This window comes from Cannabis sativa, chromosome 2, assembly GCF_029168945.1.
Source record: "Cannabis sativa cultivar Pink pepper isolate KNU-18-1 chromosome 2, ASM2916894v1, whole genome shotgun sequence".
In the NCBI taxonomy this organism is placed as follows: domain Eukaryota; kingdom Viridiplantae; phylum Streptophyta; class Magnoliopsida; order Rosales; family Cannabaceae; genus Cannabis; species Cannabis sativa.
The window spans coordinates 69,381,200-69,453,288 of record NC_083602.1 but is presented as its reverse complement, the minus strand read 5'-3'; the positions used below and the strand labels follow the sequence as shown (position 1 = coordinate 69,453,288).

Genomic DNA, 72,089 nt, shown 5'->3' with positions numbered 1-72,089 from the left:
ATATCTAAGTTGATTTTATCATCATACTTAAATATTTCTTTGTCATGACATTTAATTAAATAGAAAATTATTTTTAGTTGAAATTTAATTTTTCAACTAAATTTAAATAATTTTCAAAATATATTTTTTCTTTATTTTATCAATTTTCGAAATTGCATTTTTAAATGCTAGAATTTCGAATTTTATCTTGAAAATAGATTAAGTTGTAAATTAATTATTTTAATTAATTCTTGGATCAACTTAAATCAATGATTTTTTCATTTATTGATTAATTTAAAATAAATTGAATTAAAGTATATTATTAGAAATTGAATTAATTAGTCAAAGGAAAATCTAGATAGGTGATATTTTTGCTTGAAGTATTTTTCTAGTGTATTTAATTAAATAGAAAATTAATATTTAAGTTGATTTTCATCATCATACTTAAATATTTGAAATTTTTCTTATATATTTAATTAAATAGGAAAATTATATTTTTTGTTGTAAATTAATTTTATTAATTAATTTTGGGCCAACATTAAATTAGAATAATTTTTCCAGGATTTATTTTTTATTTTAATATGCATTTTTCGAAAATTGTATTCTTATATACTTTAATTTTTCGAAATGCAATATATATTTATAGAAAATTAAATTTGAGTTGTAAATTAATTTAAATTAATTTTGTAACAACTTAAATTGAATATTTTTCTAAATATTTATTGGAAATTATTACTAAGATGGAAATAATTCATATTATTTCATATCCATCTAAGTAAAATTTATAAATATTGAATTAAAATTTATATTTAGAATTTTTTATTCTAAATTGGAAATTTTAATTAAATAAATATATATTTAAAATAAATAGAATAAATAAAGAGAATAAAAGAAAATACAACTCTTTTTAAATAATGAGCTTTATTATCAAGAGACATTCGATCTCCATTGTGGGTTTTACACCGCGTTTGTTTTAGTGAGTAATCCTCCCTAATGGAGGAACGTTCATTAGCAATTTTGCACCGTTTAACCTCGCATGATAAGTAGTTTGTAAGTGTTTTGTATGGTATGGATCACCCTAATGGTGGCGACCATACTTGACTTGCAAATTATGAAACAATGGTGGAAGCTCATAAGATAGAATTGCCTTGACTCTCGCCTAAACGGGACAACGCTGAATTCCAATCTTAATCGAATAAAAGGTTGCTAGAATGTTTAACATTTTAGACGAGCTGACAACTCTATTCAATGAATGGTAGCTTTGACTCTCGCCTAAACGGGACACTGATATCAGTTTGTTGAAAACCTTGGAAATTATTTAGGATTGTAAGTTTTAGTATTTTCACTTGTCATTCCTACTTGCTATATGTTTATAATTTCTGAATTGTGTATGAATTTATATTGAACCATGTTATTTTCTGTTATTAAGTTGTAGTTTAATTTCGAATCTTCATTGTTGGTCTAACTTGGCTTGTTTATCTAATGAGATAAATCCCTAGTGGATTTTCACCATTAGACATACATAATAGTGTTAGATCTCGAAAGATAAATATTGTATATGCGACATCTAGCTATTCATCAATTGATGACACTTTAGACTAGTATTTTTACAATATGAAACAAGAAGATTGTATAAATAAGATTACTTTGACTTTCGCTAATCGAAGCATCGTTGGATTCTTATTTATAAACGAAATTATCCTAATTCCTCTTAGCTTATTCATTTCGAATTAGCTTCAAAACATATCATTGGATGAATGGTCTATAAATCATTTCATGTCATTATATTTTCTCTTAAGAAATTAAATGACGCATATGATTATAATCCCGAAATTCTATTCCCAATTGATATAAATCCTCAATCTTAGAAATCTCCTACTTGTATGGGCAAATCTGACTTAGAGTTTGTATTAGTAGTGCTGGTCCAAGATAGAATTACTCATTATATTTGGTATAAATTTAAGTCTTTGACTTTAATTTTAGATTCCAAACAGAAATTTTCTTATATTTCTAATTCCAGAATACAATACAGTTACACTTTCTCAAGTGTTTAATATCCATCTTATATTAATGGATTAAAACTGTATGGAATATGAGTTAGGTATTCTGTGACCAGGATCCACTTGCAGTATTCTAAGAACCCTTTGATGTAACAAACCTATGTCATCAATAGACACTACCACATTTTTTTTAATCTATGGCATTTGTATCTTGTTCATAGTGGATTTGACAAGATCAATCTCTGCAAAGAGTTAATATGCCTATATCCACTGAAAGTAGTTCATCTCATTCGCAGATGGATGTACATTCAGGGGTGGATATGAGTTTTTCGTTGTATTCTTAAAACGATAACTCTAGATTATACCTTTTAGCAAAGAAATTTGAAATGTTTGAAAAATTTCATTAATTTCTAGCAATGGTTAAAACCATTAAGGTAAGTGGTTAAAGATCTTGCGAACTGATAGGGGTGGAGAAATAGTTAGTAGATATGCAGTTCAAAGATCATTAAATTGATTTTTGAATTATATCCAAACTTACCTCCCCAGAAATTTCGAGTTGCATATTGATGATTAGTTACTAGTCGTTGCCTAAATCCTTCTATGGTAATACAATTTCAGAATGATGTAATGGTTGTATACTTAATGTAAATCATTACTAGATTCATGGATGACCTAATCAAAATCTTAAGAAAAGCTAGAACTGTTAACCATGGTTTGTTAGCTATTCTAAGTGATTAGGGGTGGACCATCCCATTGTCAATAGATAAGAAAGTGTTTGTTCAAACAAATACTACTTTTCTAAGAAAATGACTAAGTCTGAAAAACAAGTAGCAAATAAAGGAGATATTTAATTCTTGATTCCAAAAGTGTTCTATGATCTTATATAACATATGATGATCCCACTGCCTCTGTTGTCTTGTCACAACCAAAGAGGTTAATACCATTTAGTTTTCTTCGACATAATTCACGGTACCTCGTCGTAGTGGGAGAGTTTCTAGGAACTCACCTTCTTATGACTTGGGAGACACTAGTGATTAAAATCCATTGTGAGTTTAAACAAGTAATGGATTGTCAAGATAAGAAGAAAGCCAATAGAACTATGGTTTAATCCATTCACATGGAATAACCTAAAGTTTTCTATTACAAGGACATAAAAGGAAATTTAGGTTAATAAGTCTATTCTATGGACTTAACAAACTTCCTGTTCCTAGTATTATAGGTTTGAGTTTATCTAAACCTATGGCTTGTGGTATACCTGGTAATTACTTACTCTAATGCAAGCAACTTACTTTAGTAAGATGCTGAAGCATTTTCTTTCTAATGGCAATCTATAGAAGCTTCACAACTTCTTAGGTATAGATTTTATTTATCTAAGGAAAAGTCTTAACTATTCCAGAAAAGATAAAGCCATGAAAGAATTTCTTATATCAACAGTGAGAGGTCTTATATATGCTTTTGTATGCCTTAGACCAGACACCTGCTGTTGAGAGGGAGTAATGAGTAGGTATCAGATTAATCCAGGAGAAGAACATTAGAAGACAATCAAGTAAATCCTAAGATTAAGAAGAGGAACTATATGTTAGTCTATAAGAGTGTGTTTAAAACTCTTAGACTACACCACATCAGATTTCGAAATTTGCCTTTGTGCTAGTAAATCTTTCTGATAAGATGGTGGTTACTCTGGGGGTGGAATAGTGATTTTGGAGAAGTGTAAAAACCTATCTGAAGTCTCTAGGTCTACCAGAGAGGGACTGAATGTTAAAGCTGCAGGAAAGGTACTTATTCAGTCTAAGGAAAGTTCTATACATCTTTGGCACCATTCCAAATTGCCTTAAACTACTAGTGTTAATTTCCTGATTAACCAAAAGTAGTTGCCAAAGGTATAGAATCCAGTATCCCCAGAGAGTAGACATATAGAGAGGAATTTCACATTATCAATGATTTTGTGATTAAGGAAGAGTAATGGTGGAGAAAATGTTGTGGTTAATTCAACCTTTCAGATCCTATTACGAGGAGTTTACTACTACTACACTTGATTTGTATATCAAGGTGTTGAGATTATTTGAAACGCACTTTTTGTTTTATATTAGTGCAAGTGGGAGTTTGTTGGGTTTTATGCCCTAAATAAAACTCATTTCAATATAATCAGATTTACTTATTAATATAGATCAGAAATAACATTTAATGTTGCATGGTTCACATGATTTATTTCATGATTATATGTACATAATGTATAAATTCATCTGAAACCCTTTTCACATACTTGATCCTGTTTATTGTGCCGTCAACACATTGGAAAGTAAACATGACTATGTGAATAAAGTTTCCTAGATTTATCAGACACATGGTTTTACTGATATGATAATCTACAACAGAGTTTACTTGCATTTGGAGAAGTGCTATGTTCTTTCCAGAGCATTGGTTAAAGTAAAGCTCAGGTTGGATGCATGGAGTATGCATCGGAAGGGACCGATATTGAACTTTGACTTAGATTTATTAAACTTACCGTAATATCTATTCAAGTCAATATCACCTAGTTGATCCTAGATCAAATGATCTTAATCCTGATATGATTAGGCTCAATCTCGAGAGGCTATTCGTGTTCTTTGATTTGTTAGTTAAGCCTACTTTTAGGTCAGGGTGATACGTACTTTTTGGGAACACGGTAGTGCAATTGAGTGGGAGCGCTAACATAAACATGGAATCTATAGCTTCTATCTGGCGAATAGTAAGCAAAGGATGATCTCCTTCGAGCTTGACCAAACGAACATAAATGGTGGAGTACTCATTTCACATAAGCTGAAATATCATTTATACGGGGTCAAGTGTTTTAAGGAATAAATACATTGTAGGGTGTAACGGTAATTTAATCCCTTTACAATGTAGATCATTCATATAGAGGATCATTGATCACATTAGGATTATAACAATGGATAACTAATGATGTGTCTATATGGTGGAACATATAGAGCATTCTATATACTGAGAGTGCAATTCTAAGTTCTATGCGTGGATTCAACGAAGAATTAATAAGTTAGTGAATTTTAGTGCTAAATTCTTGATCTACTTATTGGAAGCTCGGTTATATAGACCCATGGTCCCCCCACTAGTTGAGATAATATTGCTTGTAAGACTCATGTAATTGGTTTTGATTAATCAATTATAATTCTCAAATTAGACTATGTCTATTTGTGAATTTTTTCACTAAGTAAGGTCGAAATTGTAAAGAAAGAGTTTATAGGGGCATATTTGTTAATTATGATACTTTGTATGGTTCAATTAATAAATATGATAAATGACAATATTATTTAATAATTATTTATAGTTATTAAATAGTTAGAATTGGCATTTAAATGTTTGAATTAGGAAATTGGCATTTTTGAGAAAATCAGATACAAAAGGTGTTAAAATTGCAAAATTGTAAAGCCCAAGGCCCAATCCACTAATGCTATGGCCGGCCACCTATGTAGCTATTTTAAGTTGATTTTTTCATTATTTTAATGCCATATAATTCAAATCTAACCCTAGTAGAATGCTATAAATAGATAGTGAAGGCTTCAGGAAAATAATACTTTTCTTTAGACTTTCTGAATCAGAAAAACTGAGCCTTCTCTCTCCCTATCTTAGCTGACCACTCTCTCTCTTCTTCTTTAATATTTCGAAATCCTTAGTGTATGAGTAGTGCCCACACACATCAAGCAATACCTCAATCATAGTGAGGAAGATCGTGAAGAAAGATCATCAGCAAAGGAGATTCAGCATCAAGGATTCAGAGAAAGAGATCCAGGTTCAGATATTGATAATGCTCTGCTACAAAAAGGAATCAAGGGCTAGATATCTGAACGGAAGGAGTCATTATATTCCGCTGCACCCAATGTAAGGTTTCTTAAACTTTATATGTGTTTAATTTATCGTTTTAGAAAGTTCATATTTAGGATGTTAATAAACATACTTGTGAGTAGATCTAAGATCCTGGTAAAATATTTCCAACACAATGGTGCAGTGGCACCATTAATTATGTGTTATACATATTGAGATTAAAGGTTATGCATTCAAGGCATAATCAAGTTGGACTTGGTAATCAGAACCGAGATGAACTATTCTAGGGCCTTATTGTATTTGGACGTGTGAGAGCAACACGTAGGTCTACGCCACGTAGATATAAATAGATGTGTGAGCGCAACACATAGGTCTACGCCACGTAGACATAAATAGGCATGTAAGTGTGACATGCAGGTCTGTGACACACAGACATATATAAATGGCATTATTGTTTAAATAGTATGATGAGCATATTATTATTGTATGTTATATACTGTCTTGCTGGGCTTGGCTCACGGGTGCTCTACTGTGCAGGAAAGGGTAAGACATTAGCTGATCAGCCATGAGTTTCTGGAGCAGGGCGAGGAATGTACATGTTCAGGCCATATCAGACCAAGTGGGTTAAGGGTCTATCAGTGTTGAACTTTTGAATTCTGATTTGCCGCTTAGGTCGGCTAGAAAGAAAAATGACTTGTAATAAAGTTTATAAATATTTTTGGGATCCCAACCGTTTAAAAGTTTAAATATATTACAAGTTTATTTTCATTCTGTTTAATATAAAAGTTTAAATTCTGCGCTATTTTAATTAGTAATCCCGATTAGGGGATTAGGGTTTCATAAGTATTTTGGGTAGCGTGCCTAATTATTTAGGGCGTTACAAAGAAACTCAAAGATGCCGAAGGAAACTGGCCAGAAGAACTTCCCAAAGTTCTATGGTCATACCGTACAACGAAAAAAACAACAACCGGTCAGACACCATTTGCAATGGCGTACGGTTATGAAGCTATGCTGCCCGTCGAACTCGAGCTACCTTCCCATAGAAGATTGATGTACGATCAAGGTACCAATCACATACTCCTTGCAGAATCACTTGATGAAATCGAAGAAAGACGAGCAACTGCAAACTTAAAGTTGATGGCCCATTAATAAAAAGTAGCTCTGTATTTCAACAAAAAAGTGAAAGCTCAAAAATTCTTCGTGGGAGATATGGTCCTGAGAAGGGTATTCCTAACCACCAAAGACAGCACGGCAGGTGTACTAGGACCTAATTGGGAGGGACCATATCAAGTGGTCGAAGTTCTCGACTCCGGAGCATACAAATTAGGTAAGTATGACGAAAAAATGCAACTCATTCTAGTACCTCGGTACTGGAATGGAGAACATTTAAGAAAATACTACCAATAAAGTACCAGGTCGGGTGACCACTTTAAGTACTAAATGAATTTTTGCTTTTAAGTGAATGGCCTTCTGGGCGGACTACGCCCAAAGGTTTCAATAAAAGAAACACAGTACTCAGGTCGGGTGACCACTTTAAAGTATAGTTTCTTATGTCTGCAATTTGTTTTATTTCATGTTAAGCTAAAAGATCAGATTAGATCAAATAGCTCTAATGTAAGTTACTACGGTAACAAATACACTTTTCGATCAATAAATGAATAAAGATAGTATTTCAAAATTTAATTGAGTCGAAAAAATCAGCATGTTTATAATTTACCATACAATGCGTACAAAAGGTTTGGTCAAACCCAAAACACTGAACAGATAAGCAATATATTTGTAAAAGACAAGTGACCAAGAGTCATACGTCTACTCGGTCACTTGGGGGCACCTATACCTGTACAAAGCATTTGGTAAAAATAAAACAATCAGAATTGCACGACAATTATAAACAGAGAATGAAATTCATTAAGGATGACAAAAGCATGTAATACCAGGATTAAAAGCTGCCCGGTCAGCCCGTTGTCCAAAAAATGAAAAATAATTCCAAGTTTAAAGACCGCTTGGCCGGTCGTGATGTCTTAGAAAAGGCCCTGAGGCCGAAGTAGATATGTATATAAAAAAAGGAGATAAAAAGAAGTGTTTAAATAGCTGGAGTCCTATGTTCTTGGTTCGGTTCTTCTGGGCCAACTGGAGCATGAGGATCTGTTGTTTCAACGGGAGGAGCATCAGTAGCCTGACCGGAGGTTGAAGCAGCCGCCTCGGTTCCACCATAAGCCACTTGGGCTGCGCAGTACTCAAGGTACATGTCCTTAGTGTCGCCTAAGTAGTCGAAGTTGGCCCGGGGATTAGCCTTCCAAAAATCAAAGAAGAGCTCGAGACCGGCTGTCTCCAAGGCATTGACCTTCTCCTTCAACCTGTCCACCTCGGCCGAAAGCTCCCCCTCCTTGGGATCCTTCTCCTCCTTCATCCGATGAAGAACTGCTTGCAGAGAAGTCCTCTCATCTTGAAGACTGTTTACCTCAGCAGATAAGATCTCGATGGTCTCGTCAAAACAGTCAGCAACCTCGAGATCCTTAGTCAGCACAGTGATTTTCTTCTCAGCGGCAAACAGCTTCTTGTTGGCTTCGCCCAACTCCAACCGAACAGCTCCAGCTTCTGCCCTGGCTTCTTCAGCTTCCTTCTTGTCCAAGTCCGCCTCCGCCTTTAAGATGTCGGACAGAGCCGTGTTCTTGGAAGCAGCAGACTTAGCCCGGGAGTAAGTGTAGGCCAACTTCAAATCGGCTTGCATAGAGAAAAAACTTTATCATATTGAGCTAAGTGTGGAAAATTAAAGGGAAGTATCAAAAAAGACTTACCCTGGTGAACTCCTTCAATACTCCACCCACCAGCATATCCAAAGAAGAGTCATTGTCAGGACCTGCCAGTTGCTCACTGATCTCAGGAACCAGCCAGTTCATGTAATGGGCCAGCATCTCCTTGCCCTTTTTGGCCTCTGGAAGCACTGTCAAAGGTGGAGTTGGTGCCTGCACTCGTTCAGGATCACTCCTGACTAGTTCAGACCCAACCGTTGGTGGTCCAAACTCCTTGGACTTGGCAGCTTTGGGGGTAGAGGGGTTTGTAGCAGTCAGCTCCTCGAAAAGATCAATAACCTCCCCGGAAGGTCTCTTTTCCTTTGAAGAGGACCCCTCACCGCCCTTAGAATTCTTGGCCGGAGAAGAGGCGCTAGAGCTTCCGCCCGTTCTCTTCCTCAGAGGGTCGATCATCTGCCGAGACATGTCTGCATAGAACAAAAAGAGTATGGTTAGAAGACATCCATCAGAAACACAAGGCATGAAAATCAAGAAGCTCAAGAACAAGATAAAGTAAAATGCAAGGTGACCGCCCGCACAAGACTCAGAAGTCCATCATTACCTGACATCGATCTTATCTCAAACATGACAGCTTTCCCTTTTCTGAACACGGGAGGAGATGGCCGAGCAGGTGAAATGGGCTCCCTTATGCGAATTGCATGTTCAGCAGGCTTGGGCGAGGCCAGGAGTTTCTTCTTCCTCTTCAGTGGAGTCACCTGCTCTTCCTCAGCTTCATCTTCAGGATTCAAAGGCTCCTGAGCATATTGTTTGGCCCTTGCACCTCCCTTCAACTTAGCCTCGCGCTTAAGTTGAATGAGTTCATCCTCCTTATGAGCTCGTTCGGTCCAGCCAGCATCAGATTTCCTCTTCTTCCCCGCCACGGACTTAGGAGTAAAGTCCTCGGGATAGAGCCCGTACCTGACAAGGTTATCATCGAAGGTCAACTGGATAATATTCCAGTCTTCCCCCGGCAACCGAGCAAGTTTTTGAGCTTTATCCCTAAGAGCAAGAGTGAGGGGAGGACGGTGATATGTCAGAATCTGCTGAAACCGAGTTCGGGTAATGCTTGCATCCTTCACCATGAAGTACTCATCAGCAAAATGCCCTATTCTGCTGATGGCCTTGTCATCCGTGCCGGTCAACCACTTGAAGCCTGGTTGAGAGAAATAGAAGTACCCCGACCTGCCTTATTTGGGGGTGGACTTCAAATCGAAGAACCAGGCAACTTTGTGAGGAGAAGGAGTACCCCACCCCTGGGAAGCGTAGAGGACGAAGAGGGCAGACAAATACTTAATGCCATTGGGAGTGAACTGGGCCGGGCAGAGACCGAAGAAGTCCACCACATCCTTGAAGTACTTATGCATCAATGCTCCTTGCTGACCATGGGCTCCCAGCCAGGCGCACATCCCCTTGTCAGGGTTTGTGGCACGATTATTGTGGGCGAGAATGTAGCAGTCCAGTTCGCCTAGGTATCCGCCCTCGTCAAGAGTTCAAAGGCGCGCCTCCGTAATCTTGGACGGAGGACTTACCCACCTGGCGCCCAAGGCACCCTACCTTTTATAAGGAACCGCCGCGGCAAGCTCTTCACTGACGTAGTCCACGCCCTCAACCAGGACATCTCAGTCAGCATCGACTGGCTCCCCAGCCTCGTGGTACCCCCCGTAATTTGGGGGTTCAACCTCTTCCTCTTCCTCCGCCTCAAAGGGACTACCAGGACACACATCGTCCAGCTCCTCGATCTCCTAGACCTCAGCATCCCCTTCACGATCCTCCTCCATCTGAACGGCCGGATCCTGTTCGGCGCTAGGCAAAGTGGCGAGCCGAGCCACTTGAGGATCAGTTGCGTCAGCCAGACGCGTGGTTTTCTTTCTACGAGCCATCATCCTATTGCTGGGCACAAGGCCAGAAGAATGTCCTTCAGTAGAAGAAGGAGGACTAGAACGAGACGAAGATGATCCTCGTGCAGAAGTTGAAGCAACTCCTGGTCTATCCGATGTTGGAGTTCCCAAGACTCACCTGAGTTCATCTACAAAAGACAACACACGAGATGAGTGTTGGTCGGAATATCGAACAATAAACAAGCAACTATGCCGACCAGGAGTACTCAACAGATTAAAGAACGGCTATGTTTAAAGAAAAGTCAGAACTCAAGAAGTTAAAAAAATTTCTTGAGTTAGGGCAAAAAAGTTCATGAAGCTTAGAACAAGCAAGATGAAAGTCAGACGTTATACAGTTCAGAAACAAGCATTATGGCTATAAACCCGCATGAAGACATGATAAAGAAGAATCGCAGAGGTTTCTAAGCCTAGGATTTCCTAAGCATTTTTCTACAGCACAGTAGAAGTTGCATTTAAATGTAAACATGCAAAGATAAGCATAAAGGAAATCAGAAACTTACTCAAGATTCAAGTGTCTAGGTTCAAGCAACGTCTATCCAACCAGCAATTGTACAAAGGCACTTCGGCGACTTTGAAGCCAAGGAATTTTCTTTTCGCTCTGAAGCTTGCTTAGCAAAGAAGGGTGATGAAATGAGTTTATGTGCCAATGCTGTGGATATTTATAGGCAAGTCATGAAAAGAGGTAATTGTCTCAAAGAAACCTCAGACGCCTCATCTTCCCGCCTTAAAAACGAATATGGGAAATCAAAAGTAATCGAGTGCAACCGTCAACCATGGAGAGAGAAAATCGGATTTCAAAATATTAATTGTCAGAGCATTTATTAGCCGAAAATCAAAGGGACGCCCAGTCAGCTTCACATCGAGTCTCGAATGGTCACGTTCGACACATGTCCCTATCCAAAGGCAGAATCAGCTCGGATGAAGTCTACACGCAACTTCGGAAGTCCCGTACAGACTTGGGGGGCAAATGTTATCCCAAATTTTGCACTCTAACATGGCGTCACGAGAATGGTGACACGTGGAGTCCACTTGGAACATCTGCTTGGGAAGATAGGACGAGTAGGATGCCTCGCTGGCATGCCCAGAGCAAGATATTCAGCGATCCGCACAGGGCAATCAACACTTAGCGAATTCATCTTTTACATCATGAGTCATCAGCTCAATCCATATAACTCAGGGATCAATTTACGTGGATATGGCATACACACGATCCCACTATCGGTGTATTCAGCCTTAATCCCACGATCCTTGCATTCAGCATTGATCCCACATCTTTCTGTTTATGCGCATTGTAACGAGAGAGGAAACTCTTCCTCCTCAAGCTTCCTAGCCCTATAAATAGTGATGTATATTCACTGGGCAGAGGATCGGTTGAAAAGCAGCTAAGCTAAGACTATACTATTATCTAAGAATTATATATCCAGAGATACTGTTGTAAGAGCCATAAGAAAAGGAATCTTTCTCCTTGATCTTAAGTCAATACAAACAATGAGGATTAGACTATTACTGAACTGCTCGGGGCTGAACCTCTATAAAATTCTTGTGTCTTATTATTGCTTTATCATATATTTGTTACTACATATCGTTTATCACTTATAAAATAGACTCATTGTCGTTGGCAAAAAGCGAAGTCAACATGTATAATATGTAATTTTCTAATAAAAAAAAGGTGCATAATCCATTCTACAACGGTAAACAAAGAAATACAAAAAAAATTCGTAAAAAAGAAAAGAAGAGTACAATTTGTACCTCATAAAAGGATAAATACACCATATTATTTTAAAAAAATATAAATTTAAATAATTTTTAAAAAGGCTAATTAGCAATTTTTCCCCCCGAACTTTGATATGTACTAAATCGTGCCCCCTGAACTTTTTTGGCCGTTAGAAATTCCCCCCGAACTATTGAGATTGTTAAATTTAAGGACTTTTGTCTAATTGCATTCAATTTTACTGTTTCAGTGATTGTTTATGTACTAAACTATGTTCCCCAGACTTTGATATTTACCAAATCATGCCCCTCAAATTTTGATATGTACTAAATCATGTCCCTTGAACTTTCATCCATGTTAGAATTTTTTACTAAAATTAGACAAAAGTCCTTAAATTTAGCAATCTTATAGTTCTAGGAGAATTTTTAACGGCTAAAAAAGTTCAGGGGACACGATTTAGCACATGTCAAAGTTCGAGGGGAAAAATTACTAATTAGCCTTTTAAAAATTACGCTTAATATATAATTTTTAATTTTTTCCTCATATTGTTTCGTATTAATTTTAATACTTATTTTGAATTCATTTTCATATTTTTTTTCTAATTTATGCATATATATTTTTAATTTTTTTTTAAGAAAACTTCATAAATTTTTTTTATTTTAATTTTTTATCATAATATTTAAAATATAATTTATTTTTGTTTAATAAGTATATCTTTTAAGAATATAAATTAGAAGAAAAAAATTTAGTATAATTAAAGATATAAATTTTATATAAAATGAAAATTTATTAAAATAGGGTGTTTTTAAAAAATTTTGAAATGTAAATAAAATTCTCCAAAAGAAAAAGGAAAGACATAAAATTTGTGAGAATATTTCTTTGTATACCCTTTTATTTTACACCAATAATTTGTTGTCCATTATGGGAGATTTAAGACCCATTGCGTTATGCAATGTGCTGTACAAGATTGTGTCCAAAGTGGTTGCTAATAGAATTAAGAGTGTTATGCCCTCTATCATATCTGATACTCAAAGTGCGTTTTTACAAGGCCGGTTGATCTCGGATAACATCATAATTGCTTACGAGATTATGCATCACTTAAAGAGGAAACAAAGAGGGAGGGATGGTTATATGGCACTCAAGCTAGATGTTAGCAAAGCCTATGATAAGCTTGAGTGGGGTTATCTCCGAGCTATGATGGTAAGGATGGGCTTTGATGGTCGCTGGATTAATTTAGTTATGTAATGTGTATGTTCTGTTTCCTATACCATTTCACATGGCGGGAGGGGGTTGGGGCCCATTGTTGCTCAAAGAGGGTTGCGCCAAGGGGATCCTTTATCACCATATCTGTTTATTCTTTGTGCGGAAGGTTTCTCTAGTTTGTTGCGGAGTTATGAACAAAGTGGCTTACTCACGGGGTGTAAAATTGCTCGAGGTGCACCGGTAATCTCTCATATGCTCTTTGCTGATGCCAGCTACATTTACTGTAAGGCAACTGAGGAAGAAGCATACAATGTGAAAGAGTTGCTGCATACTTACGAGGTGGCTTCGGGGCAAAGAATCAATTTCTCCAAGTCTTCTGTGTTTTTCAGCAATAATACTGGAATTGAGGTGCGAGATTCCATTTGTGCTATGTTGGAAATTTATGAGGTCGATGAAAATGGCTATTACCTGGGTCTCCCGTGTTCGGTCGGGAGAAATAAGAATGCTATCCTTGGTTTTCTTAAGGATAAGCTTCAGAAGAGAATTCAATGGTGGGAAGGGTGTATCTTATTTCGTGCGGGAAAAGAGGTATTGTTGAAATCTATTGCTCAAGTCTTACCGAGTTATGCTATGAATGTTTTCCTCTTGTCGTCAGACACTTGCAAGGAGTTAGAGTGGCTTATGGCCAAGTTTTGGGGGCACTCAGATTCAAGTAGCGGTAAGGGTATTAATTGGATGAGCTGGGAGTGGCTATGTCGCCATAAACATGCAGGGGGTTTGGGATTTCGCAGTTTGAGAGACTTTAATTTGGCTCTTTTGGGGAAGCAATATTGGCGTTTGTTGGTTAATGCTGATTCTTTGGTTAGTAGGCTTTATAAGGCTAAATATTATGATACTGGTAATCTGTTTTATGTTGTATTAGGAGACAATCCTAGTTTCATTTGGCATAGTATTCTTGAAGCAAAAGATCTTATCCACGCCTGTGCTCAAAGAACAATGGCCAATGGGGAAAATGTCTCCATTCTTAATGATCCTTGGCTTCCACATAATTCAAACAATTATGCTGTCTCACGGCACCCTGCTCTTGTGAATAAGTCGGTCAGTTGCCTCTTTCAAGCCGGGACTCGCACGTGGGATGAGGATGTTGTGAGGGACCTATTTGTTGCCCGTGATCAGGACCTTATTATGTCCATTTAGCTTAGTGATTCGGCCGCTAATGATGGTTGGAGTTGGCGACTTGAGACTTGTGGGAATTATTCGGTTAAAAGTGAATATAAATTCCTGCAAGAATTTAAGGGTGCTCGGTGTCAAGATGCCAATACTGATTTTTGGAAGCGGCTTTGTGTTGGAAATATTTTACCAGGATCTAGATTTACTAACAAGTATGTTTCATTAACATCCTAATATGAATTCTAAAACAATGAAATAAACACATATAAAGTTTAGTAAACCTTACATTGGGTGCAGTGAAATATAATGACTCCTTCCGTTCAGATCTCTAGCCCTTGATTCCTTTCTGTAGCAGAGCATCACCAAGATCTAAACCTGGATCTCTTTCTCTCCTTCCTTTGATGTTGATTCTCCTTATTGTTGTTTGGAATCTCCTACAGTCTTACACATTATGATTGAGATACCACTTGATGTATGTGGGCACTACTTTATCACTCAAGGATTTTGAAATTGAAGAAGAAAAGAGAAGGGAAGTGGCGGCTATAGAGAAAGAATAGGAGGCTCAAATTTCATTTGACAAAGTTAACAAAAGTTAAGTGTGAATGTGAGCCATCACTATCTATTTATAGGTAACCACCTAGGTTTAAGTTAGAATTATTTGGCATTAAAATAATGAAAAAATAAATGATAAAATCCATTAAGTGTGGCCGGCCATGGGCTTTGGATAATGGGCCTCACTTATGCAATTTTGCTGTTTTATCATTTCTGCATCTCATTTTCTCAAAAACACCAATTTTCAAATTTAACCACTTAAATGCCGATTCCAATTATTTAATAACTAAAAATTAATTATTAAATAATATTTTCATTTAATATATTTATTAATTAGACATATGAAGTCTCTTAATTAATAAATAAACCTAGAATCTCTTTTCTTTACAATTTCGCCCTTGCTTAGTGAAAATTCATAAACTAGACATAGTCTAACTTTAGAATTATAATTGATCAAAATCAATTAACAGAGTCTTACAAGCAGTATGGTCTCAACTAGTATGGGGACCATGAGCCTATATTTCTGAGCTTCCAATAAGTCGGACCGAATTTACCAAGTAAATTCCCTAACTTATTAATTCCTTATTGAATCCACACTTAGAACTTGGAATTGCACTCTCAGTCATATAGAACGCTCTATATGTTCCACGATATAGATACGTCATTAGTTATCCATTGTTATAATCCTAATTTGATCAATGACCCTCTAATAGATGATCTACATTGAATAGGAACTAAATTACTGTTACACCTTCAATGTATTTTATCCTTAAAACACTTAGCTCCGTATAAATGATATTTCAGCGAAGTGAAATGAAATCGCCACCATTTATCTCTGTTTAGCCAAGCTCGAAGGATATCATCGTTTCACTTCTAAATTCCTATAGAAGTTATAGACTCCATATTTATGTTAGCGCTCCCACTCAATTATACCATCATGTTCCCAAAATGTACGTATCACCCTGACCCAAAAGTAGGCTTAACTAACAAATCAAAGAACATGTATAATACTCTTGAGATCGAACCTAACCATATCAGGATTAAGATCATTTGATCTAGGATCAACGGGTGATATTGAATTGAATAGATATTACGGTAAATTTTAATATATCTAATCAAAGTTCAATATCGGTCCATTCCAATGTATACTCCATACATCTGATACTGGTAAACTTTGCCAATGCCCTGGAAAGGACATACCACTTATCCAAGGTGTAAGAATACCAATCGCTGATTATCATGCCAGTCTAAATCCAGTGTTCTGACAAATGAGGTAATAAACTTTCGAACATATAATTAAGATTATATTCCACTGTGTTGACAACACTATAATCATTAGCAAATTCATATGTTCTGGAATGAAATAGAATTCATACATTATATATATAATCATGAAATAAATCATGTGAACCATGCAACATAAAATGTTATTTCTGATCTTTATTAATAAGTAAATCTGATTATATTGAAATGGGTTTTATTTACAGCACAAAACCCAACAAACTCCCACTTGCACTAATATAAAACAAAATGTGCATTTCAAATAATCTCAACACCTTGATATACAAATCAAGTGTAGTAGTAGTATACTCCTCGTAATAGGATTTGACAGGTTGAATCAAACACAACCTTTTCTCCACCATTACTCTTCCTTAATCACAAAATCATTGATATTGTGAAATTCCTCTCTATATGTCTACTCTCTTGGGATACTGGATTCTATACTTTTGGCAACTACTTTTTGGTTATTCAGGAAGTAACACTAGTAGTTAAGACAAGTTGGAACGGTGCCACAAATGTATAGAACTTTCCTTAGACTGAATAAGTACCTTTCCTGCAACTTTAACATTCAGTCTCTCTCTGGTAGACTAAGAGACTTCAGATAGGTTTTTACACTTCTCCAAAATCACTACTCCACCCCCAGAGTAATCACCATCTTATCAGCAGACTTTCTAGCACAAGGGCAAGTCTCGAAATCTGATGTGGTGTAGTCTAAGAGTTTTAAACACACCCTTATCGACTAACATATAGTTCCTCTTCTTAATCTTAAGATTTACTTGATTGTCTTCCAATATTCCTTTCCTGGATTAATCTGATACCTACTCATTACTCCCACTCAACAGCAGGTGTCTGGTCTAAGCATATTTGAGACCTCTCACTGTTGATTTAAGAAATTATTTCATGGCTTTATCTTTTCTGGAATAGTTGAGACTTTTCCTTAGATAAATAAAATCTATGCCTAGAATTTGAGAAGCTTCTATAGATTGCCATTAGAAAGAAAATGCTTCAGCATCTTACTAAAGTAAGTTGCTTGCATTAGAGTAAGTAATTAACCAGGTATACCATAAGCCATAGGTTTAGATAAACTCAAACCTATAATACTAGGAACAGGAAGTCTTGTTAAGTCCATAGAATAGACTTATACACGAAAATTTTCTTTCTTGTCCTTGTAATAGAAAACTTTAGGTTATTCCGTGTGAATGGATCAAACCATAGTTCTATTGGCTTTTCTTCTTAGTTTCTTATCTTGACAATCCATTACTTGTTTAAACTTACAATGGATTTTAATCACTAGTGTCTTCCAAGTCATAAGAAGGTGAGTTCCTAGAAACCCTCCAACTACGACAAGGTACCGTGAGTTATGTCTAAGAAAACTAAATGGTATTGACCTCTTCGGTTGTGTCAAAACAACAGAGGCAGTGGGATCAACTTGTAAAGAATAAGATGATAGAACACTTTTGGAATCAAGAAAAAAATATCTCCTTTATTTGCTACTTTATTTTCAGACTCAGTCATTTTCTTAGAAAAGTAGTATTTGTTTAAACAAACAATTTCTTATCTATTGACTATGGGATGTTCCACCCCTAATCACTTAGAATAGCTAACAAACATGCAAACCATGGTTAACAGTTCTAGCTTTTCTTAAGATTTCGATTAGGTCATCCATGAATCTAGTAATGGTTTACACTAAGTACACAACCATTGCATCATTTTGAAATTGTATTACCATAGAAGGATTTAGGCAACGACTAGTAACTAATCATCAATGTGCAAATCGAATTTCTGGGGAGGTAAGTTTGGATATAATTCAAAAATCAATTTAATGATCTTTGAACTGCATATCTACTAACTATTTCTCCACCCCTATCAGTTCGCAAGATCTTTAACCACTTACCTTAATGGTTTTTCACCATTGCTAGAAATTCATGAAATTTTTAAAACATTTCAAATTTCTTTGCATAAGGTATAATCTAGAGTGATCGTTTAAAGAATACAACGAAAAACTCATATCCACCCCTGAATATACATCCATCTGCGAATGAGATGAACTTACTTTCAGTGGATATAGGCATATTAGCTCTTTGTAGAGAATGATCTTGTCAAAACCACTATGAACAAGATACAAATGCCATAGATTTAAAAAATATGTGGTTGTATCTTTTGATGAATTAGGTTTACTTACATCAAAGAGTTCTTAGAATAGTGTAAGTGGACCCTGGTCACAGAATACTAAACTCATATCCTATACTAACATACAGTTTGAATCCATTGATAGAAAATGGTTATTAAACACTTGTGAAAGTGTAACTGTATAATGAGTAATTCTTTCTTGGACCACCACTACTAATCTAACTCTAAGTCTGATTTGCCCATACAAGTAGGAGATTTCTAAGATTGAGGATTTATATCATTTTGGGATAGAATTTTGGGAATATAATCATAAGCGTCATTTTAATTTCTTAAGAGAAAATATAGAATGACATGAAATGATTTATAGACCATTCATCCAATGATATGTTATTGAGCTAATTCCAAATGAATAAGCTAAGAGAAATTAGGATAATTTCGTATTTAAATAAGAATCCAACGATGCTCCGATTAGCGAGAGTCAAAGTAATCTTATTTATACAATCTTCTTGTTTCATATTGTAAATACTAGTCTAAGGTGTCATCAATTGATGAACAGCTAGATGTTGCATTTATAATATTTATCATTCGAGATCTAACACTATTATGTTTGTCTAATGTTGACAATCAATTAGGGATTTGTCCCATTAGAACAACAAACCAAGTTAGACCAACAATGAAGATTCGAAATTAAACTACAATTTAATAACAGAAAATAACATGGTTCAATATAAATTCATACACAATTCAGAAATTATCAAACACATAGCAAGTAGGAATGACAAGTGAAAATACTAAAACATACAATCCTAAATAATTTCCAAGGTCTTCAACAAACTGATATCAGTGTCCCGTTTAGGCGAGAGTCAGTGATACCATCCATTGAATAGAGTTGTCAGCTCATCTAAAATGATAAACACTCTAGCAACCTTTTATTCGATCAAGATTGGAATCCAGCGTTGTCCCGTTTAGGCGAGAGTCAAGGCTATTCTATCTTATGAGCTTCCACCATTGTTTCATATTTTGTAAGTCAAATACAGTCGCCACCATTAGGGTGATCAATACTATATAAAACACTTACAAATATACTTATCTTTCGAGATTAAACAGTGCTAACTTGCTAATGAACGTTCCTCCATTAGGGAGGATTACTAACTAAAACAAAAGCTATGTAAAACCAACAATGGAGATCGAATGTCCTAATAATAAAGCTCATTATTTAAAGTGTATTTTCTTCTAATATTTATTTTAATCAATTTATTTTAAATATATATTTATTTAATTAAAATTTCCAATTTAGAATGAAAAATTCTAAATATAAATTTTAATTTAATATTTATAAATTTTACTTAGATGGATATGAAAATAACATGAATTATTTCCATCTTAGTAATAATTTCCAATAAATATTTAGAAAAATATTCAATTTAAGTTGTTTCAAAATTAATTTAAATTAATTTACAACTCAAAATTTAATTTTCTAATAAATATATATTGCATTTCGAAAAATTGAAGTATTTAAGAATACAATTTCCGAAATTGCTTGTTAAAATAAAATAAAAATAAATCCTGAAAAAAATATTCTAATTTTATGTTGTCCCAAAATTAATTAATAAAATTAATTTACAACAAAATATAATTTTCCTATTTAATTAAATATTAAAGAAAAATTTCAAATATTTAAGTATCATGATTAAGAATCCACTTAAATATTAATTTTCTATTTAATTAAATATCACTAGAAAAATACTTCAAGCAAAACAGATAATATTTATCTAGACTTTCATTGACTAATTAATTCATTTTCTAATTAAATATATTTTACTTCATTTATTTTAATTAATCATTAAATGAAAAAATCATTAATTTAAGTTGGTCCAAAATTAAAATAAATAATTTTCAACTTTAATCTATTTTTCAAATAAAATTCAAAATTTCTGCATTAAATAAATGCAATTTCGAAATTGTGGGAAAAAGATTAATAAAATAAAATAAAATATATTTTGAAAATTATTCAGATTCAAGTTATTTAGAAATAAGATTTCAAACTTAAAATAATTTTCAATTTTAATTAAATAACATGAAAATAATAATATTTAAGTATCATTATGAAAATCAACTTAGATATTTTAATTTTCAATTTAATTAAATGTATTAAAATCAAGAAATAAATAATTAAGTATAGAGGAAACTTAATCATTAATTCTAGTTTAATACTATGAAAAATATACTTAACTTAGATTGTACCAAAATTAATTATTAAACAATTAATTTCACAATCTATGATATTTTCCTAATTAAAACTATCTAGAATATATTTCATTTACTAAGTGTTTTTCTAAAATTAACTTTAAAATATTAAATGAAAAATAAATTTTATATATTTTAAAAGTTAATTATGTTGCTAATTCAATTTTAATTAGGTTAGACTAATATAATTAACATAATACAATTATTTAAATAAGGCAAATGGGCCTTCACAATTGGGGTAGTTCATGTGAGGGGGAGCTGGGTTCAGTATGTCGTACCCACTTCTATTGGCCCCAACTCTCACACAAGGCCCAAAAGAGAAGAATTTAACATTTAAATAAACAATTGTTATTCATTGAATAAGCCCAAATCTAATTAGGCCTAAATAAATTTACTTATGTCAAAATTTATTTTAGCAACCTAGTCCATTTACTTAGTAAAACTTAAATGGGCTTCTTATATGCATCTAAGCCCAATAGCAAACATATAGGCTCACACAGGTCAAAATAATTTGGATGGGCCCTATCATGTTACTAGGTTTACACAGATGAAAGAAATTGCAAAAATTTACCTGTTACAAATTATTCATAAGATCTATTGACAATTGGACTATGATTAAAATCAGATCATTGGATCTGTCAACAAGTTAATCATAGCAATTTAGATTAAATAAATAATAGGTTTGTAAAAAAATTTGTATATTAATATATAAACAAACAATACAAACAAATAATTGATCTTGGAATATCTGGAAAGTAAGCTAAAATATCTCAATTTTAAAATGTAAAATAAAAATTAAATTTTAAAATAAATATCTTAACTAGAATTCAAATTTAGGTTGTTTGAGAATATTTGAAAAAATTCAAAATTCAACAAACTCCTAAATTTCCTAAATTCTAACAAAAAAATCAAAAATATCTAACCAATTTTTCAATTATCAAGTTTATTCAAAATTTAAATTTATTTAAAACTTCTAATAAGATAATATAATAAAATATCTTGAATTTTAAATTTAGATATTGCATTATTATATTCAAGTCTTATAATTTAATAAATTTAAATATTACATAAATAAACTAATTGAAAAATAAGATATTTTATATGGTCAGAATATTAAAAAAAATAAAATAATAAGTTTGAAAAATTTAAGGTTTGAAACCTTAAAATATCTATTCAAACTAAACTAACAAATTTTTTAAATCTTCATGTTATTTTTGCCAAAATATAATTTTAATAGAAAAAAATGTCTAATAAGATAAAATGTTAAACCTAACATATTCCTAATCTTATAATTTTAATTAATAAAATATATTTCAAAAAATAACAAATTTGAAAAAAAAGAATATGATATGATTAGCAAACTTTGAAATTTGAACAAGATTATTTTAAAAGATAATATTTTAATATCAAAGTAAGATCATTCAAATTTAATAAAAAAAAATATGATCTTATAATTAAAATAAATAAAATAATCTAAAATTTCAAAATTTACCATAAGGCTCCTTTGTGAGTTATCAAATTTTCAAAATTTAAAGCCTACTAATATCAGAAACTAATTTTAATTAATTAAAAAGATAATAAAAATTAATTTTATTCTGAAAATTCAGATTCTACAAAAAATTCTACTAAAAATTGGCTTTTGTTTCAATGAAAAACGATTTTTGAATCAAAAGTTATGACGAAAACAAGTTTGAGGCACAAGGGTATGCATTGCATACCCCTGCGCGCGCGGAATGGCCCATCCGACCGAGACAAGAGGCTGCATGCAGCCTCCATGGCCGAGAAACATGGGCGTGAGAAAGGGGAAGCTTCGGACAAGGCTTTGTCAGAAGGGATTTTGTCCCATGCGCGCGTGCGAGTGTGCTTTCAAACCCTGATATTTTCGTTCAACTTCAAAAAATCATAACTGATTCATAAAATATCCAAATTAGGTTCTGTAAAAGCCTAAATTTATTAATTTTTTGTCTAATTTCCAGAAAAAATAATTGCAGATCGAAATAAAAAATATTTCAGTAACATATATTGCGATTTCTAAACTATCATCAAATAAGCACATAAACCACATGAAACCATCCAAATCAACACATAACATCGTTTTAATTCATATTTCATGAAAGTAAATCATTACCATGGCTCTGAGGCCAGTTATTGGAAATATTTTACCAGGATCTAGATTTACTAACAAGTATGTTTCATTAACATCCTAATATGAATTCTAAAACAATGAAATAAACACATATAAAGTTTAGTAAACCTTACATTGGGTGCAGCAGAATATAATGACTCCTTCCATTCAAATCTCTAGCCCTTGATTCCTTTCTGTAGCAGAGCATCACCAAGATCTGAACCTGGATCTCTTTCTCTCCTTCCTTTGATGTTGATTCTCCTTCTTGTTGTTTGGAATCTCCTACAATCTTACACACTATGATTGTGATACCACTTGATGTGTGTGGGCACTACTCTATCACTCAAGGATTTCGAAATTGAAGAAGAAAAGAGAAGGGAAGTGGCGGCTATAGAGAAAGAATAGGAGGCTCAAATTTCATCTGACAAAGTTAACAAAAGTTAAGTGTGAATGTGAGCCATCACTATCTATTTATAGGTAACCACCTAGGTTTAAGTTAGAATTATTTGGCATTAAAATAATGAAAAAATAAATGATAAAATCCATTAAGTGTGGCCGGCCATGGGCTTTGGATAATGGGCCTCACTTATGCAATTTTGATGTTTTATCATTTCTGCATCTCATTTTCTCAAAAACGCCAATTTTCAAATTTAACCACTTAAATGCCAATTCCTATTATTTAATAACTAAAAATTAATTATTAAATAATATTGTCATTTAATATATTTATTAATTAGACATATAAAGTCTCGTAATTAATAAATAAACCTAGAATCTCTTTTCTTTACAATTTCGCCATTGCTTAGTGAAAATTCATAAACTAGACATAGTCTAGCTTTAGAATTATAATTGATTAATCAAAATCAATTAACGGAGTCTTACAAGCAGTATGGTCTCAACTAGTATGGGGACCATGGGCCTATATTTCCGAGCTTCCAATAAGTCGAATTGAATTTACCAAGTAAATTCCCTAACTTATTAATTCCTTATTGAATCCACACTTAGAACTTGGAATTGCACTCTCAGTAGAACGCTCTATATGTTCCACAATATAGATACGTCATTAGTTATCCATTGTTATAATCCTAATTTGATCAATGACCCTCTAATACATTGAATAGAAACTAAATTACCGTTACACCTTCAATGTATTTTATCCTTAAAACACTTAGCTCCGTATAAATGATATTTCAGCGAAGTGAAATGAGATCTCCACCATTTATCTCTGTTTAGCCAAGCTTGAAGGATATCATCGTTTCACTTCTAAATTCCTATAGAAGTTATAGACTCCATATTTATGTTAGCGCTCCCACTTAATTATACTATCATGTTCCCAAAATGTACGTATCACCCTGACCCAAAAGTAGGCTTAACTAACAAATCAAAGAACATGTATAATACTCTTGAGATCGAACCTAACCATATCAGGATTAAGATCATTTGATCTAGGATCAACGAGTGATATTGAATTGAATAGATATTACGGTAAATTTTAATATATCTAATCAAAGTTCAATATCGGTCCCTTCCGATGTATACTCCATACATCCGATACTGGTAAACTTTGCCAATGCCCTGGAAAGGACATACCACTTATCCAAGGTGTAAGAATACCAATCGCTAATTATCATGTTAGTCTAAATCCAGTGATCTGACAAATCAGGGAATAAACTTTCAAACATATAATTAAGATTATATTCCACTGTGCTGACAACACTATAATCATTAACAAATTCATATGTTCTGGACTTAAATAGAATTCATACATTATATATATAATCATGAAATAAATCATGTGAACCATGCAACATAAAATGTTATTCTGATCTTTATTAATAAGTAAATCTGATTATATTGAAATGAGTTTTATTTAGGGCACAAAACCCAACACTTTGGTCATTACAAATTCCTCCTAAGATCAGTAATTTTTTATGGCGAGCTGCTTCGGGTGTGCTTCCAACTTATTTTCAACTTCAAAAGCGTCATGTTCCTGTCAATGCTGATTGCCCTTTGTGCAACTCTAGTACTGAAACTATTCAACATGCGTTGGTGGAATGCTCGTTTGCAAAGGCTGCTTGGCATCGCAACATAGTGGACGTCGGGGCTGGGGCTGCAACATTCAGCAGCTGGTTGTTGGGAATTTTCACTAGGGGCACGAAGTTGAAATGGAAGAAGTGGCGATGGTGAGTTGGGCTATTTGGCGTGCACGGAATGACTTTGTTTGGCAAAAGAAGAGTTGGCTTGCTTCAAATATTGTTACATTAGTTGAAAACATGCTTGATCAATATAATTTGCTCAGGAAAGGAAGGGCCTTTCGTTGTCTCCTTTGAATGATGGGGGCGGAACTGTGAGCATTGGATTACACCTGTATTAAACAAGATTAAAGTTAATGTTGATGGGGCTTTATTTGAACAAGAGGGGCGGTTTGGAGTGGGTTATGTAGCTCGAGATCATCATGGAACCATGGTAGAAGCTTTCAAGAAGGGGAAGGTTAGGTATGTCCAACCCGAAATTGCTGAGATCATAGGCATCAAAGAAGCTTTGAGTTGGATTGCAACTCATCCCTGGGACAATGTAGTGTTAGAAACGGATAGTTTAGTGTGTATCCAAGCAGTCCAAAGTAATATTTTTATGTCCTCAGAGTTTGGTCTTATTGTTCAAGATGTTAGGAATTTACTTTTGACTTTATCTTTTGTTGAGTTATGTTTTGTTAAACGATCTTCAAACAAGTTGGCTCATTGCTTGGCAAGAGACTCTTGTTTCTCTACAGGTTGTGTGCTTTAGTTGGAGGATTATTTCTCTGAAGTGCGTTTTATTATTTTGAACGAATTTATTAATTAATAAATTTTCTGATTTATTCAAAAGAAAAAATAATAATAATTTGTTGTCCATTGCCAAAAAAAAAAATATATGTTGTCCGATATTGAATTGTCAAAACGACATTGCCATCCTTTCATAATTAAATATCCGTTGTCGTTTAAGTTCACATAAAATGAGTGAGAAGGTAACAATGAAAAATAAAAAACTAACGCAAAATGAGTGACCGATTGGTACAAAGCTCAACATATTCTAACTCCCCAGATTTTGATTTTCTTGCCATCCAAACACTCTCTCCCTAGGGTTTTGTATAGATTTCGCACGTTTCTTCTACTTTCCGGTGTCTAAGCTTTGTACTCTGATTTTTTTTTCTTCGAGGCGGTTTAAAAGTATGCCTGGTGATTCAGAGCCCCAAGCCCCATTTCTTTAGGGTTTCGCCGGATTTTCAGTTCATTCCTCCTTCAATGATCTCTCTGATGAACAGCGATGACGAAATTGATAGAAAATCAGATGCCATTGAAGAACCTGAAGATGTGAAAGGCGGGAGGATCTCAGAAGGCTGCGTCGATGGCGCTGAAGATGAGAAGTATTCAAATTCAAGTTCCAACGAGGTTAGGGTATCGGCAATGGAGCTCGATTCGGGAGCTGAAGATTTTGGTTCCAGGGTTTCTGATACTGGAGAATTAGATGGGATTAGGGTTAAGGGAGATGTCCGTAAGGAAAGTGACGATGAAGAAATGGAATTGAAAAATTCAGAGACTAAGGTGGATAACTCGAGCGCCGATGAACTCGAAGCTCGAAATGAAGAAAGCGAGAGCGAGGATAGCCGAAAGGAGCATGCAGATGATGATACACATGGTGGGGCGGGAAAAGGTACAGTTTCTCAGTATAATTCTCTGTTGTCGGAGTTCGATGATTTTGTGGCTAATGAGAATAGTGGACAATTATCAACTTCGAGGGCACAGCGTTATGGGTTTGAAGTTGGTGATATGGTTTGGGGGAAGGTGAAATCACATCCATGGTGGCCGGGTCACATATTCAACGAAGCTTTTGCGACTTCTCAGGTGCGTCGAACCAGGAGGGAGGGTCATATATTAGTGGCTTTCTTCGGTGATAGTAGCTACGGGTGGTTCGACCCTGCTGAGCTTATTCCTTTCGATTCGAATTTCGCAGAGAAATCACGGCAATTGACTTCCAGGAGCTTTATCAAGGCCGTGGAGGAAGCAGTGGATGAGGTATGTCGGAGGCGTGGTCTTGCTTTGGCTTGTAAATGTAGAAATCCAAATAACTTTCGTGCAACAAATGTTCAAGGCTATTTCGCTGTTGATGTGCCTGATTATGAGCCGCGTGCTGTTTATTCAGCGATTCAAATCAGAAAGGCTAGAGATAATTGCAGGCCATCTGAAATCCTCTCCTTCGTTAAGCAGTTGGCGTTATCACCTAGCGATGGTGATGAGAAGAATCTGAGTTTTGTGAAGAATAAGGCCACTGTTTTTTCTTTTCGTAGGGCAGTATTTGAGGAATTTGACGAGACCTATGCTCAGGCGTTTAATGTGCAGTCCGGACGTTCTTCTCGTGAACCACCAGCTGTTTTGCAGTCTCGAGGTACTAATTTACATGGTTTAGAGTCATTGTTGGGAATTATTTTGATTGTTCATTCCATCGGATGTTGTGTTCTGGTGTTTTCTAAAACTGTTTCGAAATTCATGCTTGTAAGAAGTAACATACTGTACTTGTTGAAATGCTTGGCGCTCATTACTTTCAAATAATCAGTGTACCATTCTACACTTTCGTGTGGGATTAATAAGAATAGAGATCATATTTTATTTAGGTGAGCATGTTTTTTTTTGTTTTCTCTATACATGCATTGATATTCTGTATGCTATGTGCAATAGATGAATTTGGAGTAACATAGAGAAGACATGAATATGTTAATTGCACTTCTATTGATTTAAACATCCCAGTACGAGGACTCATAATGTTGTGGTGTAATGCATCCAACCGTCAGTTTTACCGAATTTGAGATAAATAGTTGGGGGTTGGAATACCATGTATTAATTTTCTTTTACAAAAACGATGTATTGGACTTCATATTTGAAGGATCCCTTGATATGATTATTAGTTTTTGTTTAATATATTTGTTACCTAAGATTTATTCCCCCCCGCCCCCAAAATAAAGTAGTAGCAATTAAGTTATCTATTCTTATTTGTTAATCAAGTATTCCCCACTTAAGCAAAGAAAATTTCTAGAGCAGTGTTAATTGCTTTCTTGTCTGCAAATCATATTTATTAGCTGTGCATTCTATTTTTTTAGTCCTGATGGTGATGGGTTTGTCTTCTGAACAGCTCCTTTGAGTGGTCCAATGGTGATTGCAGAAACTCTCGGTGGCGGTACCAGTGCCACAAAACATAATAAAGTTAAGGACAGTTCCAAAAAGGACAGGTACTTGTTCAAGCGTAGAGATGAATCTGGTAACATAAAAGGCCAGAAAACGAGCCACGGGCAAGCAAGTTCCTCAGCCCAATCAGCTTATGTGGAGGGATCAGTAGCAGTTGGAGATGCGGATTATGTGTTACAGAAGAGAGCTTCACCTGTTTCTTCAAAGTCTCAGATTCCAGAAAAACATGTACAGACTGGGTCTGTTAGCTTGCCCGGTGCAGATTCTAGTTCAAATGCTAGTGAATCGGTAATTGTAGATCAAGCACCAGCTAGGAGTTCTCTTGCCAGCGAAGATGTCATTGAGGATGAAAAGCCATCCCTTGATAAAGTGAAAGAAGAAGTGAAAGAGGCTTCAAGATCAGTGTCTGATAAAGTAGAGATTACCAAAACCACTGCCTCCGTCGATTTGTCAGGAAATGGGACCGTGCCATGTATGATAGATGATACATCACAATCCTTTAAGGATGATAATGAGGGCTTGGCTGAGTTTAAACGTGAGGAGAATGTGAAAATCTTAAAACCAGATGAAGATGTTCAACAATCCCAGTTGAGTCTTACACCGAGAGTGGAAGGAAGCCATGGAATGGAAGTTCAGGATGGTAGTAGTGTTGAAGGTCTAGCAAGTGATGCAAAGCGTGTGAGTGGAATGAGTGCTTCTGTTGGGGTGAAAAAGGCCAAAGTTAAACGTCCATTGGAAGAATCGAACTCTGAGAACTCAATGACAGACGGAAAGAAAAAGAAAAAAAAGAAACAATTAGGCTCAGAAACAGGATTCAGGGACCCACAGAAGAATTCGGTTTCCAAAAAAGGTTCCTCTGGAAAAATAGGGGTAAAATCAACCCAGATTGGTTTGGCTGCAAAAGAGGAGTCGAAGGTTAAACAATCTAAAAAGACTGTTAGTAACAATTTATCTGATTCTGTTGGAAATTCCCTACTGGTTGGCAACGTTGAACTTGAACTTCCAGAACTTTTGAGCGATTTGCATGCTCTTGCTCTTGATCCTTTTCATGGTACGGAAAGAAACAGCCCTGCAATTGTAAGGAAGTTCTTCCTGAGATTCCGGTCCCTTGTTTACCAGAAAAGCTTAGTTCTTTCACCCCCATCAGAGACTGAATCTGTTGAAGTCCGTCTCTCTAAATCTTCTGTTGCTGTTGGAGCTTCGGATAATAACTCCTCTGAGTACGTTAGAGATCTGCCATCCTCAAAACCAGCAAAACCCCCTTTCCGATCTGATGATCCTACTATAGCTGGACGCAAACGGGCTCCATCAGATCGTCAAGAGGAGATTGCGGTAAAGAGGTCCAAGAAAATTAACGACATTAAATCCTTGGCAGCGGAGAAGAAGGCCACCCCAAAATCTTCAGAAGTGCTACGTGGGGAGGGAAAAGAATCAGCGGTTCCCCTTGTCCGAAGAAACAAGCCAGATTCTGCAAAAAGATTTGAACCTCCTGCGAAGGTTGTCCAACCCACTACGCTGGTGATGAAGTTCCCTCCAAAAACATCTCTCCCTTCCCAAGCAGAACTCAAGGCAAGATTTGCACGTTTTGGGCCGATGGATCAGGCAAATCTAAGGGTATTCTGGAAATCTGCCACGTGCCGAGTTGTATTCCTTTACAAATCCGATGCTCAAGCAGCTTATAAATATGCCATATCAAACAACTCTCTATTTGGAAACATCAGTGTGAGGTTTTACGTAAAGGAAGCCGAAACTCCAGGACCGGAAGCTCCTGAATTGGGGAAGAACCAAGGTGATGATGCTTACAGTGATACCCCACGAGCCGCCAAGGATCCTGCTGTCTTACAACGACCAGCGGTGCCACAACTGCAGCCGCAGCCTTCTATCCAGCTCAAGTCCTGTTTGAAGAAGCCGACCGGTGATGAGTCAGGGCAGTTAACCGGAACTAGTGGTGGCAACAAGGGTGCCACCCCACGTGTTAAATTTGCTTTGGCTGGTGAAGAGAGTACGAGTAGGGTAGCTGACCAATCGGCAGCAGCCAGTAATAGAAATATCTCCAACAACAATGCTAGTTTTGCTGATAATGGTACACCTGCTTCTACTGTTACAATGGATTTTAGTGTAAGAAACTTTCAAAAGGTCGTTCCTTCTCCATCTACCTCATCTATTCTCCCACTTCCCCCTCAATTTGCAAAAGCTCCACTTAATAATTTACGTCATACTGAAATTATGGCACCCAGAAACACTCCTATTGCACCACCACAACCACAACTACAACCACCACCACACCCGCCCCCTGCCATTGACATTTCTCAACAGATGTTAAACCTCTTGACGAGGTGTAACGATGTCGTGACCAATGTCACGAGCTTACTGGGCTATGTGCCTTACCATCCTCTTTGATTAAAATCAGTTAAAATGGAAAGGAATTTGCCCAAAACACAAACCCAAGTAAAGTTCCAAGATTTGGACAAGTTGAGATGAGTCAAATGATATGGGAGAAGAGAGATTGCTTTCGCAGTGAAAAGCATCATGGTGACTCGTGATTGTGCCCCACATTTGTTTGAACGAAAAAAGAAAAAATGGGGTGAAGAGCTGTTTGAGAATCAATGTTTAGAGGAGCCAATTTTTTTTAGGATTTCAGGCTCAAAAAATGATGTTTAAAAGTAGATGATTCACATGTAATTTGATGTAATAGTGGCATAGTGATGATGCATGTATCTGCTTTCTTTTGTTTCATATTTTTGGTTTATTGACAAACTGATATGCTTGCCTTGGTGGGTTGGTGCGTATGCGTTATTCTTTTTACTACCAGTGCTAATTGGGTTTGAGATGTGCATTTACATGGTTTGGAGGTCCCCCATTGTGGCCGTGTTTCCTTAGACGTGTTCCTTAGGTTGGGCCGACACTAGTGGTTTTATAATGGAGTTTTTACACTTAGTATGTATATTATTGACACAATTTTTCTTTTCTGTCCTTTTTTCTCTTTATTCTTTATCTTGATTATTTTTTCTTCAAGCATGATTTCTTTTTTGTTTTCTTTTATTCTTGTGACTTGTTTTTTTTTTTTTTTTTTTATTATTTTTTTACTTTCTTTCTCTCTTTTCTTTTCTTTTTTTTTTTGATACAACTTTCTCTCTTTTCAGTTAGCTTCTCTTGTTCTTTTTTTTTTTTTTTTCACACTACTTTTCTTCTTTTTTATTTATTTATCTTTTTTTTATTTTTTTATATATATATGTTAAATATCTAAATATAAGAATAATCTGCTGTCCCCTGAATTTTCAGCAATGCTTGATCATGCCTCTTAAAATAAATGACTTGTTATAATTTTTTCTAAAATATAATAGTTACATAATTATATTTTTTTTGTTAATTTCTGTTTCTTTTATTGTTAAAAATTAATATATTTATCCCCTAAATTTTTGCCCAAATAAAAGTTTAACCTCTTTTAAAAATTATAATGTTTTATTAATTTTGAAAAAAAATTATATAAAATTTAATAAAAATATTAAATTTATTTTCCAAAAAAAAAAATAAATTATTAAATTATTAAAAAAAATAGTAAATTTACTTAAAAAATTTAAATTATTCCTAAAAAAATATTTTGAATTTTTTTTTTATTTACAAACACTTATCTTACAAAATCAAATCAAAATTGTTGAAATCCAACAAATGATTTAAGCGAGTTTTTTTGAATAAAAAATCAAGATTATTTATATTTATAAATTCATATTTTAAAAATTATTAAAAATTTAGCAAAAATATAAACTTATTTTAGAAAAAAGTTATAAATTAAACTAGAAAAAGTGTTATGTTTACTTAAACAAATTTAGAATGTTAGAGAAAATAAAATAGACTCAAAGTTGTTCTTGTAATATTTAATTTTCACAAAAATTGAATTTTTAATGTATTTTCTTATATCTAAATGGATTTTTTAATAATAAATAAATAATTTTTTAAATTGCTTAATTAGTTTTAACTTGGATAAGATATCATAAATTTATCGTAATATCTATATAAAACAATATCACCTAGTTGATCTTAGATCAAATGATCTCAATCCTGAGATGGTTAGGTTCTAGTTCAGTTGTATTATTTATGTTCTTCAATTTGTTCGTTAAAGTCGACCAATTGATTCTTCTCGTGACATACAAATTAAGGACATGGTAGTTCAGTTGAGTGAGAGTGCTAATCATGGATACAAAATCTATAACCTCTATAAATAAATAGAAGTGAAATGATAATTTTCTTCGAGCTTGGCTTAATAGAGATAAATGGCAGAGTACTCATTTCAGTAATTGTATTAATTTACTGAAATATCATTTATAGGTAGCTAAAATACATTGAATGGTGGAACGGTAAATTTATCCATACTCGATGTAGATCATTTATAGAGGATTATTGATTATTAGGACTATAACAATGGATAATTCATAGCGTATCTATATCGTGGAACATGGAGAGTGTTCTATATGTTGGGAATATTTTACCAGGATCTAGATTTACTAACAAGTATGTTGATTAACATCCTAAATATGAATATCTCTAAAACAATAAAATTAAACACATAAGGGTTTAAAAAAATTTTACATTGGTTGTAGCGGAATATAATGACTCATTCCGTTCAAGATCTCTAGCCCTTGATTCTTTTCTATCGTAGAGCATTATCAAGATCTGAACCTGGATCTCTTTTTCTCATTCGGGTTTGGTTACCACCGTCTTACTCACTATGATTGAGTACTTGACTTGCTATGTGTAGGCATGAAACTTTTTCACTCAAGGTTTCAAATTGAATGAACAATGAAGGAGGTTTGAAATCACTATTGAATGTGTCTCTCATCTACTAGTTGTCAGTTAGAGTGAAAACTAGATTTGGTAGGTTGAATAGTCAAGTTGACAAGAGGAGATTTGAACAATGAAGGAGGTTTGAAATCAATATTAAAGGTGTCTCTCTTCTACAAGTTGTCAGAGAGTGAAAACTAGAATTGGTAGGTTGAATAGTCAAGTTGACAAGAGGATGAGATGAGAGCATCATGTTCCTTTTATAGTGTTTTAACTAGGGCTTAGGGCTGAATTATATGGATTAAAAAATAATAAAATATTGGGAAAAAATTCAACACTAGGGTCGACCAATACAAATGACCAATCTCTAGTTATAATTTTGTCACTTTTTTCAACCACTTATTCTTCTTTCAATAATACCATATTTTTTTAATTCAATCCTATAAATGCCAAAACTATTTATTTAATAATTATAATTAATTATCAAATAAAATTGTCATTTATATTATTTATTAATTAGACCATACAAAGTCTCTTAATTAACAAATTGACCTCAAAACTTCTTTTTTTTTCCACAATTAAGCCATTGCTTAGTGAAAATTCACAAATAAGATATAGTCTAATTTTAGAATTATAATTGATTAATTAAAATCAATTAACTGAGTTTGAAAGCATTATTATCTCAACTAGTGAGGGGACCATGGGCCTATATAACCGAGCTTTCAATAAGTAGATCTAAAATTTACCAAGTAAATTCTTTAACTTATTAATTCTGCCTTGCGCCACTATAGATTTAGAATTGAATAGCATTCTTAATTATATAGAACGCTCTATATGTATCACGATATAGATACGTTAATTATCCATTGTTACAATCTTAATAGTCAAAGATCCTCTATAGATGATTTACACTGAATATGGACAAATTTACCGTTCTACCCTTCAATGTATTTTATCCTTAAAACACTTAGCTACATATAAATGATACTTCAGTAAACTAATATAATTACTGAAATGAGGCCTCAATCATTTGTCTCTATTCGGCCAAGCTCGAAGGAAATCATCGTTTCACTTCTAAATACTTATAGAAGCTATAGATTCCATACCTATGATCAGCGTGTTGGAATTTATTTTACCAGGATCTTAGATCTACTCACAAGTATGTTGTTTAAACACCCTAAATATGAACTTTCTAAAACGATAAATTAAACACATATAAAGTTAAGAAGACCTTACATTGATGCAGCGGAATTAATGTCTCCTTCCGCTCAGATCTCTAACCCTTGTATCCTTTCTGTAGCAGAGTATAATCAAGATCTGAGCCCGAATGTCCTTCTTCTTCAAGTTTGATCCTTCACAGTCTTCCAATCTATGATTGAGTTACTGCTTGCTGTGTGTGGGCACTTACTCTTTCACTAGGGTCGAAATTGATGAAGGGAAAAGAGAAGAGAGGGTTTCGGCCAAGTATAGAAAGTGGGGAAGGCTCAGTTTTTCTGAAGAGAGAAATTTCTGTCAGAAAAGCTTGTGAAAACTTATAATTTGACTGAGCCATCACTTTCTATTTATAGGCAACTACTAGGTTTAGGTTAGGAATTATTTGGCATTAAAGTAATGAAAAAATCAATTTGAAACTCCACAATAAGTGGCCGGCCAAGGTGTAGTAGTGGGCCCCACTTGATTTTGCAGTTTTATCAAATTTTATTTCTATTTTCTCAAAAACGTCAATTTTCCAATTCTAACCTTTTAAATGCCAAAACTAATTATTTAATAACTAAAATAGATTATTAAATAATATTGTCATTTAATTTAATTATTAATTAGACATATAAATGTTGGGTTTTATGCCCTAAATAAAACTCATTTCAATATAATCAGATTTACTTATTAATATAGATCAGAAATAACATTTAATGTTGCATGGTTCACATGATTTATTTCATGATTATATGTACATAATGTATGAATTCATCTGAAACCCTTTTCACATACTTGATCCTGTTTATTGTGCCGTCAACACATTGGAAAGTAAACATGACTATGTGAATAAAGTTTCCTAGATTTATCAGACACAGGGTTTTACTGATATGATAATCTACAACAGAGTTTACTTGCATTTGGAGAAGTGCTATGTTCTTTCAAGAACATTGGTTAAAGTAAAGCTCAGGTTGGATGCATGGAGTATGCATCGGAAGGGACCGACATTGAACTTTGACTTAGATTTAATTAAACTTACCGTAAAATCTATTCAAGTCAATATCGCCTAGTTGATCCTAGATCAAATGATCTTAATCCTGTTATGATTAGGCTTAATCTTGAAAGGCTATTCGTGTTCCTTGAATTGTTAGTTAAGCCTACCTTTTGGTGAGGGTGATACGTACTTTTTGGGAACACGGTAGTGCAATTGAGTGGGAGCGCTATCATAAACATGGAATCTATAGCTTCTATCTGGCGAATAGTAAGCAAAGGATGATCTCCTTCGAGCTTGACCAAACGAATATAAATGGTGGAGTACTCATTTCACATTAGCTGAAATATCATTTATACGGGGTCAAGTGTTTTAAGGAATAAATACATTGTAGGGTGTAACGGTAATTTAATCCCTTTACAGTGTAGATCATTCATATAGAGGATCATTGATCAAATTAAGATTATAACAATGGATAACTAATGATGTGTCTATATGGTGGAACATATAGAGCATTCTATATAACTGAGAGTGCAATTCTAAGTTCTATGCGTGGATTCAACGAAGAATTAATAAGTTAGTGAATTTTAGTGCTAAATTCTTGATCTACTTATTGGAAGCTTGGTTATATAGACCCATGGTCCCTCCACTAGTTGAGATAATATTGCTTGTAAGACTCATGTAATTGGTTTTGATTAATCAATTATAATTCTCAAATTAGACTATGTCTTTTTGTGAATTTTTCACTAAGTAAGGGCGAAATTGTAAAGAAAGAGTTTATAGGGGCATATTTGTTAATTATGATACTTTGTATGGTTCAATTAATAAATATGATAAATGACAATATTATTTAATAATTATTTATAGTTATTAAATAGTTAGAATTGGCATTTAAATGTTTGAATTAGGAAATTGGCATTTTTGAGAAAATCAGATACAAAAGGTGGTAAAATTGCAAAATTGCAAAACCCAAGGCCCAATCCACTTATGTATGGCCGGCCACCTATATGTATATTTTAAATTGATTTTTTCATTATTTTAATGCCATATAATTTAAATCTAACCCTAGTGGAATGCTATAAATAGATAGTGAAGGCTTCAGGAAAATTACACTTTTCTTCAGACTTTCTGAATCAGAAAAAACTGAGCCTTCTCTCTCCCTATCTTTAGCTGACCACTCTCTCTCTTCTTCCTTAGAATTTCGAAATCCTTAGTGATTAGAGTAGTGCCCACACACATCAAGTGATACCTCAATCATAGTGAGGAAGATCGTGAAGAAAGATCATCAGCAAAGGAGATTCAGCATCAAAGATTCAGAGAAAGAGATCCAGGTTCAGATATTGATAATGCTCGCTACGAAAAGGAATCAAGGGCTAGATATCTGAACGGAAGGAGTCATTATATTCCGCTGCACCCAATGTAAGGTTTCTTAAACTTTATATGTGTTTAATTTATCGTTTTAGAAAGTTCTTATTTAGGATGTTAATAAACATACTTGTGAGTAGATCTAAGATCCTGGTAAAATAATTTCCAACAACTGGTATCAGAGCCATGGTAATTGATTTACTTGCAAGAAATTTGGACTTTAAAACGATTGTTTGTATGTTCTTTGGATGGTATCATGTTGTATTGAGTGTTATTTGATGATTGATTGATGTTTGTGAAATTTTCGTGAAAAATAATTGTGATTTCGTTTCTGGAATTATTTTTATTGGATAGTATGGAAAAAATTAAGCAAGTTAGCTTTTTACAGAACTCAATTTGGATTTTATTTGAATTAGTTATGATTTTTTGAAGATTTGACAAAATCGGAATTTTGTCTTGATATTTTCTCGTTGATCGCAGAATTGTCCGTACAGTTTCGAATTTTTTCATTTTTCTTCAATTTTTCATACTTTTTCATGGAATTAACTTCCAATTTTTGTATGGTTTTGTATATATACTATTACTATTCCTAATTCAATTCTAATTATCATTTTGAATTAATTTATTTTTTTTTTAATTTAATTCAAGATATTAGTGTAATTTGAATTTGAATAGAATTAGTATTTATCTTTTTGCTTAAAAAATCTATCTTATTTTTAAATTTGATTATATTTTTTTTTTTAAATTTAAGGTGAGATTTTATAAGATATTTATAATATCTTTTAAGATATTTATAATATCTTTTAAGATATTTTAAAAATATCTTATCTTTTAAGATATTTTTTTTTAATAATATCTTATCTTTTAAGATTTTTTTAAATCTTTTTAGATATTTTGACCTTATTTAAATTTAAAATAAGATATTTATAATCATGTAATTTTAAATAGATGTAAGATATTTTGCTAATTTTTTAAATTTTGTTATTTTATTTATTTAAATTACATTTAAAATTTGAAAAAGATATTTATTTATCTTTTCTAATTTTTTATTTAATTTTTATTTATAAAATAACATTTAAAATTTAAAAGTAGTTAGCAAATTTTTGAAATGATATTTAGGTTGGTTGAAACCTAATTTTTCAAAAATTGTAGGTTTAATTTTAAATTATTTTTTTTTAAATTTCGAATTTTTCAAATTTTTTTTAAATTTTTCGATTTTTTTATTATTATTATTTAATTAAATATTTTCGAAATTAAATATTTAATTTAAAATTAAATAAATCCTACTTCCAACTATCCAGCTAACCTTGTTGCAGGAGTATGTGGTTTTAGCTTGTGTGTAAGTTTTTAAAACCTATTATTACTTGATTGCAAATAGCCATGGTTACTTTTCAAGTTAATAATTTGTAACAGGTATATTTACAATCTTCTTTCATCTGTGTATGACCTAGCAACATGATAGGACCCATCCAAAGTGTGCCTGTGTGAGCCTATGTGTTTAATTTTATTATAGATGCATATAGGTTGTGGTTGCTAAAATAAATTATCATAGTTATTGATAGAATTTATTTAGGCCCATTTAGTTTTTGGGCCTATTCAATTAATAACAGTTGTTCTTATTAAGGTTAAATTCCTCTCTTTTGGGCCTTGTGTGAGAGTTGGGAGCCATAGAAGTGGGTACGACATACTGAACCCAGCACCCCCTCACACAAACTACCCCAATTGTGAATGCCCATTTGCCTGATTTGAATGACTGTACTAGGTTAATTACACTAGTTTAACCTAATAAAATTGATTAGCAACATAATTAATTTCATTTATTTTGAAATTAATTTAAGAAAAATATAGTTTAAAGAATTTTTTATTCTAAGCTAAACTATATGTATTTTCTTGTATTTAATTAAATATAGAATTATAACCATCTAAACATTCTTTACGGAACTTAATTTAAATTTTTCATTAAATATTCCTATTTAAGTTGATATTTAGTTATCTTCAACTAACCAACTTAAATCTGAATATCTTTTGAATTCAAAATTTCAAAATTAAGTTGAGGAATTTTAGGCATTGGTTATTAAGATTCTTTAGATATTTTTTTTAAGTTAATATCTTTTCGAATATTAACTTAAAATGGAATATTTTCAAATTAAGTGGTTACAACTTAATTTTTGATATTTAATTAAATTTAAATTTGAAAAATATTTAGGTTCTAGATTTTTTCTAATACAACCTAAATTAGATATTTTTTCAAATTTTGTGGAAAAGATACTTAGTCAAATAAGATATTTTCTAGCTTATTTCTAGACTAATTATTATTTCTAATATTAAATAGGAAAATATTATAAATTGTGAAATTAATTATTTAATTAATTTTGGTACAATTTATTTTAAGTATATTTTTCCTAGTATTAAACTAGAAATTAATAATTAAGCCTTCTCTACACTTAATTATTTATTTCTTGAATTTAATACATTTAATTAATTTGAAAATTAAATATCTAAGTTGATTTTTATCATCATACTTAAATATTTCTTTTTCATGACATTTAATTAAATAGAAAATTATTTTTAGTTGAAATTTAATTTTTCAACTAAATTTAAATAATTTTCAAAATATATTTTTTCTTTATTTTATTAATCAATTTTCGAAATTGCATTTCTTAAATGCTAGAATTTCGAATTTTATCTTGAAAAATAGATTAAGTTGTAAATTAATTATTTATTTTAATTAATTCTTGGATCAACTTAAATCAATGATTTTTTCATTTATTGATTAATTTAAAATAAATTGAATTAAAGTATATTATTAGAAATTGAATTAATTAGTCAAAGGAAAATCTAGATAGGTGATATTTTTGCTTGAAGTATTTTTTTTTAGTGTATTTAATTAAATAGAAAATTAATATTTAAGTTGATTTTCATCATCATACTTAAATATTTGAAATTTTTCTTATATATTTAATTAAATAGGAAAATTATATTTTTTGTTGTAAATTAATTTTATTAATTAATTTTGGGCCCACATTAAATTAGAATAATTTTTCCAGGATTTATTTTTTATTTTAATATGCATTTTTCGAAAATTGTATTCTTATATACTTTAATTTTTCGAAATGCAATATATATTTATAGAAAATTAAATTTGAGTTGTAAATTAATTTAAATTAATTTTGTAACAACTTAAATATTTTTTCTAAATATTTATTGGAAATTATTACTAAGATGGAAATAATTCATGTTATTTTCATATCCATCTAAGTAAAATTTATTAAATATTAAATTAAAATTTATATTTAGAATTTTTCATTCTAAATTGGAAATTTTAATTAAATAAATATATATTTAAAATAAATAGAATAAATAAAGAGAATAAAAGAAAATACAACTCTTTTTAAATAATGAGCTTTATTATCAAGAGACATTCGATCTCCATTGTGGGTTTTACACCGCGTTTGTTTTAGTGAGTAATCCTCCCTAATGGAGGAACGTTCATTAGCAATTTCGCACCGTTTAACCTCGCATGATAAGTAGTTTGTAAGTGTTTTGTATGGTATGGATCACCCTAATGGTGGCGACCATACTTGACTTGCAAATTATGAAACAATGGTGGAAGCTCATAAGATAGAATTGCCTTGACTCTCGCCTAAACGGGACAACGTTGAATTCCAATCTTGATCGAATAAAAGGTTGCTAGAATGGTTATCATTTTAGATGAGGCGGCAACTCATTCAATGGATGATGCTTTGACTCTCGCCTAAACGGGATTAATCGTATCGCTTGTTGAAAAACCTTGGAAATTATTTAGGATTGTAAGTTTTAGTATTTTCACTTGTCATTCCTACTTGCTATATGTTTATAATTTCTGAATTGTGTATGAATTTATATTGAACCATGTTATTTTCTGTTATTAAGTTGTAGTTTAATTTCGAATCTTCATTGTTGGTCTAACATGTTTGTTTTTCTAATGAGATAAATCCCTAATGGATTTTCACCATTAGACATACATAATAGTGTAAGATCTCGAAAGATAAATATTGTATATGCAACATCTAGCTGTTCATCAATTGATGACACCTTAGACTAGTATTTTTACAATATGAAACAAGAAGATTACATAAATAAGATTACTATGTCTTTCGCTAATCGAAGCATCGTTGGATTCTTATTTATAAATGAAATTATCCTAATTCCTCTTAGCTTATTCATTTCGAATTAGCTTCATAATATATCATTGGATGAATGGATATAAATCATTTCATGTCATTATATTTTCTCTTAAGAAATTAAATGACGCTTATGATTATAATCCCGAAATTCTATTCCCAATTGATATAAATCCTCAATCTTAGAAATCTCCTACTTGTATGGGCAAATCAGACTTAGAGTTATATTAGTAGTGCTGGTCCAAGAAAGAATTACTCATTATATTTGGTTGAATTTAAGTCTTTGACTTTAATTTTAGAATCCAAACAGAAATTTTCTTATATTTCTAATTCCGAATACAATACAAGCTTACACTTTCTCAAGTGTTTAATATCCATCTTTTATTAATGGATTAAAACTGTATGGAATATGAGTTAGGTATTCTGTGACCAGGATCCACTTGCAGTATTCTAAGAACTCTTTGATGTAACTATACCTAAGTCATCAAAACGACACAACCACATTTTTCTTAATCTATGGCATTTGTATCTTGTTCATAGTGGATTTGACAAGATCAATCTCTGCAAAGAGTTAATATGCCTATATCCACTGAAAGTAGTTCATCTCATTCGCAGATGGATGTACATTCAGGGGTGGATATGAGTTTTTCGTTGTATTCTTAAAACGATCACTCTAGATTATACCTTTTAGCAAAGAAATTTGAAATGTTTGAAAAATTTCATTAATATCTAGCAATGGTTAAAACCATTAAGGTAAGTGGTTAAAGATCTTGCGAACTGATAGGGGTGGAGATAGTTAGTAGATATGCAGTTCAAAGATCATTAAATTGATTTTTGAATTATATCCAAACTTACCTCCCCAGAAATTTCGAGTTGCATGTTGATGATTAGTTACTAGTCGTTGCCTAAATCCTTCTATGGTAATACAATTTCAGAATGATGTAATGGTTGTATACTTCGTGTAAATCATTACTAGATTCATGGATGACCTAATCAAAATCTTAAGAAAGGCTAGAACTGTTAACCATGGTTTGTTAGCTATTCTAAGTGATTAGGGGTGGACCATCCCATAGTCAATAGATAAGAAAGTGTTTGTTCAAACAAATACTACTTTTCTAAGAAAATGACTAAGTCTGAAAAACAAGTAGCAAATAAAGGAGATATTTAATTCTTGATTCCAAAAGTGTTCTATCATCTTATATAACGTATGATGATCCCACTGCCTCTGTTGTCTTGTCACAACCAAAGAGGTTAATACCATTTAGTTTTCTTAGACATAATTCACGGTGCCTTGTTGTAGTGGGAGAGTTTCTAGGAATTCACCTTCTTATGACTTGGGAGACACTAGTGATTAAAATCCATTGTGAGTTTAAACAAGTAATGGATTGTCAAGATAAGAAACTAAGAAGAAAAGCCAATAGAACTATGGTTTAATCCATTCACATGGAATAACCTAAAGTTTTCTATTACAAGGACATAAAAGGAAATTTCGTTTATAAGTCTATTCAATGGACTTAACAAAACTTCCTGTTCCTAGTATTATAGGTTTGAGTTTATCTAAACCTATGGCTTGTGGTATACCTGGTAATTACTTACTCTAATGCAAGCAACTTACTTTAGTAAGATGCTAAAGCATTTTCTTTCTAATGGCAATCTATAGAAGCTTCACAACTTCTAAGGTATAGATTTTATTTATCTAAGGAAAAGTTTCAACTATTCCAGAAAAGATAAAGCCATGAAAGAATTTCTTATATCAACAGTGAGAGGTCTTAGATATGCTTTTGTATGCCTTAGACCAGACACCTGCTGTTGAGTGGGAGTAATGAGTGGAAGACAATCAAGTAAATTTCAAGATTAAGAAGAGGAACTATATGTTAGTCTATAAGGGTGTGTTTAAAACTCTTAGACTACACCATATCAGATTTCGAAATTTGCCTTTGTGCTAGTAAATCTTTCTGATAAGATGGTGGTTACTCTGGGGGTGGAATAGTGATTTTGGAGAAGTGTAAAAACCTATCTCGAAGTCTCTAGGTCTAGTAGAGAGGCGAATGTTAAAGCTGCGGGAAAGGTACTTATTCAGTCTAAGGAAAGTTCTATACATCTTTGGCACCATTCCAAATTGCCTTAAACTACTAGTGTTAATTTCCTGATTAACCAAAAGTAGTTGCCAAAGGTATAGAATCCAGTATCCCAAGAGAGTAGACATATAGAGAGGAATTTCACATTATCAATGATTTTGTGATTAAGGAAGAGTAATGGTGGAGAAAAGGTTGTGGTTAATTCAACCTTTCAGATCCTATTACGAGGAGATTACTACTACTACACTTGATTTGTATATCAAGGTGTTGAGATTATTTGAAACGCACTTTTTGTTTTATATTAGTGCAAGTGGGAGTTTGTTGGGTTTTATGCCCTAAATAAAACTCATTTCAATATAATCAGATTTACTTATTAATATAGATCAGAAATAACATTTAATGTTGCATGGTTCACATGATTTATTTCATGATTATATGTACATAATGTATGAATTCATATGAAACCCTTTTCACATACTTGATCCTGTTTATTGTGCCGTCAACACATTGGAAAGTAAACATGACTATGTGAATAAAGTTTCCTAGATTTATCAGACACAGGGTTTTACTGATATGATAATCTACAACAGAGTTTACTTGCATTTGGAGAAGTGCTATGTTCTTTCCAGAACATTGGTTAAAGTAAAGTTTCAGTTGGATGCATGGAGTATGCATCGGAAGGGACCGATATTGAACTTTGACTTAGATTTAATTAAACTTACCGTAAAATCTATTCAAGTCAATATCGCCTAGTTGATCCTAGATCAAATGATCTTAATCCTGTTATGATTAGGCTCAATCTTGAAAGGCTATTCGTGTTCCTTGAATTGTTAGTTAAGCCTACCTTTTGGTGAGGGTGATACGTACTTTTTGGGAACACGGTAGTGCAATTGAGTGGGAGCGCTATCATAAACATGGAATCTATAGCTTTTATCTGGCGAATAGTAAGCAAAGGATGATCTCCTTCGAGCTTGACCAAACGAATATAAATGGTGGAGTACTCATTTCACATTAGCTGAAATATCATTTATACGGGGTCAAGTGTTTTAAAGAATAAATACATTGTAGGGTGTAACGGTAATTTAATCCCTTTACAGTGTAGATCATTCATATAGAGGATCATTGATCAAATTAGGATTAGAACAATGGATAACTAATGATGTGTCTATATGGTGGAACATATAGAGCATTCTATATAACTGAGAGTGCAATTCTAAGTTCTATGCGTGGATTCAACGAAGAATTAATAAGTTAGTGAATTTTAGTGCTAAATTCTTGATCTACTTATTGGAAGCTTGGTTATATAGACCCATGGTCCCCCCACTAGTTGAGATAATATTGCTTGTAAGACTCATGTAATTGGTTTTGATTAATCAATTATAATTCTCAAATTAGACTTTGTCTTTTTGTGAATTTTTCACTAAGTAAGGGCGAAATTGTAAAGAAAGAGTTTATAGGGGCATATTTGTTAATTATGATACTTTGTATGGTTCAATTAATAAATATGATAAATGACAATATTATTTAATAATTATTTATAGTTATTAAATAGTTAGAATTGGCATTTAAATGTTTGAATTAGGAAATTGGCATTTTTGAGAAAATCAGATACAAAAGGTGGTAAAATTGCAAAATTGCAAAACCCAAGGCCCAATCCACTTATGTATGGTCGGCCACCTATATGTATATTTTAAATTGATTTTTTCATTATTTTAATGCCATATAATTCAAATCTAACCCTAGTGGAATGCTATAAATAGATAGTGAAGGCTTCAGGAAAATTACACTTTTCTTCAGACTTTCTGAATCAGAAAAAACTGAGCCTTCTCTCTCCCTATCTTTAGCTGACCACTCTCTCTCTTCTTCCTTAGAATTTCGAAATCCTTAGTGATTAGAGTAGTGCCCACACACATCAAGTGATACCTCAATCATAGTGAGGAAGATCGTGAAGAAAGATCATCAGCAAAGGAGATTCAGCATCAAAGATTCAGAGAAAGAGATCCAGGTTCAGATATTGATAATGCTCTGCTACAGAAAGGAATCAAGGGCTAGATATCTGAACGGAAGGAGTCATTATATTCCGCTGCACCCAATGTAAGGTTTCTTAAACTTTATATGTGTTTAATTTATCGTTTTAGAAAGTTCTTATTTAGGATGTTAATAAACATACTTGTGAGTAGATCTAAGATCCTGGTAAAATAATTTCCAACAATAAAGTCCATTAATAAATAAATAAACATAGAAACTCTTTTCTTTACAATTTCATCCCTGCTTAGTGAAAATTCATAAAATTAGACATAGTCTAACTTTAGAATTATAATTGATCAATCATGAATCAATTAATGAGTCTTACAAGCAGAATGTTCTCAACTAGAATGGGGACCATGGATCTATATGCTGAGCTTCCAATAAGTGAACCAAATTTACCAAGTAAATTCCTACTTATTAATTCTTCGTTGAATCCACTCTTAGAACTTAGAATTGCACTCTCAGACTTATATAGAGCATATTATATGTTTCACGATATCAATATGCTATCTCATTTAACCATTGTTATAATCTTATTGTGATTTAAAGATCCTCTATATAGATGATCTACATCGAGATGGGATTTCTTTACCGTTCTCACCCCTCAATGTATTTTGCCCCCTAAAACACTTAGCTACCTGTAAATGGTGTTTAGTGATCTAATAATTAGTCAGTTAAACAAGAGCTCATCCATTTACTTCTATTTGCTAAGCTCGAAGGGAATCATCACTTTACTTCTATACACCAGTAGAAGCTATAGATTCCATATTTATGTTCAGCACTCCCACATAATCATACTATCATGTTCCCAAAATATACGTATCACCCTGACCTAAAAGTAGGCTTAACTAATAAATCAAAGAACATGAATAATACTCCTGAGTTGAGCCTAAGCATATCAGGATTTAGATTCTTTTAATCTTAAGATCAACTACTGATATTGACTTGGAAAGATATATATAACGGTAAGTTTGTAATATCTTAACTTAGTTGCAATATCGGTCCAGTCCAATGTATACTCCATACATTCGAAACTAGTATACTTTACTAATGTCCTGAAAAGAACATAACACTTACTCCAAGTGTAAGTATACATCATCGCTGATTATCACATTAGTGTAAATCCAATAACACTGATGAAACAGGGACCAAGTCTTTTGATTCATATGATCACAATCACATTCCACTGTGTTGACGATACTGTAATTGTGAATAAACATATGATCTGGATTTAACTGATTTTGTGTGTAAATGTAATAAACATATTTAAACCATTGGCATGTAAAATTCATGCAAACATCAATCACTTCAAATTTCTTATATTGATAACTAATCAGATTGTAAAGAGTTTTATTTAGGGCATAAAACCCAACAAACTCCCACTTGCACTAATATAAAACAAACTGTGCAAATAGGCCAATCTGATGTCTTGATCTTCAGATCAAATGTAGTATATTTGAATCCACCCAAACTTCTGGAAACTAGTTCATAAATTCACTTATGAAACATCTTTTACTATATGCTTTACTCATCAAGGGATACTGAAATCTTTACTTTTTTAAGGTACTTCTGAATTAACAGAAGACATATCTCTCATATTTTAAAATATGTAATTGAGATAATACAGTGTAGACTCTTCTTCAGTGATATAACTTTCTGGTATTTTCGAATAGAAAAAGTTATAATTCTTCTCTGGTAGAGCTTGAATTATTATTCAATAATTCCTCTACCCCCAAAGTAAGCACCATCTCATAGAAATCTCGAAATGAGTTGGTGAGATACAAGGACAACTGATACACAGTTCCATAATATCTAACATATAGATCACTTTCATAAATCTTTCTTGAATATCTTCTAATGTTCCCTATTTGATTACATCTCAGATAGCTCCCACTTAATAGCAGATGTCTGGTTAAATAATAATTTTAACCTCTGATTGTTTGGAGAGTTACCTAGTTGTGACTTTTGTATTAGTCTTAAAACTTTAAGTTAAGACTAAGTCATCAACATAGCAGACTAGTATTTGAAGTGAAAAATACATGCCAGAGATAAAGTAATCAAAATTAAGATACCATCAAATTTTATGAGGATTAAGAATTCTAGGTTCAAGTCATTCGAATGGACTGAACTAGAGTTCTTTATCTTATTCTCATAATTCTGATAAGCTATTCCTATCCATGTGAATGGTTAGATTTGCTTTTCAGTAGTGTTCTTAAGTATCTATCACAAGTATCAACCTGATGAAGATGGGTATAGAACTTTAAAATTCTCCCACTCAATTAAAGTAGTGTGAAACTTTTCCAAAGAACTTTCAAAGGTATCAAAATTTTACTTACAGCAGTAAAATCGAAATGGAACATACAATCAAGATCAAGGATTTATATTGATAATAGCTGACTCATTATATTACTTCCATGTTTAAAGAAAATATGTGTCACATAGGGAATTGTGGAATAGACTCCACCCCTAAAAATATACATATAGGGTACTTGTGGATAACCTCCACCCCTAAGTATATAGAGATTATGATCCACCCCTAAAGGTTGTAAGGATCATGATTCTCTAAGTGTGATAGAGTTTATGTAAAGTTGAATACTATCCAGAGTTCATTAGATATAAAAGATCGTTGAACTGCATAGTTTTCTTAACTTTTCTCCACCCCTATCAGATCAAAAGATCCTTTTATTAAACAAATTCTTAATAATTGTATTAGAATTAACAATTATTTATAAACATAGAAATAGTTTCTAGTGTTTATTTAATATAACTCTATGAAGAGTTGTAAATATTATAGAATTTGCATCAATAATAAAAACACTTACGCATACAAACATATAAATATAATGTGATAATGGTTGATGAAGATAAAATAAATGAAGCTCAAACTCATAGATTGCAATTGTGGAATTTCGAAAATCAAAAGAAACTTTATTAATAAAAAAAAATATTGCAACAATATGAGAAAAACAGGGATAAATATCCCTAACTAAAATTTGAAATCCAAATTATCTTTAAACTAAAACAATTAATTCAAAAATAAATTGAAGAGCTTCATCTATCTGGACGATTTCACCCTTGGTCCAGCTTTCTGATCCAACTCATCTGAGTTCAAGTAGCTTGGCCTATAAGAAGAAGAAAACAAATAAACAAAGTTAGTCCAGAATCATAAATCCAATTGGATAATAATTCACTAAAACTCTTAAAGTTTATAAATAGAAATACCTTGTTTCTTTGCAAGAAGTTTAGGACATTGGGGTTTCCAATGACCTTTCTCATTGCAGTAGAAACACTTTCCTTTAAGTGTAGCATCACCAGAAGGAGCAGCCTTTTTATTCTTCATGGCTTTTGTTCGCTTCTTGGTGTTCTTCCACTTCTTCTTCGATTTGGGCTTCGAAGCAGAGGCAACATTTACTTCAGGTTTCATCGTCCCATTACCATTTTCAGGATTATGAGGTTTACTCTCTTTCTTCTTGGGTCCTACAATCAAATTTTCATAAGTTTGAAGGTCATTGAATAATTCATGAAAGTCAATTTCCTTCTTATTCATGACATAATTTGAAGTGTATGGTAGAAATGCTGGAGTTAGGCTATTCAAGATAAGACTTACTTGAGTAGCACTATCCATTTCAGCACCATGATCCTGGGCTTCTTGGAAATAACTTGACATTAGGAGAACATGGTCACGCACGTTTTGATGAGGTTCCATCCGTGCATTAATGTACTTCTTAGTCGCCTCAAAGCGTGACTGAAGTGATGCCTTACCGAATAGCTCATTTAACTTCGTCATAACTTCAGCAGCCTTCTCAGTTTTAGAAAACCGAGTTTTGAGGGTGTCAACCATGCTAGAAAGCATAAAGTATAGAGCTTTATCATTTGCTTTCTGCTAACGCTCATACTTTTCTTTCACAGCTTTGGAAGCATTGTCCCCAGACACTTCAGGTGACGGCTCAGTTAAAACAAACAAGGCACTTTCTCCTATGAGAGCAATATTAATGTTCTCATTCCATTTATTAAAGTTAGATCCATTCAGCTTGTTTTCAGTCAACAGTGATAACATGGGATTCATTTTGATAATACAGGATACTACAAAATAATAGAAATCAACAAATAGAAATTAATAATGGTTTAACACAAAATCAATTCAGAAATTATAAGCACATTGCAAGTAGGAATGATATGAGAAAATACTTAAAAAATTCAATCCTAAATAATTTCTAAGGTTTTTCAACAAATTGATATCAGTGTCCCGTTTAGGCGAGAGTCAAAGCTACCATCCATTGAATAGAGTTGTCAGCTCATCTAAAATGTTAAACATTCTAGCAACCTTTTATTCGATCAAGATTGGAATCCAACGTTGTCCCGTTTAAGCGAGAGTCAAGGCTATTCTATCTTATGAGCTACTACCATTGTTTCGCAATTTGCCAGTCAAATATGGTCGCCACCATTAGGGTGATCTATACCATATAAAATACTTACAAACTACTTATGTTTCGAGATTAAACAGTGGGAAATTGCTAATGAACGTTCCATTATTAGGGAGGATTACTCACTAAAACAAACGCGATGTAAAACCCACAATGGAGATCGAATATCTTAATAATAATAAAGCTCATTCTTTAAAATGTATTTTCTTTATTATTCTAATAAATAAATTCTCATTAAATTCGAAATTTAGAATTAAAATTCAAAAATAAGAATTTAATATAGTATTTATAAAATTATACTTAGATGGTGATTGAAATAAAATTTATTATTTCCATCTTAGTAATAATCTTAAATATAAATATTAAGGAAATTAATTTAAGTTGAATTAAATTAAATAATTAGCAACTTAAAAATTTCCTTTGAGAATATATTTATTGAGTTCGAAAATTTAAAGTATAAAAACTATACAATTTTCGAAAAAATAATAAAAATAGAAAAGAAATACTTCAAGCAAAAATATCACCTATCTAGATTTTCTTTTGACTAATTAATTCAATTTCTAATAATATATATATATTTTTTAAATTTCTTTTATTGTAAATTAATCAATACATGAAAAAATCATTGATTTAAGTTGGCCTAAGAATTAATTAAAATAAATAATTAATTTACAACTCAATCTATTTTTCAAGATAAATTCGAAAAATATTGCATAAATAAATGCAATTTTTCGAAATTGATTAAGAAAATAAAGAAAAAATATATATTGAAAATTATTTAAATTTAAGTTGAAAAATTAAATTTCAACCTAAAAATAATTTTCTATTTAATTAAGTGTCATGAAAAATAAATAAATGTTTCAGTATCATGATGAAAATCAACTTAGATATTTAAATTTTTCAAGTTAATTAAATGTATTAAATTCAAGAAATAAATAATTAAGTGTAGAGAAGACTTAATTATTAATTTCTAGTTTAATACTAGGAAAAATATACTTAATAAAATTGTACCAAAATTAATTATTTAAATAATTAATTTCACAAAGTATAATATTTTCCTATTTAAATATTAGAAATAATAAGTAGTCTAGAAATTACTATCTAGAAAATATCTTATTTGACTAAGTATCTTTTCAACAAAAATTTGAAAAACTATCTAATTTAAGTTTTATAGAAAAAATCTAAAACTTAAATAATTTCAAATTTACATTTAATTAAATATCAAAAATTAAGTTATAACCACTTAATTTGAAGATATCTTTTTAAGTTAATATTCGAAAAGATATTAACCTAAAAAATATCTAAAATATTCAATTTTAAGTTAATATTCGAAAAGATATTAACTTAAAAAATATCTTAAGAATCTTTAATAACTAATTCCTAGGATTCCTCAACTTGATTTAAATTTTAAATCAAATATTCATATTTAAGTTAGATATGAAAAATCAGTTGATATAACTGATTTAAGCTCCAGAAAGAATCTAGTTAGTTAAAATTCTATATTTAATAGAAAAATACAAATAGTTTTGTCTAGAAATAATATCTAAAACTAAAGGTGTTTTTCTTAAAATTAACTTTAAAATATTAAAATGAAAATAAATTTCATATATTTTAAAAGTTAATTATGTTGCTAATTCAATTTTATTAGGTCAAACTAATATAATTAACCTAGTACAGTTATTCAATTCAGGCAAATGGGCCTTCACAATTGAGGTAGTTCATGTGAGTGGGTTCTGGGTTCAGTATGTCGTACCCACTTCTATGGCTCCCAACTCTCACACAAGGCCCAAAAGAGAGGAATTTAACCTTAAAATGAATAACTGTTATTAATTGAATAGGTCCAATAACTAAATGGACCTAAATAAAATCTATCATGGTGTGACATTTTATTTAGCAACAACCTATATGCATCTATATTAAAACAAAAATATATAGGCTCACACAGGCACACTTTGGATGGGTCCTATCATGTTGCTAGGTCATACACAGATGAATGAAGATTGTAAAATTTACTTGTTACAAATTATTAACTTGACCAAGGGAGCCATGAGTTAAAATCAGATCATTGGATCTGTCAACAAGTTAACCATGGCTATTTGCAATCAAGTAATAATAGGTTTTGAAAACTTACACACAAGCTAAAAACACATACTCCAGCAACAAGGTTAGCTGGATAGTTGGAAGTAGGATTTATTTAATTTTAAATAAATAAATTTCGAAAATTAAAATAATTAAATAAATAAATAAAATAAATATTTTATTTAAAAAAAATAAAATAAAAAATAATATTAATTTATTTTTCGAAAAATAAAAACTAAAATTAAAATTTAATTTTCGAAAATAAAAAAAATATTTATTTATTTAAATTTCGAAATTATTAAAAAAATATTTAAAATTAAAATTAAACCTACAATTTTGAAAAATTAAGTTTCAACTAACCTAAATATCATTTCAAAATTTGCTAACTACTTTTAAAAATTAAATGTTATTTTATAAATAAAAATTAAATAAAAATTAGAAAAGATAATTAAATATCTTTTTCAGATTTTAAATTTAATTTGAATAAATAAAATAACAAAATTTAAAAGTTAGCAAAATATCTTACATCTATTTAAAATTACATGATTATAGTTATCTTATTTTAAATTTAAATAAGGTCAAAATATTAAAAAAAAAAAATTAATTTTAAAAAAAAGGGTTTAATATCTGACCTTAAATTTAAAAATAAGATAAAATATAATCAAATTTAAAAATAAGATAAATAATTAAGCAAAATGATAGATATTTACTAATTTCAAATTCAAATTACACTAATATCATGAATTTAATTAAAAAAATATATTAAATTAATTCATTATGATAATTAGAGTTGAATTAGGAATAGTAAATCTATAAATACAAAACTACACAATAAATCGGAAGTTAATTCCATGAAAAAGCATGAAAAAACGAAGAAAAACGAAAATTTTGGGAGCTGTACGGACAATATGCCAAGCATACTGTCCGCGCGCGTGCTCCCTGGTGACAGCCGAGAAACCTCGGCAAAATAGGGGAGCTTGCAGGGTATGTGCGCGCGTAGGGAGGCACCAAAAGAGGTCCGCGCGCGGATGAAGAATTCAGACAAGATTTTTGTCTGAATCCGCGCGCGCGTGTGAGTGCACAGCCCCCTTATATTTTTTCGAATCTTCAAAAAATCATAACTAATTCAAATTAAATCGAAATTGAGTTCTGTAAAAAAGTAACTTGCTTAATTTTTTCCATACTATCCAATAAAAATAATTCCAGAAACAAAATTTCAATTATTTTTCACGAAAATTCACAAACATCAATCAATCATCATATAACACTCAATACAACATGAAACCATCCAAATAATAAACAATCGTTTTAAAGTCCAAATTTCATGCAAGTAAATCAATTACCATGGCTCTGAGGCCAGTTGTTGGAATTTATTTTACCAGGATCTTAGATCTACTCACAAGTATGTTGTTTAAACACCCTAAATATGAACTTTCTAAAACGATAAATTAAACACATATAAAGTTAAGAAAACCTTACATTGATGCAGCGGAATTAATGTCTCCTTCCGCTCAGATCTCTAACCCTTGTATCCTTTTTGTAGCAGAGTATAATCAAGATCTGAGCCCAAATGTCCTTCTTTTTCAAGTTTGATCCTTCACAGTCTTCCAATCTATGATTGAGTTACTACTTGCTGTGTGTGGGCACTTACTCTTTCACTAGGGTCGAAATTGATGAAGGTAAAAGAGAAGAGAGGGTTTCGGCGAAGTATAGAAAGTGGGGAAGGCTCAGTTTTTCTGAAGAGAGAAATTTCTGTCATAAAGGCTTGTGAAAACTTATAATTTGATTGAGCCATCACTTTCTATTTATAGGCAACTACTAGGTTTAGGTTAGGAATTATTTGACATTAAAATAATGAAAAAATCAATTTGAAACTCCACAATAAGGTGTCGGCCAAGGTGTAGTAGTGGGCCCCACTTGATTTTGCAGTTATATCAAATTTTATTTCTATTTTCTCAAAAACGCCAATTTTCCAATTCTAACCTTTTAAATGCCAAAACTAATTATTTAATAACTAAAATAGATTATTAAATAATATTGTCATTTAATTTAATTATTAATTAGACATATAAAGTCCATTAATAAATAAATAAACCTTAAAACTCTTTTCTTTACAATTTCACCCCTGCTTAGTGAAAATTCATAAAATTAGACACATTCTAACTTTAGAATTATAATTGATCAATCACGAATCAATTAATGAGTCTTACAAGCAGAATGTTCTCAACTAGAATGGGGACCACGGATATATAAGCTGAGCTTCCAATAAGTGAACCAAATTTACCAAGTAAATTCCTACTTATTACTTCTTCGTTGAATCCACTCTTTGAACTTAGAATTGCACTCTCAGACTTATATAGAGCATATTATATGTTTCACGATATCAATATGCTATCTTATTTAACCATTGTTATAATCTTATTGTGATTTAAAGATCCTCTATATAGATGATCTACATCAAGATGGGATTTCTTTACCGTTCTCACCCCTCAATGTATTTTGCCCCTTAAAACACTTAGCTACCTGTAAATGGTGTTTAGTGATCTAATAATTAGTCAGTTAAACAAGAGCTCATCCATTTACTTCTATTTGCTAAGCTCGAAGGGAATCATTACTTTACTTCTATACACCAGTAAAAGCTATAGATTTCATATTTATGTTCAGCACTCCCACTCAATCATACTATCATGTTCCCAAAATATACGTATCACCTGACCTAAAAGTAGGCTTAACTAATAAATCAAAGAACATGAATAGTACTCCTGAGTTGAGCCTAAGCATATCAGGATTTAGATTCTTTTAATCTTAAGATCAACTACTGATATTGAATTGGAAAGATATATATAACGGTAAGTTTGTAATATCTTAACTTAGTTGCAATATCGGTCCAGTCCAATGTATACTCCATACATTTGAAACTAGTATACTTTACTAATGTCCTGAAAAGAACATAACACTTACTCCAAGTGTAAGTATACATCATCGCTGATTATCACATTATTGTAAATCCAATAACACTGATGAAACAGGGACCAAGTCTTTTGATTCATATGATTACAATCACATTCCACTGTGTTGACGATACTGTAATTGTGAATAAACATATGATCTGGATTTAACTGATTTTGTGTGTAAATATAATAAACATATTTAAACCATTAGCATGTAAAATTCATGCAAACATCAATCACTTTAAATTTCTTATATTGATAACTAATCAGATTGTAAAGAGTTTTATTTAGGGCATAAAACCCAACACAGCACTCCCACTCAATTGAACTACCATGTTCCCAAGATGTAAATATCCGCGAGAACCATAAGTTAGCATCCACGAACAACTTGAAGAACATAAATAATACAACTAAGTTGAACCTAACCATATCAGGATTAAGATCCATAGACCTAACATCAACCATTGATATTGACTTAGAAAGATATAACGATAAGTTTATGATATCTTATTCAAGTTCAATATCAGTCCCTTCCAATGTGTACTCCATACATCCGATACTAGTAAACTTTGCCAATGCCCTAAAAAGGACATAACACTTATTTAAGGTGTAAGTATACCTTATCGCCGATTATCATGTCAGTCTAAATCCAGTGATCTGACAAATCATGAGAATTAAACTTTTGAATATATAATCATGATTATATTCTACTGTTCTGACGACACTACAATCATGAACAAATATATATATATTTATATCTATCCTGCACTTAATAGAATTTATACATTAAATATAATCACGAAATAAATCATGTGAACCATACAATATAGAATGTGATTTTTGATCTTTATTAATTAATAAACCTAATTATATTGAAATGACTTTTATTTAGGGCACAAAATCCAATACTATGTAATTAAGAGTGAAATTCTAAATCTATAGTGGCGCAAGGAGGAATTAATAGTTACTTGGTAAATTCTAAAGCTGCTTATTGGAAGCTTGATTATATAGGCCCATGGTCCCCACACTAGTTGAGATAATACTACTTGCAGACTCAATTAATTGGTTTTAATTAATCAATTATAATTTTAAAATTAGACTATGTCTTATTAATGAATTTTACTAAGCAATGACTTAATTATAAAAAAAAGGGGTTTTATGGTTTATTTATTAATTAAAAGACTGAGTAAAGTCTAATTAATAAATAAGTTAAATGATAACTTTATTTGATGATTAATTTTAATTATTAAATAAATAGTTTTGGCATTTATAGGATTAAAATTGAAAAATATGGCATTAGTGAGATAAAAGATAAATGGTTTAAAAATATGGCAAAATTATAACTAGTGGGGCCCATTACTATGGCCGGCCACTATATGCTTTATTTTGCTATTATTTTATCATTTTTTATTCCATATAATTTAAATCCTAACCCTAGGTGAAATAGTATAAAAAGAATAGGATGTTCTCATTCTCATCCAACTTTATAACCTAGTTTACATTCTGTCAGACAACTAGAGTTTTTGAGATCCTCCTTTCCTTCACTAATTTCGAAATCCTCTCTCTCCCTCTTCATATATTTTGAGTCTATAGTGAAAGAGTACATGCCCACCCATAGCAACTCAAGTACTCAATCATAGTGTGTAAGACTGTGAAGAATCCAACACTTGAAGGAGAATCGGGCTCAGATCTTGATAATACTCTACGACAAAAATGAACAAGGTTAGAGATCTGAGTGGGAGGAGACATATTATTCCACTGCCATCAATGTAAGGTTACTTGAACTTTATATGTGTTTAATTATATTGTTTTAGAGAATTCATTTATGGTGTTAATCAACATACTTGTTAGTAAATCTAGATCCTAGTAAAATATATTCTAAGAACTGGCCTCAGAGCCATGGTAATGATTTACTTTCAAGAAATATAGATTTAAAACGATGAATGTGTGATTTGGATGTGATTCATGTTGATCTATATATGTGTTTATTTGATGATTGATTGATGTTTATTAATTTTTTACGTAAAATATTTAGTTTCACGATCTAGAATCATTTTATTTGGATATTATAAAAAAAATTAAGCAATTTATTTTTTTTTACAAAACTTAATTTCGATTTAAAATGAATTAGTTATGAATTTTTAAAATTTAAAAAAAAAAAATCAGGGAAGGGTCACTTCCTTGTGCGTACGCACACTGAGTGTCACTCGGTCAGCACGCGTGTTCGAACAATTCTTGTTCGAGGAAGCTTGCCCAGGAGCTTGTCTAAACCCTCGTCCGCGCATGGTGATGCTGCATGCAGCCTCATCTGCCAAGGTTTCTCAATCAGCCCTCTTGAAGCACGCGCGTGGATGGTATGCAATGCATACTATCTGCACCAAATGCAATTTTTTCAAATTTTTTCATGGAATTTAATTTCGATTTTTTGTGTAGATTTTTAATTTTTAAATCTCAAGTCTAATTATTAGTTTGAAATTAATTATTATTTTATTAATTAATTATAGATATTAGTAGATTTTGAACTTGAAAAATGATAATTTTTACTTTTTTTTTGCTTAATTGGTTATTTTAATTTTAAAATTTGATTATTTTATCTTATTTTTAAATTTAAGGTCAAATATTCTCTTTTTTTGATTATTTAAATAATTTTTATAAAATGATCTTAATTTAAAATTTAAAAATATGATATTTTAATAAAATATTCTAGATAATTTTAAAAAACTAACCAAATATTTTATCAACTTTCAAAAGTTTGTTATTTTTTTTTAAATTAAATTATAAAATTGGATAAATGATATTTATTTATCATTTTATGTTATTAGATATTTAATGTTATCTTTTAAAAAATAACATAAATTTAAAAAGTTAGTTGATATTTTTGAAAAGATATTTAATTATAAACTTAATTTTTAAATTATAGGTTGAATTTTAAATTAATTATTTAATAATTTTTCGAAATTAAATATTTTTTATTTAAAGATTTTTGAAATTTACTTAATTAATTATTTAATTTAAATTAAATAAATCCTATAACCAACTATACAATGTTGTTACATGTGTGTTTTATTTATTGTTCATTCAAACTTGTTTTATAAAACATATTATTATTTGATTTAAATTGCTATGGTTGACTTGTTGACAGATCTAATGATATAATTTTAACCATAGTCCAATTGTCAATAGATCAAATAAATAATTTGTAACATGCACATTTTGTAACCTTCTTTCATCTGTGTATAAACCTAGAAACATGATAGGATCCATACAAGAGTTAGTTGACTTAAATTATTTTATTTAAAGTATTATTTCACTTCGTTTAAAAAAAAAGTATTATTGAACAACTAAAAATATATATATATTTTTAAAGAACCTCGGTTCCGCTTAGATTAAAGCCCAAAAGGAATTGGGATTCACAGAGAGAAATCCCTCCCCTTTAGAGTTCTGCCACTCAACATTACACATTCGAGCAGCCTTGGCCTAACCATCCACAATACAGTCTCTTTTAGTGAAAACAACACAGCAGTAAGTAAAAGATGATAACATATGTAAAATAAAAGAAAATAAAGCAGTACACTTCCAATGAGGTGCTCTCTTTACAAGAATGGCCTCCACCAGGACCTTAGAATCCGAGATGAGGGATAAGTTATCCCAATGATTCAAAGACGCCCACTGAAGACCAAGCACCATCGCCTGCATTTCAGCTTCCAGTGCTGACTCACACGCACTAGAGGAGGAACACCTCCACCAATCAAAAGAGCCCCTCACCAAAGACAACAAGGCACACCCAAACCTTCCATCCAGATAGGACTCGTCCACCAGGATACATTTATCCGTATAGAGTTTAGGAAAAACGGTCGTCGACAATCGGTTAGATTTCATCAAAGGAACTCCATCACCAATAGTACTCATTTCATGAAATCTGCTAGTAATTTCTTTTCTAATAGAGTCCAAACAAGGGATAGAGGCAAGGGAGTGAATGAACTTATTCCTGGTTTTCCATAAGCAATCGAAAATAACCCCAATACAACCAAGCATTTTGACCCTGCAAGCAGGATCCAACGAAGAGCACAGATTGCGGATGACCTCAGAAATATTGTTACCAGGAATTGTGTCAATTCTAACGAGCATAGGAGAAGTAAACCAGAGTGCAACCGCAAAATTACACCTAGTAAACAGATGCAGAGAGGTTTCAGGAGCAGAGTGACACACAGGACAAGAGTTTACCTCCAAGGATAGAATCCTGTCGCCCGTTGGAAGAACATCGGAGCAGGCCCTCCAAATCATCAAACTCAGCCTTGGGTGAACCTTTGAATCTCAAATCCATCTCCAAAGCGCATCATAGTTCCCAAATCTATCCTTTTGATCTACCCAATAAGCACCCTTTACACTAAAATTTCCAACCATAGAATCTTTCCAAATAAGAGTGTCACAGACCGCATTCCTTGCTATTTGGAAGCAAAGATAACCCAAATTCCAACTTCTTGATCTACTAGCCCCGCATCTTAGACTAGGAGCTTTGGATCTAATGCTTTCCATCAATTCTCGAAAGTCATCATAACCCAACTAAGGTATCCAAGGCTGCCACCAAACATCCACATCCTCCCCAGATGCTATAACAGTGTAAGCCTCATCGCAAATCGTTTTTCTGGCACTCAAAATGCCTCTCCAGATGAAACTGTCAGAGCCCTTCTCTTGTATACTCCAAAAAGAGTCTCTCGGAAAATATTTGCCTTTGAAAACATTACACCACGGCCTGTCAACTTTGCTCGCTAGTTGCCAAGCGAGCTTAGCTAAAAGAGCATGGTTAATCACTACAAGAAAAGGCACTTTTACCGGCGCAGTTTGTCATATGCGCCGGTAAAGGTTGTCGAGATACAGCAAAATCTGAAATTCCACTTGCATTTAGGCTTCACTTTTGCCGGCGCATTATTGCGCCGGTATTAAAACGTTTTTGCCGGCGCAATAATGAATATGCGCCGGTAAAAGTGACCCAATGAAGCGCCAACAGGCGCGAGAAGTTTACCGCCTTTCATTTCATTTATTATGGCGCTTGTTCACTTTTACCGGCGCACAATTTTGCCGGTAAAAGTCCAAAAAAAAAATAGAGGGAAACTTCCCGCGTAGATTTCCTTGGTAAGTGGGAATACTTTTACTGGCGCACCATTGAGCCGGTAAAAGTGTTAAAGGAAACGGGTGGATTTTAATGTGATAAGTGGGGATACTTTTACCGGCGCACAATTGCGCCGGTAAAAGTATTTACTTAAATGCGCGTTTTGGCTAATTAGGTCAGATTTTATAAAAACACTTTTACCGGCGCAATTGGATGCGTCGGTAAAAGTATATATATGAATCAGGAGCACGAAGCCCCCTTCTTCTCCCCCATTTTTCATTTTTTTTCAGGTTTTGCAGAGAAAACCTCTCAGCCCCCTCTCTCAATCTCTCTTCGATTCTCTCTCATTCTCTATCAATCTCTCTCAATTTCTATCTCATTCTCTCAATCCCCCTCAATCCCTCTTAATCCCTCTTTTTTTCTGTTCAAAAAAACCACCACCACCACCGTCGGCCACCACCACCACCGTCGGCCACCGAGCTACGCCAGCCACCACCGCAGACCACCAAGCCCCACCTCCTCCAATTTATTTAAGGTATTTTTAATTTTTTTTAATTTTGATTTTTTTTAATGTTTATGTGTATGGATTTGTGTATGTATGTGTTGATTAGTGTATGTATGTGTATATGTATGTATTTCTGTATGTATGTGTATGTATATTTATTTGGGTATAATTGTATGTATGTATGTGTATAAATACATGTATGTATGTATATGTATGTGTATGTGGGATTATGTATATATATATGTGTATGTATGTGCATGTGTTTGTGTATGTGGGTGTGTATATATATGTGTGTATATGTATGTATGTATGTATGTATGTATGTATGTATGTGTGTATGTATTTATGTGTATGTGTATGTGGGTGTGGGTGTGTATATATATGTATGCATGTATTTGTATGTGTATATTGGTGTATGTATATATATGTATGTATGTAAATATGTATGCATATATGTGTGTATGTATGTATATATGTATGTAAATATATATGTATATGTGTGTGTATGTGTGTGTATAAGTGTATGTGAGTGTGTGTGAGTGTATGTGTATGTGTGTATATGTTTAAGTTAGTGTAGGGTAATGGATATGTGATAAAATTTTTAAATTATTATAGGTATTAAATTTTTAATTTGGTTTTACTTTTTTATGGAATTAGGTTTGTGTTCGACCGCTCTGGATTACTGCTAGCTGCCTGCAGTTGTCATTTTTGCACTCGATTCAGGTATATTTTTTTGCTTTCGCTTAGTACGTAGTAGTATTTGTTATTAGTTAATATGTCTATGCATGTTAGAGAAGTAGCTTCTGTCATAAAATTGACTGCTGTTGGATGGATGGATTATTTGTTTGTGTATATATTGTCTGGAAATATTTGTTTGTGTTATTTATAGGTATTAAAAATTTTGGGTTTATACTTTTTAAGCCGTTATGCTGCCAAAATTTTAGTAGAGAAAATGTAAAATTAATTGAATGTTTAAATGAAATAAAATTGAAATTGAAATTGAAAATATGTAATTAAAAAGTTAGTAAAATAATACTTTTTTTTTTTTAAAAAAAAAATATTTTCGATGTAAATAATAAATAATTAGGAAAATATTTAATTATGAAATGTAATATATAATTTTAAATATAATAAAATGATATTATTAGTTTTAATAAGTTACTAATTTTAATTTAATTAATAAATGATTAAAAATTAATAAATGATTGACAAAAAAATTAAAGAATATAATATATAATTTAAAATATAATAAAGTGGTATTAAAATTTTTGAAAAAGTCAGTAATTTTAATTTAAATAAAAAATGATTAAAAAATAATAAAAATGAAAAAAATGTAATGTATAATTTAAAATATAATAAAGTGATATTATAAATTTGAAAAAGTTAGTAATTTTAACTTAAATAATAAATTATTAAAAAAAATAATAAAAGTGAAAAATGTAACATATAATTTAAAATATAATAAAGTGATATTATAAATTTGAAAAAGTTAGTAATTTTAATTTAAATAATAAATTATTAAAAAAATAATAAAAGTGAAAAATGTAACATATAATTTAAAATATAATAAAGTGATATTATAAATTTTAAGAAGTTTTTAATTTTAATTTAAATAATAAAGGATTAAAAAAAATAATAAAAATGAAAAAAATGTAATATATAATTTAAAATATAATAAAGTGATATTATAAATTTAAAATATTTGTAATTTTAATTTTAATAATAAAAGTGAAAATGTAATAAAGTGATATTATAATAAGTATAAATGAGCATAAGATATTGTAAAGTATATGATAAGATATTGTAAAATAGCATAAAATTAAATTTGTATTATCTTTTCTTGATCTCTTTGGTTATACACCAAAGATAGGATTTAACAATCGTATTTGTATTATCACATAGTGATAATTTTTTTTTTAATTTTTTTTAATCCATTTGGCAACATGAGCAACTCTTACAGCCTGTGGTCAGTTATTTGTGTCCCATATAATTTGCCACCGTGAAAGTGTATGAGTGTTGAATCGTTGTTGTTGACCTTATTAATTCCAGGTCCATCATCTCCTGGGAAAGACATAGATGTATTCATGAGACCGTCAATTGATGAACTGAAACAGTTGTGGGAGACGGGTGTTGAAACCCGAGATGCCTACAATGGAACTGTGTTTTCAATGGGTGCTGCAGTGTTGTGGACAATAAATGATTTTCCTGCTTATGCTCTAATGTCTGGTTGGAGCACAAAAGGTTATATGGCGTGTCCCACTTGCAATGAACATACTCCTTCCATTGGCCTAAATAGTAAGATTGGATATGTTAGCCACAGACGTTTTCTCGAAATGAGTGATCCGAGAAGGAGAAGCAAAAAGTACAATGGTAAGACTGAGAAGAGAGCACCACCTCCTGTATTGACGGGGGATGATATTTTAACTCAATTAGAATGAATTCCATTGACTTTGCCTGGAAAACACAAACAGTTCGGGGTGTGAAACGGAAGCGTTCTAGTGAAGAGCTCAATTGGTCTAAAAAAAAGTATTTTTTTTGAGCTTCAGTACTGGAAGTCAAAGTCATTACGACATAATCTTGATGTAATGCACATTGAGAAAAATGTGTGTGACAGCTTAGTGGGTACTCTTCTAAGTATCGACGGGAAGTCAAAGGATACCGACAAGGCGAGAATGGATTTGCAAGACTTGCAAATACGACGAGAGTTGTGGTTGTATGAAGACCGGAATGGGAAGTGGAAAAAGCCTCCAGCTAGTTACACACTTAGTGTTCAAGAACGGATTGAATTTGCAGACTTCATAAAGTCTGTACGATTTCCAGACGGTTTTGCAACAAACTTAGACAAAAATGTAAATTTGGATACAGGCAAGATTTCTGGGCTCAAATCACATGATTGTCATGTGTTGTTACAACGTTTACTACCGGCAGGTATCCGTAAGTTCTTGAAAAAAGAAATCTGGGACACAATCATTGAGCTCTGTGTGTATTTCAAACAATTATGCTCAAGAACACTTAATGTTTCGGATCTAGAAAAAATGCAAACAAATATTCTAACTATTTTGTGCAAGTTAGAAACAATTTTTCCACCGGCTTTCTTCGACATAATGGTTCACGTAGTTATGCATCTCCCTAAAGAAGCTATACTAGGTGGACCAGTGCAGTACAGGTGGATGTACCCCATTGAGCGGTCAATGTCTGTGTACAAGCAATATGTCAGGAATCGTGCCCGTCCGGAAGGCTCTATTGCTGAATCTTTTGTGGTTAATGAGGCATTAACCTTTTGCTCAATGTACTTTCGAGAAGTCGAAACTCGATTCAACCGTCCTGACCGGAACAATGACATTGTCCAAAACATGCCAACTCGACAATTTTCTGTATTCAAGCATGTTGGCCGACCCCTCGGTATGAGGACAGTCGACACCTTACCCATGCAAAGCAAGCGTAAGGCGGAGTGGTACATTTTAAACAATTGCACAGAGGTTGAGCCGTATATCAAGTAAGTATAAATTCCAACAACACAAACACACAATAGTGGACTTCATCTAAAAAATTCTTAACTTACTAAGTGCATTATATTATATAGTGAGCACAAGGAGTTGCTTCAAGCAAGGGGTGTAGGTAATATTGAAAAAGTGCAAGAGACTGAGTTCCCTGAATGGTTCAAAACTCGAGTAAGTCTTGTTGCCTCTCAATACTCTTAACCTTGTTCTCAATAACTGTTCAACTTTTCTTAATTTAATATTTTTCCTGATATGTAGATTAATGAACTACAGTTGAGCAACCAGGGTGCAGTGTCAGATGAGTTGTATGCTATCGCTAACCCAGCGAATGCAGCAATTTATTTTTATCCAGGGTGCATAGTGAACGGTATTAAATTTTTGGTCAAGGAAAGGGATGATAACCGCAAAACACAAAATAGCGATGTCATGGTCCCCGGTGAAGATGGACAAAATTTTTACGGCACACTTGAAAAAATTATGGAGTTCACTTATTTAAAAGATTGCAGTGTTCTCTTATTTTTTTGTAAGTGGTTTGACACTAACGAGAGTAGAATGGATAGTGACTGTGTTATTACTAGCATCTGCGTCAACCGACAGTGGTACCAAAATGAACCGTTCATACTTGCATCTCAAGCAAAATTGATCTACTAAATTCCTGATTTAAAGAACGGTAAAGACTGGCTGATTGTAAATGAGTACATACCGCACAATGTTTGGGACTTCCCGGACACGGATGGGGAGACACCATTTGTACAGGAAAACAATTCAGCTGAAACCGAGTTCGTTGTTCAACTTCCACAGTTGGATGATGTTGACTATGTTCGCCATGATGTCGACCCAACTGAAGTTGCAAACATCCATCGTGGGAATTCACAGCCTCAACAATTAGATGATTTCATTGTCGATGATGACAACGAGGGTCTAAATACCGAAGAAGACAAATCCTTAGAATTAGAGAGTGACAGTGATGATAATGTTGTATATGTAACTGATGATGAGGATGATGAATTGTAATTGAAATAGTGTTTTAAATAAAATAAAAATTACAACCCTTCTTCTTTAATATGTTTGCAATATGTTAGTTTATTTTAAATAAACAATATGTGTTGTATATGTAGTATGTCTACACCAGGTGGCAGCAGTTCGAAAAAGAAAGGGGTCAGAGGTAAATACAAGGGCAAGAATGTTGAGGAGGAGCTCTCCAAAACACAATCTGCCAAGTTACCGATTGAGGTGCACGCAGAGACTGGCACCCCCGTAGGCAAAAACGGAAAAAAATTCAACAATATGGCCAAATGGATGACTCGGATGTCTATCCCCATTAATAAATTCAAATAGGAAGATGTCAGTAGAGCTGACATCAACGCACTCTGGGATAGACTTGAGGTATGCCTTAATAATTTTTTTTTAATTTCTAAATTACTATACTCTTATTAAATTGTAATTAATGTATTAATGTGTAACTTTTTGTAGACCAAGTTTGTCCTCCCACGAGATAACCCTACATTCGTAGACTACGGTGAGTACGAGATGTCAAAGGGTTTACGTGACTGGAGGGCAGACTGCAAGAAGAAGTGGATACAAAATATTGAGGAGCTTGGACAGGAGAGGGCCGACATGACACCTCCTGAGGGAGTAACTCAAGAGGTGTGGAGTGACTGCATCGCTTATTGGAGCACAGACAAACAAAAGGTACATTTTTTAAAATTTCTAATTTTGGTAATGTTTAATTTATATAGTCAATAATAAATAATTAATTGTTAGAAAAATTATTAATTTCAGGCGAGAGCAGCGAAAAATAAAGAAAGTCGGGGTAAGATGAAATTTCTAGGAGGCTGGGGCTCCAAGCCTATTGTTTCACATGTTGTCGAGGGGGTAAGTTTATATTTAACTATCATTCATTTAAATTTTTCTAGTAAAATAACAATACTAATATATTTTTTCTTGAAAATAGGCTAACCCCGACACAGGAGAACTGCCAACTGCGGTGGAAACTTTTCAAAAGTTTCACCATAAAGGCAACGATTGGCGCAACGAGTTCGCGCAACAAGCTTACGTAAGTTTACGTTTTAATTCAATTTTTATTTATTTCTTTCAATTTATTTTGTATTAAAATTAACCATTTAACTTATTTGTTTGTTTTAGGAGCAAATGGTTGAAATATCGGCAACTCAACTAGCCCCCACTGAAGATGAGCCCGAAGAGCCTGCTGTCGATCCTACACAGTACTCCCGAGACTTGCCTGTTATGACGCAAGTACTCGGGGAACGATCTCGGCATCTTAGAGGCTTTGGTCATCTCCCTAGACTGAAGGGAGTTGGGGCCAAAAGAGCACCTGCCACGCATCCTTCAGCCCAACCGACTGTTACAATGGAACAGTACGAGGCTTTACAGAAAAAAGTGGAGGAAGCGGAGCAGACAACTCAACATACGAGGCAGCAGTATGAGACACAACAACTCTACCTCAGACGATTCCAAGATCATTTTGAGTATCTTTCTCGAGCTGTGCCGGGTTTCAACTTGCCTCCCATGGATCTTCCACCATTGCCCACTCCTGGTGCTGGATCGTCGGCTGCTCCTGGTGCTGGATAGTCATCGCAGCCTCCCGAGACTCAGAGAAACAACGATGACGACATTACCCGCCTATAGAACTGTACTTTTTTTATTATCCGGTTCGAACATTTAACATTTTGTTTATATACTGATTTTAGTAGTAATTAATGTTGGTTTATCTTTTAATGTAAATTATGTTGGTTTATTTTGTTAATATAATATTATAATTATTTAAAAAAATTTAATTAATTATATTTGATTAATTAATATTATAATTAATTAAATATAATTAATTTAATGTTTTTAAAAATAAAAATTAATACTTTTGCCGGCGCATTACTACGCCGGTAAAAATGGCTAAAACTATTGGCGCCAATCTGACAGTTGGTGCCAATAGTTTTGCCGGCGCAATAGACAAAAACTTATCATAGCAGGTTCATGGCGGATAAGGCTATTTTTTAATACCGGCGTTATTTCTCGCCGGTAAAAGGAAGTTTTACCGGCGCAGTTACTATACGCGCCGGTAAAAAGTCCTTTACCGACCAAGCTTCCCAGATAATCTTTGCCGGCGCACAACTGTGCCGGCAAAGCTTTGCCGGCGCAGTTAGGGTACTTTTGCCGGCGCAACAATGCGCCGGCAAAAGCTGGTTTTCTTGTAGTGAATGTCTTCAAAACGCCTGAAACCTAAGCCCCCCATCATTTTTGGTTGGCACAAAGAATTCCACGATTTGGCCGCAAAACCTTCTAACCACGCATCAAGTTCACGACAAGAGATCAGAGTTTAAAGGTAGACATAGAGTAAGTCGGCATGGCCAAGGCCACTGAATTGATATACACCATTCTACCAACCTTTGAGAAAGATCTAAATTTCCATCCTTCAAAGTCTTTCACAAAGCTTAGTTTTGAGAAAGTTGAAGTCCTTCCTCTTACTTCGACCAAAGAGAAATGGGTTGCCCAAGTGTTTCTCCGTGTCTTTAATGCCCCTAATTCTCAACCTGGTTTCGATGGACTTTCTCAGAGTACTAGAACAGTTACTCGAAAATAAAATTCCTTTTACTACACACTTGGCCTGACCAAACTTCAAATTGTTTTGCTATGTATAAAGTAAATTAGAAAGAATAAAGAATGTGGTAGAAAGTGATAGTTAACGCACTAAATAATAATATTTGGCCTCCAATGATTATTGAAAGTGGCAAAGGAACCCTCCACATGTGGGTGGATTTCATACGTGTTTTGATTATGCATGGTTCGTCCTCAACCTCCTAAATTAATAATAATAATAATAACTCAATGAACGTGACCGTTTATCGGATAAACTTTACTTTATTTCTTCATTTTCACTCTAAAAGTAAATATAAAGCCTACGCGCCCTTTACGCGTCTTTCCAATAAAATTATAAATATATTGTGATATCGTACCTTAATAAAATAATATTTAAATATTGATATTTAATCTTGGATTACCAAATAATTCCAAATCTCAATTATAAACTTACCTACTTGAAAAATAATTTTTTTGTATTTAAATTTTTTAATCAAAAAATTAAAAGTAAAATTTTTGTTTATAAAATTTTATTTTGAAAAAACAAAAATATGTTCTATAATTATTTTTTGTTTTTCAATTTTTTTTTTAAAAAAAGGCTAATTAGCAATTTTTCCCCCGAACTTTGACATGTACTAAATCATGCTCCTTGAATTTTTTTGGCCGTTAAAAATTCCCGCTGAACTATTAAGATTGTTAAATTTAAGGACTTTTGTCTAGTTTTAGTAAAAAAATTCTAACATGGATGAAAGTTCAGGGGGTATGATTTAGTACATATCAAAGTTTGAGGGACATAATTTGGTAGATATCAAAGTCTGAGGAGCATGTTTTAGTACATAAACAATCACTGAAACAGTAAAATTGAATGAAATTAGACAAAAGTCCTTAAATTTAACAATCTCAATAGTTCAGGGGGAATTTTTAACGGTAAAAAAAGTTCATGGGGTATGATTTGGTATATCTCAAAGTTCGGGGGGAAAATTGCTAATTAGTCAAACAAAAAATAAAAGTGTATTCTATAAATATCATTTTCATTTATTGATCTTATTTAAGTCGAGTCCAAGAAGGTCGGAATCGGGGGCGGGTCCAAGTTTGGGGCTGGTTTCGGTTTCCAAGGTCTAAGTTGGGGCCAGAGTTCAAAATATTAAATAAAAACTGTTTAAAAAAATTTTGAAAGTAACTTTTTTTGTTTTTAAAATTTAAATTCTTAATTAAAAAATTAAAAAGTAAAAATAGTTTTATAGAACATGATTTTAGAAAATATTTTTACTTTTTTAATTTTAAAAATAAAAAATTAATTAAAAAAGATTTACCAAACGCACCTATAGTGTCTACCACTATTGTAATGTATAATATTATTATTAATATAATTTGATATTGAATCCTGCATAATTTATTTTAATAAAACTTATAAGTAACCATTACTTAATTATAGGACACTATTTTATAATACTAAACACATTTTTTTAATAGAGCAAATGTTACCTTGGTGCCCATTAACCAATGCAAAACAAATCTCCTAGTTAAATTAATAATAATATAAAAAATCACCTAACAAAAGCAACTATTTTTTACACGAAAATTGAAAAGATGCATTCTCTCAACAAAAAAAAAAAAATAAAATAAAAAAAAATAGAAAAGATGCATGAGTTTCTCCAAAATGGGGATTTTCCATGTGAGGGACGTATTAGTTAATAATATATCACTAGAGGGTATCAAAAGAAGCATAATAATTAATAAATACTAAAAAAATTAAGGAATTTATTTATTTATTATGCTGTATTTACTTTTTTAAAACATAAAAAAAAAAAAAAAAAAAACAAGTTTATAAACTCTTGTTTGTAGTAGTGTTACTGTGAATATCTTATATTTTAATGACTCCTAATGCAAGTTTTTAAAATTCTTAGTACTCTTTTTTTTTTTATTGAAGCGTTCATTATATACATTACATTATACAATTTCAGATTCGAATCTAAGACCCCAAAAACACACAAACTCTTCCATACACTTTATGATCACTTGAACTAACCTCAAGTGATTTACATATATTCATAGTAATTAGAGGTGTTTATTGGACCACATCGAATATTTTTAGGCCTATACAGATCTAATTTAATTATATATTGGATGTTAAATTTTACCATCCGATCCGATCCAATTAGTTTCAGTCATCCAATCGATCCAACATCGATTAGATGTTGGATTGGATCGGTTCTATCCATTGAATGTATTATATATATATTTATTGGTTTAATTTGGGTTTATCTAATATTTTAGGCTTAGTATTTTTTGGATTGAATCGGATCCATCTAATATTTTAGGTCCAATATGTATTAGATTGGATAATATCCATAAAAAGAGAGTAAAATATTCATGTTAATTTTCATATATACACATATATTTTACGTATAACATTATAAAATCTAATTACTCTTCCAAACTAAATGAAAATATTAATTAGTTCGATATCGGATGTTGGATGTAATAAATTTTTAGGCACTCCATCCGACATTCGATACGATCCAGTTGAATATCTAAAATAACATCCAATCTAATCCGATCACAAATGGATATCTAATATTTGGTGGTCGGTTGTAATTGGATCGATCGATTGACATTAGATATTGGATCAATTTATGCTAGTAACATTAATTGATGGTATTATATATATACTATATATATGGTAAGTGCCCAAGTTATGTTTAGTTTTATTTTAAGTTTTGATTTTTTTTTTTAGAAAAATATTATATGCAATTTCAAAATAAATAATGTTCAATATAGAGTGATAATTGTGGAAAGTATAATAGTAAAATATATTAGTACTAGCAAACAAATTACGGTTTGCGTGCAGTTGTAATAATTAAATCATAAAATTATATCAACTTTTAAAATTTGATATTTTTTATTTACTTTTTTTTAATACTGAAAGATATTTATTCTAATAAGCTTTTATTTTAATTTTTCAAAAACATAAATTAATATTGTAAAAAAAATCATCATAAAATAAAGATATCCTCAAACGTGAAAAAGATATTATAAATTGAAAATATTTCACACAAAACATCTAAAAAAAAAAGAAAATTAATAAATTTATAAAAAATTTATCATAGTTTCAAAATTATTGTCATTACTATCTTGTAATCGTTACTACATTCAAACTTGTTATCATTCTAAAATAAAGATATCCCAAACATTTAGTGAAAAGGAGATTATAAATTGAAAAAATTTCATACAAAAAGAAGACATTTTAGCTTTTTGTTTTCTTTTCATCAAAAAATAGAATATAAAGAGAGAAAATAGATAAAAAAAAATTTAGAGGGATATGTATATACTAGTAAAAAGTTACGTGCGAGACACGTATATTAAATTTTATGCTAGGTATTTTCTACTTTATTTAAAAATAATACAATTAATAATTGAAGAAAAAATATTATTAGTTATTGTTAGGTGCCATTTATGGTAGTGTGAGTGGAATCATTTCGCAGTCTTTTTGTTTGTTGTTGACTTGACGTTGCCGTATTCTCGACAATATATGTGTGAAGATCAAGATGACTAGGATTACTACTTACACTAATCGGATTGATCTTAAATGCTTTTGTTTAGCATATCTCTCTCTTTGTTTTTTACATATTGCTTTCTTTTTTTCGATTAGTAAATCTCTATATGGAATCTGCTTTGAAGATTCTCTGTCACGATCTTGTAAAATTAAATTATGAACATTAATTTCATATGTATTAGTTTCTCTTAAACAAAATACATTTTTAAGTTTTAGGTATTTTGTGTATGACATCTTACCATGTGTCATTATGCTAATGCAGAAAATGTATGTTTCAATTGTAAGAATCCAATCTACACAAGTAAAAAAAGATGGTGTGATAAAGTAATTGCAGACATTAAATTTAAATAATAATAATTCAGAAAATCCATACTTACATGAAACGGTTAGATCAAAAAAGAAAAACTTTATATGATTAAATATAGTATAGAGTTTTATTTTTGACAATATTCATTAATTTGAATATAACATTTGGACAATATTCATTATTCACAATGAATTGTTACAACTACTTTCTTTTTATATTTTTTTTTAATTTACAATCAATAAATGTCATTACTGTTTTTGAAATTTAATAGAAACAATAGAAAGAAAGTTGATAATAATAGTATAGGATAACAACGAAATATTAGAGAGATGCATGATGAAGATATATTCTTCTTAAAAGAAACAAATGAAGAAGCGATGAATATTAACATTAAAATTTTATAATTATCTTTATTCAAAAAAAAAATAATAAAAAAAATGATATTAGAGTGATATTAAAGTGATGAATATTAACATTACTTGGGAGAATAAGCAGAGAGAAAAATCTGGAGAAGAAGAGAAGTGGTGTAACGGCCAACAAAAAAAATTTAGAGGGTATATGATTCTGTTATATATATTGGAATGAAAAAAGAGAGAGAAGAGATGAGATATAACTGGGTTTTGGATTGATGACATATATTATTATTCTCAGCTAGCTCTGATATAAATTAGAATAAGAATGTCCAAATTATAATAGGAAAAGGAATACATAGATATTTAATTTTTAAATTCTTTATGGCGAACTAAATAATAAATAAAAAAAAAGATAAAAAATAAAACAAAAACTAAATAACAAAAAAAAAATAATAAATAAAAAATATTACATAATAAAAATTACATTAAAAAATTAATAATGTTATCTTAAAAAATATATTATTCAAATAATAGTTACAATAAAAATTAGTAATTATCACAAATTAATAATAATGGTCAATTTTAATTTAGTTTGGTTGAATAATTATTTTAATTATTTATTATATCAAGTGAAGTACGATGATAACATTAATTTTAGATATAGAGATAACACAATAAATGATGACTTATTTTATAAGTAAGAGAGAATCACAATAAAGTTTTTGAGTAAATAGCGACATAAATACTTAATGTTTTGAATTTGTAAGTAGCATAAATCTAATGATATATTTAGTGGCATAAGTATTGTTTGTAAAACTGTAATTTTTCTCTAATTTTGTCAGTACAAATTTCATTATTGTCTTAAACATGACACATATAAGACTAAAATTCTAAATTGTTGGGTCGGGTTGGCCTTATTTTATATCTATCTTCTCATATTTCTTAAAAAAATTTATATGAAAAAGTAATAATATTAAAATTTGATACAA

The 72,089-nt window shown here is 31.9% G+C and overlaps 1 protein-coding gene across 1 annotated transcript; it reads left to right on the top strand.

Moving 5' to 3' along the window:
* Positions 1 to 25,899: 25,899 nt before the first annotated feature.
* On the top strand, positions 25,900 to 30,884 carry LOC115720751 (PWWP domain-containing protein 1). The gene is made up of 2 exons (XM_030649925.2): positions 25,900 to 27,329; positions 28,071 to 30,884. Exons 1-2 carry the CDS (start codon positions 26,189 to 26,191, stop codon positions 30,521 to 30,523), a joined length of 3,594 nt encoding a protein of 1,197 aa, XP_030505785.2. The 5' UTR covers positions 25,900 to 26,188; the 3' UTR covers positions 30,524 to 30,884.
* The last annotated feature ends 41,205 nt before the right edge of the window (positions 30,885 to 72,089 follow it).

What these genes read in the sequence shown, in the direction of transcription:
- LOC115720751 (XM_030649925.2), top strand. Translation starts at nt 26,189, where the DNA reads ATGATCTCTCTGATGAACAGCGATGACGAAATTGATAGAAAATCAGAT. An exon ending in AGCTGTTTTGCAGTCTCGAG is followed by an intron (nt 27,330 to 28,070) that starts GTACTAATTTAC and finishes TCTTCTGAACAG; the next exon opens with CTCCTTTGAGTGGTCCAATG.